Here is a 68,162-nt window from a genome sequence, read left to right as displayed (position 1 = left end):
TTTTTCACAAATACTTGAAAATTTAAGTTTAGTTCAAGCTTTTCGAGTCGAGCTGAGCTTGTAGGTAATAGTCGAGTCGAGTTGAGATCGAGCTCAAATTTATAAACTCGTTCGAGCTAATAAATACTTAATCGAGTCGAGCTCGAGCTCAAGTTGTCATGAGTTTGACATGACTCATTTGCAGCCCTAGTTATTTGAAGCATAAATTTGTGTCGTTCATCAAATGAGATTCAAATTTTGAATTATGTCATATGAAGTTCGAACTATCAAAATTTAGTCATTTGAGATTTTTTTCAAATGGACAAAATATTCTGTCTTCTTATTTTAACGTATTATTTTTGTTTTTTTAATTTGTCACTTTTTAGATAAAAATATATTTATAGACATTTTGTAAATTGAATATATTTTTTTGAGATTTATGCATTTTAATTTTTCGAAGTTGGTTTAGGTAACTAAAAACATGTGTAAAAATTAATATATGTAGATTTTGTATTTATTTAAAAAATAAAATATAACGACATAACTTTGTGTAAAATCTATTAATTTGGATGTATTTTTGTTTAAAATTGAATATTATTTTTTAGATATATATGTTCTAAACGATTTAATATAGTTTGAATGTCTTAAAATATGTGTAGTAGTGTGAAAATAATTGAAAACAAATTATTATTTTGTTTTTACAAATTTGTAAATTAATTAATAAAGAAAAATATTATATTAAAGTAAAAAAATGGACTTTTATTCTATTGAAATAAAATCTTAAATGACTAAAATTATGATACTTGAGCCTTTTACGGTACAACTCAAATTTCGAGCCTAATAGTAATTGGGTCTTAGATTAACTATTTATATTAATAAAAGTTTAATTGTTATTTGAGACTCAAGGTTTTTTTTTTAAATCTGGTTTGTACTTTAATTATGTCAGAGTGTTTGAAACTATCAAATTTAGTTATTTGAGATTTTTCTCAAAAAAAAGAAAAAAAACGTTTCGTTTTCTTATATTAACGTATTATTTTTATTTTTCTAATTAATTTGTCTAAAAGTAAATAAAATTATAGGTAAATGAAATGATATTTAAAAACATTTTGAAGTATTTATTTTAGATGGAGTATTTTTTTGAGATTTATGCATTTTTTTTAATTTGTCGAAGTTGATTTTGATGACTAAAAAACTATGTAATTTAAGGGAATAATTGGGAAAAAAAATGAAAAGATAGATTTGATATATGTTTTTCATAAAAAAAAATATAACGATATAATTTTGTGTATGATATGTCGTTTAACATATTTATATTTTAAATTGAATATTCATTCTCAAGATATAATATCAAATACAGTTTGAATGACTTTAAATTGTGTAATGTGTTGAAATAATTAGAAAAAAAATTAAAAATTATTATTTTGTTTTACAAATGTGATAAATTAATTAAAAAATCAAAATATTATATTAAATTATTATTTTATATAGTTAAAGCCTGACACAATTTAAAATCCAAACATATTTATTAAAATGTTGAAGTACAAGTTTTTTTTATAAACCATTATAATTTTTTATCAACAACTTCGTTATAAGATTAGGTTGCCAAAATTTGCCAACCTCTAAAATACTCAATTAGAGCCGGCCCTCCGAGGTTTGGACTGTTATAACTTTGGTAGAAAAAGTTCGCTATATTTTTTGTTGTCTTAAGTCTAGTTTTAAAATTTGTTTAAAAAAATCGTTTTTGGTGAGATTTAAACCCATAAACACATTAAACTTTAAATGTATATTTTGAAGCACCAAGTTATAACCATTTATGTTTAAAATTATAATAAATATGACTAAATATTTTAATATTTTTAACAAATAGGCTGCCCTGGGGAATGGGCTGCCCTAGCCCGAGTGCTTGTCGGGTTTACGACCGACCCTATACTCAATTCCAACTATGCCCTCTAAGAAAATGAGATCAAGTATACATTATCTTTTTCATTTCCTTGAATTATAACCTTTTAATAATTATGTATTAAGTAGTTAAAATGTTAGGATGATTTATATAATTATTTGTATCAATAATTTAAAATATATATATCAAATAGAAAAATTACTATAATCTGAATTATGATTAATAAAAAACAATTCCCATTTCAGTTTTTCACAATTTAACATTTTCGTTTCCTATTATATATATATATATATATTAAATGAAATTATTGTGTATTGTTAATTTGAATATATATGTGAGAGTAATTTAAAAATGTTATCACATTTTAACCGTAATTTTTTTACTCGATTTTTTATTATTACTCGTGCAAATACACGGATTAAATGATAGTTTAAATAAGGACCAAAAACGGTTCGCAATCAGCCGAACGACCTTGAATTCAAGTTTGAGAGTAAGAATAAGGCGATTTTTTCCGATTAGAGGGATACTTAGAGTATTTACCACATTACTTGAAGGATAGCTTACAATCATACTTTTATTACTTGAATTAAATTAATAAATTAATTAAAAAATTAAAAAAATTAAAAAAAAGGAAATGATAAGATCAACCGCTTACACATCCTATACTTGTTTATGGTTAGAAAACAAATTGGAAACCTTCCAATTAAAAGACAATGGAGAAGGGAACAAACTCATGTCCCATCATTATATCACTTTTGTCATTTTAAATTATTGATAGAAGATATTATCAATCCTTATTTTTTTCAAAGGATAACCCATTACAATAGTACACGAGGATATTAGCCAAATGGTAAACCTAAAAAAAAAATATTAATTAAGTAAAATTTATGACATGATTAAGAAATCAATATATATATATATATAATGCTTAATTTTTAAAGTATTCAGATTGTGAGGATAGAGAGTTGTGGTTAATTTGAATATGTATATGAGAGTAAATGAATATTTGAGTTGACTTTTGAGTTGCCTTGCCCCATCCATAAACTTGAAAAATTAAATAAAAATGTGATATACACAAATTTTAAACTTATATTCTTATAATATAAGTTTAACATTTTAACCAACTATGCTAATACCATCTTATATTTTAAAATCAATTTCAAAATTGATGAACGTATGACATTTTTAATAATATAACTTTAATATTTTAAATAATTAAACTAAAAATATTTTAAATTCGTTTATATAATTTATTATATATATAATTATTAGTCATATCAATTATATATTCATACATAAATTTATAAAAAGAAATCAACAATCTTCAGTGTTATAATGGTTAAGTGTTCATTCAACATAATAAAAATCGATGGTCCATGTTAGATAAATTAGACCGGTTAAAATAAGAACTTAACAAAATAAACTTCCTGTGCAAGAACGGTTAAAGAACCAGGATCGGTCAAAAGAATCAAATCGGTCAAGAATCCAATCGAATAAGAAGACAAGACCGGTTATAAGAAGAAGCAGATGATGTATCCAAAATCGGAAAGATATCCGGTTAACCTAAAGCTATGAACAACCGGTAGAAATCCTAAACTGAAATGCACTCAACCAGAAAACTGATGAAAAGACTATTTAAGAAAGAAGTCAGAACTATCAAATTAAGTACAATCTACAAATCGGTGCAAACAGATACTTTGAGTATCTGCGGAAGATGATACCAAAGGAACAGACTATAACATTGCCATATCCATACAAGTCCGGTGATACTCTGCAGGCTGCAGAAGATCGCCTGAAGAGATCTTTCCATTCTGAGATAAGTCAGGCGCAACCTTCCAAGTGCAGGCAACTGTCAAACCGATAGTTACTACATTAAGTAAAAGACAAACCTAGCCGGTTTGACCTACGCATTGGAAGCCTAAACCGCCAGGTCTGAAACACTGAACCTCTGTTCAACCAATCAGATTCAAAGAGAAGAAATGTGACCGTTGGCACATTTCACCTATAAAAGAAGGAGCTGAAGAGGAGTAAATGCAGTTATCAGTTCCACCAGCTACAAATTCTAAGAGTTATTAATTACAAGTTCATCTCTCTACAAGATTCAAAGTTTAAGTATACATTTGAAGTGAGATTACAATTTCGGTGAGAATTGTACGAGTGTTTATCGAGCAGCAAATAAGTCTCGATCGGATATTGTGTTTGTGTATTCCTTAGTGAATATTCTTCTCGCGGTTTCGAGAAGAAGGGGTGACGTAGGAGTTTTATCTCCGAACATCCATAAAAACCTGTCTTGTTCTTTACTGTCTGTTGGCTTTACGTTCTAACCAATTTATACTAACCGACTCATATCACCCTAACCGATTTACTAAACCTTAAACCGACCTACTAAACTCCAAACCGACTTTATCCAAATCTATCTATATTCATCATGTGTACGTGTTGCTTCAACCTGAAACAAACCACTTCCGCACTTGAATTAGTATTGAAACCTGGTGTTAATCTCTAACCGGATTAAACACCAACCGTTGAGTGAAAGGTGTAAACCGGTCAGACCCCGGTTCGCCAGCCCCGATCTAGATTCTAACAGTTCAAATTTCACCCGGTGCAAATTTGTAATAATTATAAAAAGGGATTAAATAATATGTTGGTTACTTACGGAAGTGAGTTGATAAGTGGGTGAAAATAATATTATTGTTTATCGGAAATAAATTGATAAAGCTCGGTAAAGAGGAGATGGTTGAGTAATATATAATATGTTGTCTAACGAAAGTAAGTTTGTAAGTGGGTGAAAATAAGATTGTTGGTTGACCGAAGTGAGTTGATAAAACTCGGAAAGAATAGATAGTTGGCTAATAATGAATATGTTGCTTGATTGACAAAATGAGTTGATAAGTAGGTGATGATAAAATTGTTATTTTATTTTTAACTGTACAGATGTACAGAAACCTCGCTAGTGATTTTAATGTTCTTTGAATATTGAGTTTTGACCATTAAATAAAAAATTTGAATTTTGGAAATTAGAAAAGTCCAAGTGCATCTAGAGTAGTCATCTACAATTGTAAACATAAACGGCGTTTTAGTGTATGATTCTTCTTTACAAAGTCCCCAAATATCAATATGAACAAGATCGAATTTGTCTTTAGAAGATGAAGTGCTATTATGAAAAGGTAAACAATGTGATTTATAAATATGACAAGTTTCACAATGATCCATATAATTGATAAGAGAAGGAAATAATATTCCAATAACTTCATTAAAAGGGTGTCCACATCTATAATTCATATTAGGGTTTAGAGAACGCATTGGCTCATCAAGAAGATCATCGTTGTCGAACTCAAATGAACCATCACTTACTAAAGGTTCTTGAGGGTGTAGGATCGTCTCCTGCTCTGATACCACGTTGAACTTTAATCATGAAATCAAACAAGAATCTAAGAAAGAAAGATAAAGAACATTTGTGTGTATTAATTGATAAAACTCAATGTCTTTGTTACATTATCAATTTGAGAATTGGGGATCGGGACATATCCGATCCTCATATGGTAAAAAATACAAATGGGTCTTTGAACTAATATTACAACTTAAAGAAAGTGAATAAACTTTATAAAATTTTGTTTGAAATTGTAAATATTAAATCTGTAATTATAAGAAAATAAAAATTATTAGTATAAACTAACAATTAATTAAATAAATATAATTTATCTCAATAAGTATCCCTCAATGTGCCACACATCAAAACGACTTAGCCAACGACGGGGTAGGGAGTATTTGTCTAGATGGCTTTACAGGTTACCTATATAAACAGATCAGATCTTCCACTACTGAATAGGGTGTTCCCCTGTTGCGGACCAATCAAAACTCAACAATATTATTATATTAATAAATTAAAGCTGGGTTGAAATGAAGAGAGAACTCGAAAACCGTATTTCATTTCGGGTTCAATAGAAGCGAAAAGGAGTGAAGCTTCCTTCGTTTCACTCCATTTTACATGACCCATTGAAGAGACGGTTTACACCGTTTTACACTAGGTTGTCCATTTAAAACTGATTGACATATATTTACTTTTGAGTGAAGCGAACTTCATTTGACTCCGATTTATAAATTATGTTTATAAATTTTTTTTGATGTATTTAAATGATTAAATAATAATTCATATAATTTTATTTATGATATATATAAAACAATAATTATGAATTAATATAATTTTATTTCAACATTTAATTAAAATAATAATCATAAATTATGCTTGAGATATTTAAATTAATTTTTATCAATGATTATAATTATATTTTATAATTGTGATATATTCAAATGAATTTGTATAAATTATTTCATAATGTATATATTTATATATTCAATATGCATAAATTTGTTTGTAATGTATCGAAATATATTTTGACAAATTATTTAAAAATTTATATAATTATATAATTATATATTAAATATATACATATAGCAACATATTTTTAATTATTTTTGAAAGATATTTAAATTATTTTGTAAATATATTTAAATGAATTTGTAAAACAAAATATTTATTTTTTTTGTAATATATTTAAATGAATTTGTAAAACAAATTATTTTAAAATTTATTTGTAAGATATTTTTAAAAAATTATTTAAATTATTTTATATAATTATATATTAAATATATATAAATGTTTATGTAAAACCACTAACACATTTATGTAAAAACATTTATACATTAATGTAAAAACATTTATACATTAATGTAAAAACATTTATGTTTTCATGTAAGTCTGCAAAAGAATAAAAAAAATAAAACAAACGGTACCCGGTGAAACAAATTCACCTGGGTATTTACAATGCTCAAATGAGTGAAACAAGCATTACCCGGTGAAGTTTGCTTCACTAAATATTTACAATGCTGATAGAAGTGAAGCAAACTTCACTAGGTAAGATATTTAAATGAATTTATTTTAATTATTTTATATAATTATATATTAAATATATATATATATATATATACAACAACATGTTAAAAAATTTTTGTAATATATTTAAATGAATTTGTAAAACAAAATATTTTAAATTTATTTGTAAGATATTTAAAAAAAATATTTAAATTATTTTATGTTTTATATAATTATATATTAAATATATATAAATGTTGATGTAAAACCACTAACACATTTATGTAAAAACATTTATACGTTCATGTAAAAACATTTATGCTTTCATGTAAGTCTGCAAAAGAATAAAAATAAATAAAACAAGCGCTACCCGGTGAAACAAGCTTCACCTGGATATTTACAGCACTCAAATGAGGGAAACAAACACTACCTGCTCAATATTTGCAGCACTGATAGAAGTGAAACAAACTTCACTAGTGAATTTATTTTAATTATTTTATATAATTATATATTAAATATGTATATAAAACAAAATGATAAAAAAAAATTGTATTATATTTAAATGAATTGGTAAAACATAATATTTTAAAATTTATTGGTAAGATATTTAAATTTATTTATAAAATTATTTTAATTATTTAAATATCTTACAAATAAATTTTACCACTCTTATCATTTTTTAGATTTTATATATTTATTTTATTTTAGTAAATGTATTTGTGGAACGATTCACTTATTACTTGTAATAACGTAATACTCTTCATCTTTATCTTTATTGTAATTTTTTTTTTCTCAAATCACCTTTAGAACATAACTTTAGTCTACCAAAACTTTATTTTTGACTCCCCACAAAAATTCTCACAATTGTTTTTAAATGTGGTACTTATTGAGGTACATCAGATCTCATTTGCATCCGCCTATCAACGCTTCAGCTATCCGTTCCACTGCCCGAATCCGCCTGCACAAACCGGCCCGCCCATGTAACACATTTTGTGAGAAAATAAAAATGTAATTTATGAGAGGTGGTCAATTGGTAAGAAAATAAATATTCATACATTTCTTGACCATTAGGACAAGAACAAGTTAATATAGGTGGAAAAGCCCAATTACATCAAACAAGTTCTTCCAAACAGGTCCTAACCTCCACTTGCCAATTATTTTATAATAAATTATAAGTATAGTTCAAATTTGTCTGAGTGTTTACCATTTAAACTTATTTGGAACAATTATTATTGAATCTGTTATGTAAATAATTATTATATATCAATCTCTATGCTTTATGTTTATCTACTTCTATTATCATTATATATTTTAATTATGAATTATAATATATAAAAATACTTATTCTTTCTAATTTATACCCGAATCATGACATAAATTATATACCAATTGAATATAAATATTTATTGTTTCTTAATTACATCTTTCCCATATTATTGACTATAATATTTAAAAATAAAATAAACTGCACATAAACTATTATATCTGTTCACATTAAATATATAACCATTTCCTAAAAATATATAAATAAATAAATACCTTATACCATCATTTCCTTAATATTTATAAATATTTCCTAATCACTTGGTCAATATAGAATTCTTATTTTCTCTTTATTTAATGAGTCTAGCAAAATATATTTCATATTGAGGGAATGTCTTCTTTTATTTTTTTTTTATTCTAAGAATCTCCGAAACTTCAGTTAAACATTATTATTATTATTATATATATCATCAAGTTTTGTATGAATCATTTGTTGTATCAAACCTTCTGAGTTTCAATTGAAGAACATAATGAAAACAGGTATGTATTAATTTCATTACATTCTAGTAATTCTACTATTATTATTGTATGAATCACCCACAATCTTCTTCATTCAAATTAATAGGAACTCGCAGCAACCTTGCGTCTTCGTCGTCGAGGACCAGATCAATATTAAAAGTTTATGGATCAACCATTTCTATTTGCATCGGACTAACAAGCTTTTGCATTTTATATTTATTAAAATACATTCCACTTGAACAAATAGACACTAAGACTCTCGTCCCCAAAGTTTTCGTAGAAAGTGATATTTTGTTTTACCAACTCTTTCTTGTAGGCCTTGAATTTTCACTTTTCTCTTCTCTTTTAGGATGGGTAATTGATGATATTCAGCCATTTTTAACTAGAGTTGTTCATAATTTTTCTTTTTTAGTGCAACATTGGTCATTGTTAATTTGGTATGTTTGGTCTACATTTACTTATTTAATTAAAGACTTTTAATTCTTTTCTAAATAATAATTGTTCTTATTATATAATAATGTTATAAAGTTTAATTTTAGAGTAATGTTTATTATCTAATCATCTAACAATATGCACTATACTAACTTGCTCTAATAAATACCAATTTCAATCAAAATTATAATATATATAATATAATAAAGCTCAAAATAAATATTTGATAACTAGACATTATCACTCACTCAACTAATAATTATTTATATATGAAATCAAATAATAAATTATAATTATACATATAAATAATTTATTATTTGTGATATTATAAAGATTTAAATGAATGATGGGAAAGTTAGAGTGGTTAAATTTTATAATTTTATATATCTAAAATAAAAAATGGACAAGCAATATTTACATTATTACCATAAAATAAAATAAGATAATTGAGTTTTGTTGGATTTATTATTTGTTTTTTTTTTACAATTTAAGATTGATATACAATAGGTTTTATCAAGTTTATTTTTATATTTAAAAAAAAAAATAATAATAACTTATATTTTTCTCTTACAATTTAACTCTAAACATGCGCAATAACTTCGTAAACAAAATAATAATAGCTCACAAACATGAAAGTATATTTTGCGCAATCAGTACTTCTAACTTATTCGAAATGTTCAAAGTAAACATGAATCAAACCTTAAACACGGACAAAATCTTAAACATAAATCAAACATTGACATTAAGTTATTGTTATGTTTTTCAAAAATCATATAAGTAGTATGATTATATTTAAATAAATAATACTTAAAAGCAAAGCAAAACAAAAAATAAAAGAAATTTAATGAATCATGGCAACACTTTCAAAATAGGCTTAATATCAATCTAGTAGAAGTATAAACTATATTATGTAGTAAAACTATAAAATGTTAGAAAATGTAAAATAAAATAAAAAAACTCTTTCTCATTTGTTTTTTATTGTTTATTTATTTGTAAATAATTGTTTAGTTAATAACGTTTTAGTGGGAATATATGTAACCAAAAAATTAAAAAATTATTGTCTAATGCAAGTTAAAAATACTCACATTGAAGGAAAAAAGTTCTTGCGTCACAATTCAAATACCAAACTAGTTTTCGCAAACTCATAATTGTCGAATCTCTCTTTCATTTGTCGATCCAACATACTCAACATGTCATAAATATCGATTCTTTTCGGGTGAGAAGTATCTCCCGCCAAAAAAGTATTTTTACTCTTCTCCACTTCAATCCAGCTGCATCCAGCCGGTTTTTTCATATCTCTATTCTTCATAAGCTTTCTCATTTCAAGAACACCATCCCATTTCGCATCCGCAGCATATAAATTCGACATCACCACATAGCTACCAACATCCTTCGTTTCATTCGCCAACAAACGATCAGCCACAACACGTCCAATTTCAAATTCGTTATGCGTTTTACAACCCCCTAACAAAGTTCCCCATATATTTGCATTAGGTTCAATTGGCATTTGACAGACAAACTCATAAGCGTCGCTAATTCTACCTCCTCGAGCAAGAAGATCAACCACGCAAGCGTACTGTTCCATACTCGGTCTAATCCTATGAATCTTCTCTATCGAATTGAAGATTTTTAACCCTTCATCAACCAAACCCACATGACTACAAGCCGATAGAACTGTTGTAAGTATGACATGATCCGGTTTTAAACCAAGCTCGAGCATTTCAGTGAAAATGGTTATCGCATCTTTAGCCATGCCATTCATAGCATACCCGCCGATCATGGCTGTAAATATAATCAGATCCTTCATATTCGTCGATTTGAAAAGTTTATACGCATAATCGATGCTGCCACATTTTGAATACACATCTAACATTGCTGCTATTAAGTAAGGATCTGTAAAACATGCTCTAACAACATACCCATGGCATTGCCTAAGTAAATGAACTGAGGCCATTTGCGAACAAAGTGGAAGAAGACTCATAACTGTCAACGAGTCAGGTTCGAACATTTCTTCATCTTTTATTATCCCCCGAAGGAGACTAATAGCTTTGTCATGGCAACCGCTTTCAGAATATAAGCGAATCATCAGATTCCAAGAAGTGATATCCTTTTCAGGCATATTATTGAACACACTATGTGCTTCATCGTAAAACCCGCACATCATATATCCTGAAATGATTGAATTGTATGTAACCACATTCCTCTTAACAACTTCGAAAACCTTCAACGCGTAATCCATGTTACCGTGTCGTGTATACGCATCGATAACTGCATTCCCGAGTTTAGGTTCGGAATTTAATTGCACGAGATTATGTCTTATTATAAAACCATGAGCCTGTTTAATCATTCTGCAGTCGAGAACAGTTGAACAGAATTGAACTATAGCTAACAGTGTTAAGGAATCGGGACTTACTTGTTGGTTATGCATTCTATGTAACAGATCGAAGAATCGAGCTTGGAATCGACCATCTGCAAAGGCATCAAGCATAGAATTCCATGATATTAAGTCTTTTCTATGCATTAATGAGAATGTCAAGAAAGAAGACTCAATGTCTCCACATTTTGCATAAAAGCTAACTAAGGAATTCCAAACTGAAGTATCTTTCGATAGAAGTGGATGTTTGATAACATACCCATGAATCTGCTTGCACCCATTCAAATTATGTAAATGTGTATAGAGAGGAAGAACACTGAGAATAGTTACCGAGTCGGGTCCAACTGTCTCCTTAGAAAGAAATTCACGAAACAATTCTAAAGCTCTCGTCCACTCGCCATTTGAGGTATATCCAGATATAATAGCATTCCATGAAACCAAATCTTTAACAATCATCCCCTTAAACAAATTTTCAGCGTCTTGTAACTGTCCAACCCTCAGATAGAAGCTTACAAGAGCATTGGAGACAAAGATATTTGCCGACAACTCTGCCCTCTGCAGTACAAAACAGTGAATTTCTTTCCCAATACGATAAGAAGAACAGACAGGTAGAATGTTTGCAAGAGTCGCGTAATTTGGAGGTATTGGGCCCTTTACCATCTGACAGAACAATGTAAAAGCATTGTTCGATTGATTATTCTCGGAAAAGCCTGCAATCATAGCATTCCATGAAACTACATCTTTCTCAGGAATTCTATCAAACACTTGGTATGCATTTTTAATAGCATGACCTGACTTAGCATACATTGACAACAGAGAGTTCCCTGCTAATGTATGCAAATCTAATCCTGACTTTACAGTGTAAGCATGTATTCTTTTGCCTGCATTTAGATCTCCTAATCGTACACAAACAGGAAGAACGATTGCAATTGTAACAGAATTGGGTTTTGGATATTCACCAATGTACATTTGCTGAAAAGAACTCATAACCCTTTTATCATGGGCACCAGATCCAGAATACCCAGATAGAATAATGTTCCAATTAACAGCATCAAAGTGCTGAATTTGAGAAAACAGCTTCTGAGTATCATCAAGGGCATTACATTTAGCATACATGTTAAGAAGAGCTTTACCCACAATCTGGCAAGAAACATGACCTACTTTAACAATATGACTATGAAGAACTCTTCCTAATTTAACATTTGAAAGGGTGGAACATGATTTGAGGATTGTTGATAAGTAAAGGTAATCGGGTCTAGACCCAGTTGAAGTTCCTGATTCCATTTCAAGCAAAGGCATCTTCTTCCCTCATTTAGATTAATTATAATGATACATTAGTCGTCAGACATGTAAAAACAGAACAGATTCGAACCTGTATATGAACAGATACGTTAAAGTTCATCATGTTTCTGCATCAATTTCAGGGTTGGGCGATCTTCGATTACCTCAACGATGCACAAACTTGATGATTAGCTTCATAACTGGGTGAAAGGCGTGGCCTTTTTGCGAGATAATGGTGACAACTGACAAAGACGATTATGAATGTTGTCGGAATCGGATGCGGCAACCAGGTAGATAGAGACTGTTTATGATAATTCTTATTTTGCCGCCTATTTTTTTTACATTTTATTTTTTCCCCTAAAAATGTCAATTTTGACTCAAACACATTTTAAAAAATAGTCTATCTATATTAAAAATGAAAAATTATTTACCCACAAAAATAAAACATCGTATAAGAAAAAAATAAAAATATAAAAAATATAAACACTTTGCACAACCAATTATCGAACTCATATATCATTAAAAATATCGAATAATTTCTCAACCTGTTTCATTGGCTTTTGAAAACGAATATAATAATAATAATATGAATTTTTGAAAACGAATATAATAATAATAATATGAATGATACGCATTAGATTAATTCTGAATCATCTATTTTATTATTATAAAATAAATAAATAAATTTATTATTATTATATTCGTTTTCAAAAGTTAAGTTAAGAAATATATCTATTATTCATATTATTAAAATAGATCAATATAAAATAATTAAAATAATAACTCAAATATATATACTTGTTATACATCACGGTCAATTCAAAATCATATATCATTTAGTGAATCTCAATCATAAACATAATAATATTTTAATTATTATTCATATTTTAATTATATTTATTTTATATAATGATATGAATTTAAATATATATATTACATTATATTATATATAAAAATATCATTTTATATAATCTTATCTTTATGGTGAAAAAAATTTGAAAAATAGGAAAGATATGAACCAACCTAATAATTTGAATTGTGATGAGCTAAAAAAATGTGACTATAAAATTTAGAATAAAAGGAGTAAATAATTGTATGTTTTGTCATTTTTAATAATTAAATAAATAAATAGTGATTACAATAAAAAAAATAAAAAGTTGGAAAATAATGTCACATTTTTTCAATTTTTTTTTTCATTTTTAGCATTTCTAAGAAAGGATTTAATGTGAATTTTTTTTTCAAATAATATATTATAACATGGTTCCGTGAAATTTTTTCGAAATCAAACATGACAGAAAGGTAGTAGAAATTTTTTTGAAGTAACATATTCTCATCGTCATCCTTAATTCATATATATATATATATAAATATTTATTTTTTATTAATTTTTTTATAAAATTTAAATATTTAATATTTTTAATAAAAAATAAAAAAATTAAACAATATAACTATTAACCGGTCCAATGTTCGTAGCACAAAAATAAAGAAAAACCGGTTCAGTAGTTTCCTTTTAGGTGGAGAGGAAGGGTTAAGGTAAGGAGGGAGAGATTCTAAACAAGTCCGAGAGAATCAATTTCTTCTTCTTCATCATCTTCTTCCTTTTCTAATCGATTTCTGCAAAAACAGCGGGCGGGTATAAGAATTTGAAGATATATTATAATATCGGAATGGGGGAGCAGGAGGAAGGGAAGAAGAAGAAAAGGGTAGTAGTCGAATCGCTGGGATGGTTAACGGAGTCATCGATTATGCCGAAGAAACACCGCGCCATCTCCGGCGTCGGCGCTTCATCGATCCTCGATCTCAAAGCTCAATTATATAAGTCGCAGGAAGAGTCCAAACGATCCAAGGCTCAGCCCGATCAAATCGAATATCAACGTGCCAAGAAGATAATCGGCCCTCGCGATCCTCTCTCTCAAAAGAACTCCGGCGTCGAAGCTCGAGCACACAAGTAACTTCCTTTCTCTCATGTCTCTTATTTTTTATTTTGGGTTTTTAGGGTTTCTTATGTCTCGTACTCTTTCTGCGTTTTTATCTTCATTAGGGTTCCTTTTTCTAACATGTGATTCAAATTCAGTTGATGAACTTGAATAGGGTTAGTGACTAAAGTGATTTTTCAAACTTTATTTGAAGGATCTTTTGAAGAATTATTGAGAAAATTACAATGATTTCAACTGTATGGTTATTGATCTTTCATGAGTGTTCCTAATTCTATCTAACATAAGTGATTCAATGCCAGTTGTTGAACTTGAATTGGGTTAGTGTCTAAAGCGTAAAATGAAAAGTTTCTGATTTTCAAACTCTATTTGAAGGATCTTTTGAAGAACTATTGAGAGAATTGCAATGATTTCAACTAGATGGTTATTGTTCTTTCTTCTAACATAAGTGATTCAAAGTCAATTGATGAACTTGAATAGGGTTAGTGTCTGAAGCTCTAAACTCGATTTGAAGAATTATTGAGAAAATTACAATGATTTCAACTAGATGGTTATTGATCCTTTCTTGTCGTTAAATTTCAGAGACAAACTTGAGCTGAAAGCAGTAAAAGATGGATCTGTCAGCTACGCTGCTTTAGAAAGAAAAGCTGAGTTGTATGATAAACTAAAACGAGGAGAGATTCCAGATGAAGAAGATAACGAGAAGTATTGTGTTGATTTTTTCCAGAAGAGTCTTACAGAGGACATAACTAATGAACCACGAAAACGAGAAGATGGTGATATTGAAGTTCTAAATCTGCAAAATACAAAACCAGCCACACTTGGGCGGGCAGAAAGCACACTAGATAACAATGAGCATATTCGATTTGTGAGGTGCGTGGTTGTGGGACTGCTTTATGTTTTGTATTGATTTATTCTAAAGATTCTATATATGTATTTTGCAGGGAAGTTAATGAAGAAACAAATGAAGCTAGGCACAAAACAACTGAACTCAAGCTACGTAGACAAGAACAAGTTGCAGCTCATAGGGAGAAGTTGAAACAAGCCTACCTTCGAAAGAAGCTGGAAAAACTAAGAGCTTCTTCACAATCCGGGCAGACGTGAATTGTAGATTAAAGAAAATGGCGGTTAGTGTTACATATTCACAATGTTGTTCTAAGACTTGTTGAAATGACTGTTTTTTCATGTTTTATCAGTAAATTTGTCTAGTGCAAGAAATGACTGATTAATCTCAATACTCATTGACAATTTTACCTGTTATAATACAATTCATTCAAACAAATAAGATTGAACTTTGGAGTTTACCTGATTAGGAGACGGAGTGTATGAGGTATTGTCATTGAAGGCAGAATTTGCTTCGTCTCTCTCATTAGGGCATATCTAGCTTTAGAAGTGCCCATTTCATAGAATGAATCTCTCATTAGGGCAAGTATCTAGCTTTAGAAGTACCCATTTCATAGAATGAATCGTCGAATTACTCAACATACAATGAAGCTGTTTACAACATTTCAGAATACAGAGGTTTCAACCATCAATGCTCTGCTTCAACTGCAGCTGGATCAACAGAAGATACACATATCTGAAGAAAAAAAACAAGGGGATGAAGAAGATGATGATGAATTTATTTCACTATCTGGTGTGGTTGAAAATAGCATTAAGAAACTTGAGATTTTGTTGCTTGTTTGTTGGTTGATCATACCCTTCAATTATGTTGTAGATTCGAACTCGAGATCATTCCTTACTTAACAGTTGTAGATTCGAACTCGAGATCATTCCTTACTTAACAGTACAGGATATTAAGTTGTTATATCTATAATTACTTTTTATTTATCTAGTGAAGAACCATTATAATTGATCCTTCACTTAGAGGTTCAATTACATGTATTTTTATCTTTTTGTTTGTACAGTTAAAAGTGATTGAAATTGATCTTTCAAATAATTTATATGCTTTTTTTACTATTTTAATTATATATATTATAGGCCGAGGAATCCTTATATGTATTTTCAAATAATTTATATGAGTTTTTACTATTTTGAACATATATATTATATGTAAATGGTCTGATTTACTTGATCAAACTTTTTTTTTTATTTTTATTTTTTATTATTATTATGTTGCTTACAAACTCTAGAGGGATGGTTTATTAGGACTTGGATCTCTTGCTAAACACATGAATGGATCATTTGGCTCAAAAAATTTAATTCGTGTTATTTAAGATTTGATTAATTATTTAATTAACCTTTTTTAAAATATAAATAATTCATTCATTTAATCATTGGTCCATAGCTAAGGTCTTAAAGTATTTGAAAATTGTGAAACTGACCTTTCAATATATATATATATATATATATATATATATATATATATATATATATATATATATATATATATATATATATATATATATATATAGTAATAATAAGGGTGGGGTAACGAATTATACTTGTTGATTAAATATATATTTATTTTTTTTTCTTATTTATATTTTTTCTCTCTTAAATATTTAAATTATTTAATATTTTACAATTTTTATTATAAAAAACACTTAATAATTTCTATTTTTATTTTTTTTACTCTTATAAATATTTTTTTTTAAATGATTGTCACTATAAATATATTTTAATTATTTTTCTCAATAATTTATTCTATTTTATTTATTAAAAAAAAATTCTATAGTAGAGAGTATGTTGGAAAAAGAGGAGAACCTCTGTTAAGGAGATATTTGTTACTTGGTGTTGTACTCAGGAATAATGAGAAATGAAATAAAATGAAGTGTTTGGTAACATTAATTTATTGATTTGATTCTTGGATACTTAGAAATCATCTATTTCTCTCTCTAAATTGGGAGGAATGAATCACATTCCATTGTAATGCATTTTCTCTCTATGATGTCCAATATCTCATGTTCTCTCATAATTATAATATTATATATATTTTTTCTTTTATAATTATATTAGACGATATTTTATAATTAAAATAATAATAAAAAATTTAATTTATTGAAATAAATTATTTTAATTATTTAAATAATATTGAGAAATTATTTAAAATAAAATATAATTAATAAAATAAAATAAATGTTTATAATAAAATTATTTTTATATAATTAATTTATATATCATATATTAATAATAAAATTATAAAAAAAATTAAAAAATAAAATAACAATTTTATACAAAATAAATATTTAAAAAATATTAGAAAAGTTAAATATAAAATATTTTAATAAAAAGATGTTATTAAAAATATTATGTAATGTTATAATATATATTATTAAGTAAAATATTATATTTAGCTGATTAATTATAAATATATAATATTTTAAAGATATTTTCTCTCTATATATTTTTTATTTATAAATAAAAAAAATTGAATAATTCAAATATTTTTATACGTATTTAAAAAAATATATAATTAATATAATAAAATATTAAATATTTATATTTTATTAAATTAGAACACATTCAATATTTTATATATTTTAAACAATTATAATATAATAATAATATTTTATATTTTTAATAAAATAAAATAAAATATAATAAAAATAAAATAAATATATTAATCTAATTTTAATTATAAAATAATATTAATAATTTATCTCTAATAAATCTAAAAATTATCAATGTAATGGAAATATCCAAACTCTATCAATAATATTGAGAAATAAGAATGAAAATGATTAATATTGTTAACCAAACACTACACTTCTATCATATTCATTTTTATTTGACACATCTATCAACCCATTCACATTGACAAATCTATTAATCTCATTCCTATTCCCTTATTTATATATATATATATATATATATATATATATATATATATATATATATATATATATATATATATATATTTTAACATTTATATATTTGAGTTAATTAATTTATATATTTTTAAAAGGAATAATTGAAAAATTAATAAATATACATAATATAAGAGGATAAAAAATTAAATTTAAAAATTATTAAGTAATAATAAGGAGAATGAATAAATCAAATTAATAAAATATATTTTTAAAAAATATATATTAAATTATATATATAATTTACTAAACTGTTATTTTTTTAAATTTTTTTTTATCTTAATTCTCTTTAAAAGTCTTTTATTTTATTCTCTTATAAGATTTATTAAAAATTCAATTCAACTAATATATAATATTAAAAGTTAAATATAAAAATTATTAAATAATAACAAAAAGAATTAATAAATTAAATTAATAAAATATATTAAATTATTTATATATATATTTTACTAAACAATTATTTTTTTTAAGTAATAAAAAGTTGAAGAGAGAAATTTTTAACTAACAATTTTAGATTACCTGTATAATTCAAAATTGAAGAGAGAAAATGATACGCATCCTATTTATATGGAGGTGATATATGCATCTCCACAATGCTATACAATTTTTCCCGTATCATTACTCCTACTATTAAAACAAACTTAAATAATAATAAAGCATATTAAGTTCTATTAATTAACACATGTACACAAACTCTGAATTAATAAAAAAATAGTTTTTTTAAATATAGTAATGTAAATACTTCTAAATTTATACAAAAGTGAATGATGGTCTCACATTAATAACAGCCTTCCGGCAAAGAAGACTCGCCATCAAACATTCTTATAAATATTTCTTTCCTCCTATCTCCAAAACCATATACTAATTGGGCAAAAGCCCAATTTTTTCAAAATAAACTTTGATCATCTAAATAGCTTGTTATCGCGGGGCCATTTAGGAGACGACGGTGGCCCCACTAAGACGAAAAAAGAGAAGTCGAGAGGAAAAGTAGTGACACAAGACGCTAATTCAGGAAGACTCACCCATAAAATAAAATAAAAATAAAATGGAACAACATACCCCATTGTGGTTGTTCCTGAATGAGTCGGTCCCGTGTTACTCAGGAAACATATCGCCTAATGGCATATGGAAATCGAACAACCCTTTGATTGACTCTATCCCTAACGTCGTAACACAATTAGTCGTAGCCATATTTACTTCCTCGATCTTCCTACTTATTTTCCGACCACTTCGACAACCGTCCTTCGTCATTTTTATTTTCGTGAGTATTTTATTATTATTTTTATTTTTTGTTTATTTTACGTTGACTTTTTTTCTTCTTCTTGTTTCGGTTTCGATTAGGCTGGTATAACTTTGGGCCCATCGATACTCGGCGACCCATTAAAATTTTATTTGATGTTTCCTCGTGCAAGTTTGGACATTTTGGATCCTTTCGGACATTTCGCCATTATAAATTATGCGTTTTTATTGGGCCTTGAAACCGATTTATCCATGATGCCAAGAAGCAGTCATATGGATCTAATCACTTCAGGTTTCAACACTTTTTTACCAGCCGCAATTGGGTCGGTCCTATTCTTCTTAATAGGCCAAACTGGAAATAGTTCAATGGGCTGTATTTATTGGGCCGTAGCTTTAGCTGCAACCGGCCCAACAATCCTAGCAGAACAACTAGATAATGCAAAGATATTTGCTACAGACGTTGCTAAAACAGCCCTTTCCGTAGCTCAAATTACAGATTTAACCTCATGGGTTCTTCTTGCCCTAGCCAGCTCTCTCACCGGCGCCGGCCTTCCGTCGGCGATATTGTCGGTTATCTCCATCGCCGCGTTCATCTTATTCGCCGGATTTTACATGCGACCTGTGATCGAGAAGATGATCGAGAAAACTGGCGAATACGGTATTGATAACGATGAATATTACTTTTGTACGTTTGTAGCGGTCGGCGTTGGAATGTTCGGTTTCTTCGCGAATTCAATGGGAGCACATCCGGTTGTTGGAGCGTTCGTGTTCGGATTGATAATTCCTCGAGGAGCGCTTGAGGTTGAGTTGTTTGAGAAATTTGAAGGATTCATTATGTGGATCTTGATGCCTTTCTTCATGGTGACGGTTGGACAGAGAGTTGATATTTACTCGATATCGTCTGGATCTGGTTGGGGAATCGCGATCGTTGTTCTTGTTGTTGCAGGTTTGAGTAAAGCGATTGCTGCGATGGTTTCTTCGTTTATTACGGGAATGGATTTTAAAGAATCTGTTCCTTTAGGTATTTTGATGAACACTAAAAGTTTGTTTCCGATTATGGCTCTTCATATTGGATTAGAACATCAGGTTTTATCAGCTCAAAGCTTTACGATAATGGTGATTGGTTTGTTGTTGATGACGATCTCAGTTGCGCCATTTACACTCATAAGCGCGGGAAAGAAACAGATTCCTTATAAACGTAGGACGATTCATAAACTTAGATCTAAAGAAGAACTACGAATCCTCGCTTGTCTTCATTCGATTCAAGATATCCATAGCACGGTCGGCTTATTTGATGTATCATTCCCCTCTCAAAACTCGCCAATCATCGCCTTCGCAGTGCATCTTATTCTCCCTCATTCATTCAGCGGTCCATCCGAGACCGATCAGATCTTGGCTGCGTTCGATAAATATGTTCGTCAACGCGAAAACATTACAATCAGTACTTTCTCAATCAAATCAACATATTCAATTGCTGAGGAAGATATCTGTGATGCTGCTGAAGAACGTCGAGCGAATCTCGTCATTATTCCTTTTCATAAACAACAAGGTTCTACAGGTGAATTGGAGATTGTTGGACCGACTAGAGAAATGAATGAGAGTGTGATATCCAACTCGCCTTGCTCGGTTGGGATCTTTATTGATCGAGGTCTGGCTGCTTCGGGTCAATTCGCGACTAGAATCGCGATGATCTTTGTTGGAGGACCCGATGATAGAGAGGCACTTGCGTACGCGGTTAGGATGGCGCAAAATCCTGCAGTGAAAATGAAAGTGACGTTATTCGTCCCATCCGAGACTGCAAATCAACTCCAATACAAGAATAGGACTGACATGGCGATGGCGTTTGATGTGGAAAATGAAAGAGACAAAGATCAAGACGAATCCGCGATTAACAAATTGAAGGAGACGAATACTGAGGAAGGCGCGCCTCCTTCGACAATTGCGTTGGAAGAAGTTGTGGTTGATAACGAAGAACAAGTGATTGAACTGATACGAAGGATGGATGGACAATACGATTTGTTCGTGGTGGGAAAAGGAGGAAGACATGTATCTCCATTGACGTCTGGTTTAGCTGATTGGTGCGAGTATCCGGAGTTGGGTCCTATCGGGGATGCGCTGGTGACAACGCGTTTCTCGTCTGCATTCTCGGTGCTGGTGATGCAACAATACGATCCGATGGGAGTTCTGAACCTGGATAGGCCTTCATCTAGTTCAACTGTTATGACGAAAGATGAGTTGGAGCCTTCGACAATGGATTTGAAGCGAGCTGCGGAGGATGGGATTGATGACGGATGGTTTGAACGTCGGTAAATAAATATATATGCTCGAAAGATCGGTTCGATTTGTTAGCTTTCTTGGTTCGATAGCTTTCTATTTAGGTGGCTTATGGTCCTTTTGAAAAACAGTTAATTTAGGTTTATTTATTCATTTCTCAATGTACCAAAAAATTAATGTTCCATTATGCCACATTGTTGGTTGTGAATATATTAAGGCCTTGTTAATTTTATATAAAAGCTTACCCTTTCTATTAATATATCTAAGAATTTCTATTTTTCGCTTATCATTCGATTTTGGCTCACCTTCGGGGATGTGAATGGTTTGATTTAAAGAGTGGGTCATGATTCTCGAAGTTATTATCGCTTCAAAAAATAATCCGGTTAAAATTATGTAACATTTCATGGTTTCTTTCTTTTATGGTGTATTTTGATCGTTTATTTATTAGACAAACTCATAACAAAGTTCCCCATATATTTGCATTAGGTTCAATTGGCACAGACAAACTCATATGCGTCGCTAATTCTACCTCCTCGAGCAAGAAGATCAATCACGCAAGCGTACTGTTCCATACTCGGTCTAATCCTATGAATCTTCTCTATCGAATTGAAGATTTTTAACCCTTCATCAACCAAACCCACATGACTACAAGCCGATAGAACTGTTGTAAGTATGACATGATCCGGTTTTAAACCAAGCTGCTAGCATTTCAGTGAAAATGGTTATCGAATCTTTAGCCATGCCATTCATAGCATACCCGCCAATCATGGCTGTAAATATAACCAGATCCTTCATATTCGTCGATTTGAAAAGTTTATACGCATAATTGATGCTGCCACATTTTGAATACACATCTAACATTGCTGCTATTAAATAAGGATCTGTAAAACATGCTCTAACAACATACCCATGGCATTGCCTAAGTAAATGAACTGAGGCCATTTGCGAACAAAGTGGAAGAAGACTCATAACTGTCAACGAGTCAGGTTCGAACATTTCTTCATCTTTTATTATCCTCCGAAGGAGACTAATAGCTTTGTCATGGCAACCACTTTCAGAATATAAGCGTATCATCAGATTCCAAGAAGTGATATCCTTTTCAGGCATATTATTGAACACACTATGTGCTTCATCGTATAACCCGCACATCATATATCCTGAAATGATTGAATTGTATGTAACCACATTCCTCTTAACAACTTCAAAAACCTTCAACGCGTAATACATGTTACAGTGTCGTGTATACGCATCGATAACTGCATTCCCGAGGGTAGGTTCGGAATTTAATTGCACGAGATTATGTCTTATTATAGGTTCGAACATTTCTTCATCTTTTATTATCCTCCGAAGGAGACTAATAGCTTTGTCATGGCAACCACTTTCAGAATATAAGCGTATCATCAGATTCCAAGAAGTGATATCCTTTTCAGGCATATTATTGAACACACTATGTGCTTCATCGTATAACCCGCACATCATATATCCTGAAATGATTGAATTGTATGTAACCACATTCCTCTTAACAACTTCAAAAACCTTCAACGCGTAATACATGTTACAGTGTCGTGTATACGCATCGATAACTGCATTCCCGAGGGTAGGTTCGGAATTTAATTGCACGAGATTATGTCTTATTATAAAACCATGAGCCTGTTTAATCATTCTGCAGTCGAGAACAGTTGAACATAATTGAACTATAGCTAACAGTGTTAAGGAATCGGGACTTACTTGTTGGTTATGCATTCTATGTAACAGATCGAAGAATCGAGCTTGGAATCGACCATCTGCAAAGGCATCAAGCATAGAATTCCATGATATTAAGTCTTTTCTATGCATTAATGAGAATGTCAAGAAAGAAGACTCAATGTCTCCACATTTTGCATAAAAGCTAACTAAGGAATTCCAAACTGAAGTATCTTTCGATAGAAGAGGATGTTTGATAACATACCCATGAATCTGCTTGCACCCTTTCAAATTATGTAAATGTGTATAGAGAGGAAGAACACTGAGAATAGTTACCGAGTCGGGTCCAACTGTCTCCTTAGAAAGAAATTCACGAAACAATTCTAAAGCTCTCATCCACTCGCCATTTGAGGTATATCCAGATATAATAGCATTCCATGAAACCAAATCTTTAACAATCATCCCCTTGAACAAATTTTCAGCGTCTTGTAACTGTCCAACCCTCAGATAGAAGCTTACAAGAGCATTCGAGACAAAAACATTCGCCGACAACTCTGCCCTCTGCAGTACAAAACAGTGAATTTCTTTCCCAATACGATAAGAAGAAAAGACAGGTAGAATGTTTGCAAGAGTCGCGTAATTTGGAGGTATTGGGCCCTTTACCATCTGACAGAACAATGTAAAAGCATTGTTCGATAGATTATTCTCGGAAAAGCCTGCAATCATAGCATTCCATGAAACTACATCTTTCTCAGGAATTCTATCAAACACTTGGGAAATTTGACTAAATAACCTCAAAGATGAGGTTATTTGAGCCGGTGGTAAATTACTAATTAAATTGCGCTCGTGGTCTTTTTATTTTTTTTTGACGAAATTGCCCTTGTAGCGAAACGCTAAGTCCCTTAGCGTTTCGCTAAGTGGATTAGGTTTAGTATAAATACTTAAATTTTTCCATTTCCTTCATTTTCTCTCTCTCTCTTCGCTCTCTTCTCTTGTTCTTTCTTTGACGGCGGCGACGGAGGCGGCGGCTACGGCGACGGATGCGACATAGCTTACATGATCTTGATTTCAAACCCTAACCTAAATCGATTTATGTTTTTATTTACACGATCTTCATTTTAAACCCTAACCCTAAACTTATTTTGCATGCAGGTGAAGGATTTGAAGGTCGAAGAAAAAAGGAGAAGAAGATCTTCATTTCAAACCTTAACCTAATTCGATTTATGTTCATGTTTCCATTATCTTATCTTCATTTCAAACCCTTCGATTTAATCTGTTCTTATTTGGTTCATATTGGTTCTGTTTCAGGGAAGATTCGCTAAGTGTTTACCGTTTCGCTAAGTGCTTATCGTTTCGCTAAGTGCTTACCGTTTCGCTAAGTGCTTATCGTTTCGCTAAGTGCTTACCGTTTCGCTAAGTGCTTACCGTTTCGCTAAGTGCTTACCTTTTGTTTCTTTTTTAGACCTTGTTCGTATAAGGGTATGAAAAAAATGTTTTATGCAACTAATTAAAAATTTCACTGAAATCTTTTGCATATGGTGTAGACTGATAAGGAGTCAAAGATGAGGAGCAATAGTTATAATCCATTTTTTGAAGATCATCACTCCCATGAGTACATATACTGAGCTTTGCGACTTATTGTTGCCTTTATGATGAAGACTCTTTGTTTAGATCGGGATGGATGGAATGATGTATTATTATTATTATTAGTTATGTGTGTGTGAATGCTACTTAAGATTAAGATGATGACGATGTTTTTCTGTTTGTTGCAGCAAATACAGTAATGTTCTTTCTTTTTATAAGGTTGCTAGAGAGAACTAAACTAAACTTGGCTATGTAGATATAATTGTTTTAACTTGTGTGCTTTTTGTGACATTAATATATAATGTTCATTTTTTCAGTATTTTTGGCACTCATCATCTTTTTATTTTGATTGTTTTTGCATATGATTAAAAACAAATTCTAGAGTTTACTCTTAAAAAGTATATTAGTTATTGTAAGACGTGAGAAAATAGACTATAAATATCCAAAACAAACCACAAATATATCACTATATTAACTGTGATTTTATGATGGGGATTTAGTCGTTGCGATCTCTTTAAGATTCAAGAGGTACTCTTCGTGACACTTTATTCTTACTATCGGGTCGGTTTTGATACAAGTATCGTTACCCGTGAAGAAATATACTAAAAGTACCTCGAGACCAATATAATCAAGCTCAAGAGGTACCCTAATAAAGGTATTTATAGTTTATTAGTGAAGTACATATTTACAATAATTGATACAAATAAACAAATAATCTTTGCTCTTGCTAACACTACAAAAAGCTTCGGGGCTCCTGTTAGCACTACAAAAAGCTTTGGTCCTTTTCTCGGGTTCATAGAGTCGTGTTTCGTTTACCAACAACGGAAGACCCCACAATGCAGGTAGCAACAACAGTTAGGAACAAGATGTCGTCAGCCTCAATGAAACTCCAAAAGAACATTTATTGGAAAGTCTATTGTGTTTTTTTCGCTTCTATTTTTGTTTCCTCTTAGAGGAGATCAACATTTTTTAATTCCATCATATTCTTTCAAAGCATTTATGCTTTGTTCTAATTTAATAACATCATATTCAAAAAAATATTATTTAATAAGTGTAAGATAATGATAGCCTGAAAAAAATTAATCAATAATATAAAATTTGGTGGCAAAAACATATACAAATGTTAGACAAACCAAATATAACGAATGATGAGACTGCTGGTTGATGAAATAACTAGACAACTCGATATAGCAAACATATTAGGAAATGTGTTTTACAATCAATGTTTCATCGAAATGGATGTAAAGAAGAAACTCGTCATTATCTGTAATGACAATATTATCTGATTTATTTGCAGAGAACATCATCTATTATTGCAGCCAAACTTGAACATATACAAACAAACAAAATAAGTAAAAAAAAGAGAATTGTGATCAAATTCATTAGTAACCAATGGCAATTATAACAATGACAGAATTACAATAACAATAACCAAAATTACAAAGCCAAAAAACACCAACTTCATCAACATCCCACCTCTCTTTCTTTCTTTCTCTCTAGCTATATTCAAAAATTACAACAAATTATCTTCCTTCAATCTCCCCTGTCTGGATGATGTATATGTTTCTTCTCCATGTCTTGACGGGGATTGGGGAAGAAGTAGAAGAAGATTACCTCAAATCCAGCGCTTGCGTCCTCCTCGTGAGTTATGAGCTCCTTGAAACCACCTATCCCATCCTACCACTGCTGGACCTTTAGTGCTGCATGCAGTTCAGTTAAATTCATTCTCAACAATGTTAATAATCTATCATCTATCTATCTACTACTGCTCTTAACTCTTTCTATAAATCAAACAGTTAACAACAAATAAAATGTAAAGGGATTGATGAAATTGTACATACATAGGGAGCAAAAGATCAGACAGACTTTGTCCAAGATTATCTATCATTTATCTATCTACTACTGCTATTATTTCCGTTTATTGATTATCTAAATACATAATGATCTCCAATATACACCATAAGAAAATATATCTATGTACTTTAAACATGCAGACTTTGTCCAAAATTATCTAAATGGTTGAAAATGCTTAACATATCCTTTGTATTATGTATAATCTTCAAAAAGAGATAGGAAAATCTCTAGATAGCTTAACAATGCATAATAATAATAATAAAAAAAAAAATAGGGTTCAATATATCCATTTCGAAATGTTAAGCACTTAGCGAAACGCTAAGCACTTAGCGAAACGCTAAGCACTTAGCGAAACGCTAAGCACTTAGCGAAACGCTAAGCACTTAGCGAAACGCTAAGCACTTAGCGAAACGCTAAGCACTTAACGAAACGCTAAGCACTTAGCGAAACGGAAAGTAAACCCTAAACAACAGATTCGAAGATGCATAAACCAAACATCAATAATAAACTTGAAGTATAATAGGATAAACGTACCAAGTGGAATCGTGCTTGTGCTCGTCGTGGAGCTTATCGTCGTGGATTTCGCCGTCGCCGCCGATTGTCGCCGCCCAGCTTAGAGAGAAGGAGGAGAAGAGCGGGAAGAGAGAGAAGAAGAAAAAAAGAAATGAAAAAAATAGGCTGGAATATATTAAATAGTAAGGGTAATCTGGACATTTCACACCTTACCACTTAGCGAAACGCTAAGTCCCTTAGCGTTTCGCTACAAGGGCAATTTCGTCAAAAAAAATAAAAAGACCACGAGCGCAATTTAATTAGTAATTTACCACCAGCTCAAATAACCTCATCTTTGAGGTTATTTAGTCAAATTTCTCCGTGGCCTTTTTGCGAGATAATGGTGACAATTGACAAAGACGATTATGAATGTCGTCGGAATCGGAGGCGGCAACCAGGTAGATAGAGACTGTTTATGATAATTCTTATTTTGCCGCCTATTTTTCTTCACATTTTATTTTTCCCTAAAAAATGTTAATATATATTATATATTTATTTTCATTTAAATGTATTAGTCCTAATTTTGTATCAAACACATCTAAAAAAATTATAGATATATATTAAAAATGATAAAAAAAATATTTAGGCATAATGATCAAAACTTATAAAAAAAAAATGCATTATCCAACAAATTATCGAGCTCATATATCCATAAAAATAACGAATAATTTCTCAACCTACTTCACCGAGTTTTAAAAATAAATATCAAAAACATCTTAATAATAATAATATGAATGATACTCATCGGACCGGCGATCATTTAAAGTTCAACGAATTCTCTTAACTAGATAGATCACCCAAAAATAATCGAGATATAATCGTTATCTCAGTCCAAACTTTACAACAATAAAAATACTAAAATCATTTAATGAATATAATTATATTTATATTCAAACACTAATAAATATAATATACAAAATTATCCATATATTTATTTATTATTCATATTTAATAAGAATTTATGTTTATTTCTTTTATAATAATATAAATTTTAGTATATTACATTATATATTATATAAAAATATTATTTTATATTATCTTTATGGTAAAAATATTCTAAAAAGTAGAAAAAACATAACCGGGAATTCAAAAATATGGATTGGGTACACTTTAAATTAGACCTGACCACGGTTCGAAATTCGAATCGAATTTATTCGAATTCGAATTTATCAAAAACATTAAACCATATTCAATTCTTTATAAGTCGAATCGAATACGAATTATGAAAATTTCGAATTCGAATCGAATTATTATCGAATTATAATCGAATCGAATTATAATCGAATTCGAATTAATTTTATAATTTTAATACTTAATTAAAAAATTCTAAAACTTCTAATTTATTTAAGAATATTATTTTAATGTATCAACCAAGTTCAATTATTTAATAAATAAATAGAGTTAATGAGAGTTATTTTAATGTTTCAACCAAGTTCAATTATTTTAATGTTCCACATCTGACATATGTAATTAACACTTTCAAGTCTCAAGTCACATTCACAGCAGTCATAGTCACGGTCCTTTATTATTTTTTGTTCCAAATCTGACATATGTAATTAACACTCTCAAGTCTCAAGTTACATTCACACTCACAAATCACACCGTATAATCTATTATTATTACAATATTAAATTTAATAATAATTTGTGTCGAATTAGAATTCGAATCCGAATCGAATTCGAATCCGAATCGAATTCGAATTCGAATTCGAATTTTAAATATTGAAAACCGTATTCAATTCTTACTCTAACGAATTCGAATTCGAATTCTTGACGAATCGAATCGAATTTTTAACGAATCGAATCGAATCGAATCTCGAATAAAATTCTATTCGTGGCCAGGTCTACTTTAAATGATAAAATTTTAGATAAGATGAGTGGATAAATGTATGTTTTAACATTTTTAATAATCAGATAAACAAACCATAAATTATATTGAAAAAAATTAAAAAGTAATGTCAAATTTTATTGTATTTTATTGTATGTCAAATTATATTGTAATCACAAATTTTCTTTTTTCGAGGCCTCATAAGGGGAAATTGGCTCAAATGGGTTTCATAACCCTTGAAATTCCTCAAATAGCCAAAATCATAAAACATTGCCCAAATGGGTCTCCCGAACGAAAATACCCCTGATTTTCCTTTGCGTAACAGTTAGCCCTTCGCGTAACCCTTCGCGTAATCAGTTCACTTCGCGTAATCATTGCTTCGCGTAAGGGTTCGCGTAACACGTCCTATAAAAGGCTTTTTTTTCATTTTTTTATCTTATTTCTCTCTCTTTCGCGTAAACCCTTTTCTTCTTCTTCAATCCCTTTGTTGCTCGATTCAGTTTGTATTCCCCTCGCCACCGTCGTTCCCTGCATGTTTGGCAGTTTCCCGATTTACAGGTTTTGAAAATGAGTATGTCAATGTTCCTTTTTATGTAATGCTTGTCATATTATGTTAGAAATGGTGAAAATACGTTATTCTCAAACTCTTATAGTTTTTCATATTGGTATCCTTCTATTTTTCTCATTTCTGTCATCTCATTCCCGTCATTACGCGAATGGACTCATTATACGAAGGGAATCATTACGCGAAGTGAATTAATGGCTCACTCTCAAATTCTAACTGTTTCATATTTTTGAGTATTGAGATTAACAGTCAACAAAGCTTTTGAATGAAAGAGTATATATATACAGTTTGTGATTTTACATATACAGGGATGATAAGATCATGAATAAGTGGAGTTGTAAGTATAATTCCCTTGCATTTGTATACAAAGTTACAACAAACTTATAATTTCAGTTAGGGTTTAATGCTCACTCTCATTAGCCTTCGCGTAATAGTTTATAAATAAACAGAAACAACAATTAATGGACTTTGATGCATAATGCTCCTCAATTGTCTAGCTCAATTTCAGCTGTTATTAGCCTTCGCGTAATAGTTTTTATTTGACCTTGTACTATTTCCAATTGCAGCGGAAGTAGCCGAAGTGTTTGTTATGTTTAAAGGAGAGTGAACAATTACTGATGGTGCTAGTTCTTTTGTTGCAAACTCATCCAAAGATGAAGTTGTAGCTCAAGTTAAATCAAATTCATGCAAATACATGATGGTACCCCAAAATACTACATATGCAGAATTACTTGATATCATCTATGATGCTCTTGTAGTGGACAAATCTAGGTATGATCTAGTTCTTCAAGTGAAGTATAATGTTCTCGGTATGCAAAATCCTCCTACTGTTGTTATCAATCAAGATAAAGATGTGATGTACTATTTATTACGGTTGATTTCAGGTCGCACTCCACCTCCATCACCACTGTTTGTCTCTTTATTAGACAAGTCACCAAGTCAACAGCTGATACCACTTCAGCAGGATGTGTTTGAAAGTTAGAATGATGAGCACCGGGTTACTAACTGAATTATTAGTAATGTTAATGCAGCAGAAACACATACACCCATTAGTAGAAAAACTCGATCATCAAGACATACTCCTTCGACTGATTCATCATCAATTGAATGTGTTGTAAGGTTTGGATTTTAATTGCTGTGATTGTTGTATGTCTTGTAAGACATTGAATTGTTGTGTTGTGTTTGTTGTTGTATTAATTGAATATGTGCTGTAAGGTTTGGATTTGAATTGTTTTGATTGAGATTATTTTTGCCTTGTAGCATTATTTTGAGCTGATGCATTCATTCTGAAGTAGCTTGAATTTGAGCTGCCATATTACATAGATTTGTGAGTTTTCAGACTTTGAGCTGATGCATTCATCTTTGTTTGTCTTTGTTATTTTTTATATATGAAGAATTATTGATATTATACAGCAAGCACACAATGACTTCAATTTTGGCCAAGGGGTAGCTGCAACAACCATCACTTGATATTATGAACTGGTCTGTATCTTACGTGATATAAACTTTGATATTATGAATGTTGTTTATCAAAAAATCCTCTTACAAGAATCCATCACTTGTTGCCAATGGTACTTGTCAGTGTGAACCCAACATCACATGTTCAACTCCTATAGCTGATAATTATTAGCCGGACTTTGTAACACCTAAGAGTTCATTTGATTTAAATGGAAGGAATGACAATAAGACTCCAGCTTTTGATGTGATTGGGATTTGAATTGTTGTGATTGGAATTTGAATTGTTGTGATTGAACATTTGAATTGTTCTATGTTTTGTGTTGTTTTCTTGGCTTCGCGTAAAATATATCAAATATTCTAAGATAAACACCATATACATCAAATATTCCAAGATAAACACAATATATATAAAAAATTCAAACTGTTTCATCACAAATTCAAATTTAAACACCACATACATCAAGTATTCCAAGATATGATCCATTTACATCAAACAGTCAAAGATATATGAAATTATAAGTCTATGATTTTATGGAATAGCCTAACTGCCCACTTCTTCCTCAAACGAATCATGATATCTGAGGTCACTTCGCGTATGTCCAGGTTAGCAGTCAACCATTCAATGTACGCCATTACAAACACACCACAGTCCCCAGACTTCCTACATTTGGGCACTTCGGGGTGTGGAATTCTTCTAAAATCCATGGGGTCCAAGGTGAACCGTGGAAACCGGAGTAATTGTGGAGGAGACAGGGCCTTATGAAGTACATATGGAAGCATCTCACGCATTGGTGCTGTAATTGATTCCATCTGTTCCTCACTATAAATGCCTTGTTGGCAATCATAGACGTCTATGCACCACTCTTGTAGACGTGCAACGCATAGTACCCAATGATATTCCAAGATATTCATGGGCATGTAGATGTGATCCACTTCCATCCATGGCTGAAAATAATTATTCGGTTGACCCCATACATACTCAATGAATACTCAATGAAGTCTTATAACTTACCTTCCTCATCCAACTTACCTGCATCGCGGTCCTCAACAAACGTTTTGTGCTGCAGTTGAAATTTATTTGAGAGCATGCAATCCCCAATAGCAAAATTTTGAGCATACGTCTTCGGATAATGTTGAATTCGTTTCCTGAGGATATAACAGCAAGCATCTATGTCCTGCACAATGAAGAAAACTCAATTAGTGTAACTTTATATGCAAAGTCAAACATATATATATATATATATATATATATATATATATATATATATATATATATATATATATATATATATATATATATATTCATACATGATCGAAGAGCCATAGTCTTCTTATAAATCTATTAAACAATTTAGCATTGGCATCCCCAGACCCAACATCAATGGTACTACCGTCCTTCAGTGTTTTTTCAATCATGACATCACTGCATTATACTGATCGTCTTCATACAGGACAAGGGGATTGACCGTTATAGGATCATTCATCTTGATTGTTTTTCCAGAAAGGTTGGTGAACATATCATCTTTCTTGGGTATCCTCCTTCGCCCACGCCTTGTTGCTGGAGGTAGAGTGTTCAATTGTTTAAGTGAATCATCATCATCCTCTTGCACCTCCATCTTCTTCTGTTGTCAAGTCTGCCTCGTCATAGTCTTCTCCTTCTCTTTCTCTTTCTCCTTCTCTATTTCCAATACATTGTCCACAATGACATTCTCTTCTTTCAATACATCCTTCCATGTATCACTTTTAAGTTTTATGCTACTCTTCTTTCTGTGCATAAATTGGATGATCGTTTCTTCCTTCAATATTGGTTTATCATTGTCATCATTGTCACTGTCAAACATCAACTTCTTCGGCATCACTTTGTCATCTTCATCCATAACCTACACAAAATGAAAAAAATGTGAGTTAGAGGTTTCACGTAATGATTATGCTTCCTTCACGTAATCACTTTTTTGTTGCTTTCTTTGACATTGTCATCATCCTCTAGCTTCTCCCCCATCTTCTCATCATCCACAAGCTTCTCATCTTCATCCATCTTCTTATCTTCATTCATAACCTGCATAAAATGAAAAAAATGTGAATTAGAGGCTTCACGTAATGCTTATGCTTCCTTCGCGTAATACTTGCTTCACGTAATCACCTTTTTGTTGTTTTCTTTGACTTTGTCATCATCCTCCAGCTTCTCCCCCATCTTCTCATCATTCACAAACTTCTCATCTTCATCCATAACCTGCATAAAATGAAAAACATGTGAATTACATGCTTCACGTAATGCTTATGCTTCCTTCGCGTAATGGTTCACGTAATCACCTTTTTGCTGTTATCATTAACTTTCTCATCATCCACTAGCTTTTTCACCATCTCCTCATCTTCATCCATCTTCTCATCTTCATCAATAACCTGCACAGAATGAAAAACATGTGAATTAAAGGCCTTCACGTAATGCTTTAAGGCCTTCGCGTAATCACCTCATTGTTGTTATCATCATTGAGTTTGTCATAAACCCCCAAATTCTCCACCATCTCCTCATTAACACCAATCTTCTCATCCTCATCCATAACTTGCATAGAATGAAAAACATGTCAATTAAAGTTCTTCACGTAATGCTTTAAGGCCTTCACGTAATGCTTCCTTCGCGTAATGTCAATACCTTGTTATTATCATCAACATTGAGGTTGTCATCCACCATCTTCTCATACACTTTCTCCACTGCATCCTCATTTATTTGCTTTTTCTCCTCCACCTTTTGTAGTTTGGTTAATAATATGGAAAATTTGTTCTCCATATTATGGGCCAGCTCAAGGTCTAACAATTGCATTTCTGCATAATAAAGAGTTTGTAAGTTTCAGCTATAAAATCCTTCACAAATCCCATTCATCCTAGAATAAACTAAAGAAATGTAGCAACTGTGGCATGATTGGATACCCCATACTGATTTCAGAATGAACTAGAGCAGTCAACAAAGGCAAGAGAAAATTCTCAACCTTGGTATAGATTGTATTGAACGATCTTACAGTTTCTAGAAAAGATTCCAAATACTCCTGCAATTTTGCTTCTGCCTCTCTGTAATCTTCATCTGGGTTATAAGCATGCTGCAAATGCAAGACAAAAAATAACCGATAAACACAAAGTTAGGTAGTCATTTCACTGGTACAGATATCCAAGTATCAACAAGTTTGAAACATTTAGACAACATAAAAAACAAGAATCAACAAGAACAAATTCAAAAAAAGGAACCAACTTTGAGTCACAAGAACCAGTGAACTAAACCCTAAACTAATATTATACTAAACTAATACTATACCAAACTAATAACCTGTAAGAATCAACAAAAACAAGTAATACATTCGCGTAATACTATAAATTAATACTATAAACCCTAAACGAATACTATACTAACCTGTAAATGAACGGATAGAATGCAGGCAACGGCGGTGGCAAGGGAGTTGACCAGAATCGAGAGGAATACAAACTCGATCGAGCAACAAAGAGATTGAAGAAGAAGAAAAGGGCTTACGCGAAAGAGAGAGAGAAAGAAGATAAAAAATGAAAAAAAATCTTTTTTATAGGACGTGTTACGCGAAGCCTTACGCGAAACAATGATTACGCGAAGGGTTACGCAAAAGGCTAACTATTACGCGAAGGAAAATCGGGGGTATTTTCGTCCGGGAGACCCATTTGGGCAATGTTTTATAATTTTGGCCATTTGAGGAATTTCGAGGGTTATGAAACCCATTTGAGTAAATTTCCCTTCCTAAGTCATACGAATAAGTTCATTTTTAAAATATGTTTGAAGTAATTTTTTTTTTGTTTAAAAAGTATGGTGGGGAATTGGTAGAATCGAATTGTCATCCCTAATTCATATATAAATATTTTTTTATTAATTTTTTTATAAAATTTAAATATTTAATATTTGTAGTAAAAAAATAAAAAAATTGAACAATATAACTATTAACCGGTCCAATGATCATAGCACAAAAATAAAGAAAAACCGAACCATTGGTTTCCCTTTCCTTCTGGGTGGATAGGAAGGGTTAAGGTAAGGAGAGAGATTTTGAACAAAGAATCAATTTCTTCTTCTTCATCATCTTCATCATCTTCTTCCTTTTCTTATCGATTTCTGCAAAAACAGCGGTCGGGTATAAGAATTTGAAGATATATTATAATATCGGAATGGGGGAGTAGGAGGAAGGGAAGAAGAAGAAAAGGGTAGTAGTCGAATCGCTGGCATGGTTAACGGAGTCATCGATTATGCCGAAGAAACACCGCGCCATCTCCGGCGTCGGCGCTTCATCGATCCTCGATCTCAAAGATCAATTATATAAGTCACAGGAAGAGTCCAAACGATCCAAGGCTCAGCCCGATCAAATCGAATATCAACGTGCCAAGAAGATAATTGGCCCTCGCGATCCTCTCTCTCAAAAGAACTCCGGCGTCGAAGCTCGAGCTCACAAGTAACTTCCTTTCTCTCTCGTCTCTTATTTTTTATTTTGGGTTTTTAGGGTTTCTTATGTCTCGTACTCTTTCTTCGTTTTTATCTTCATTAGGGTTCCTTCTTCTAACATAAGTGATTCAAATTCAGTTGATGAACTTGAATAAGGTGTTACAACTTGTACCTGATCGGACGGAGGAGGACATGACACGTGGAGCATTTGGACCATCTGATCCAGAATCTATTTCTATTTTTATTATTAAAGTTTATTTGTTTTTCTGTTAGACTTTGTTTATGCTAATCCATGAACTTATCTTTTATTTGCATTTTGGCCCTGTCCTTTTGGCCACCTCATCATATGGTTGTAACAGAATCACGTGCTGGATTCTCTGATGGTTTATATCCTCAGTTGATTCATCATTTGAGAATTATGAAATGACAATGAGCTCAGCTCTTTTCTTCTTATCTCTCATCTAATTTCTAATAGCCCTTTAAGCACATCTTACCATTTCCGGCCAGTGGCTTGGATTCTCTTCTCATCTCCCCTCTTAATCATATCATTTGGTATCAGAGCAGTCGATCTTCACGATGGTCGAAACAATGCATCAATCGGATAACGATTCCCTGCGTGTATTAGTAGAGGCAATGAATTAGACGATAATGGAAGTACGTACATGGATGGAGAGTAAAGTCGGATCCATCGAAGAACAATTACATACCTTGGCGACTAAGGATAATTATGATCGTTCGGAAGATGGTGCAGGGTCTTCACAAACAGGGGCACCAAGGGAGAGGCAGTATGTTCCGCCCACAAGACTCACGAAGGTTGATTTTCCCAAATTTGATGGAATGGATGTCGAGGGCTGGTTGATTGTAGCAGAACAATTTTTTAGAGTCGATTGTACCGCAGATGCAACTAAGGTAAAGATCGCTCCTATTCATTTCTCAGGAGATGCTCGAAACTGGTACGAATCGTTTCTGCAGACCAGAAACCAAACAATAGCATTAACCTGGATAGATCTCAAGAAGTCGTTACTTCAGCAGTTTGGCCCATCAATCTGTGATACCCCAATTAGGCAGCTGATTAACCTGAAACAAAACAAAACTGTTCAAGATTACAATCTAAGGTACATGGCTATTTCTCAAAAACTTATACACATGCCTGATGAATATGTACTTGACTGTTATCTAAGTGGTCTTAGAGAAGAGATTGCTAACTCGGTCCGATTGTTGCAACCTCATTCACTAAACGATGTTATGGCAGTAGCTAAGGTGCAAGAAGCCACTTACAAGTCACTGTTAAGTAGTGGACATTTATACAACACTAGTCCACCCCTTCTACCCACACCTAATCAACCTAAACTTACCTTGCCAAATCACCCTAAACCTCATCAGCCCAATTACTCATATTCCACTCCTTTTAACCCTAACCCAAGACAGAGGTACATGCAGCAAATTGACCCAAAAATCCTAGATGAACGGAGAAAGAAAGGCTTATGTAAGGCCAAACTATTCATGATTATGATGAATGAGGTAGGAGAATCTGAGAATGTACTGCCAGAAATTGCCGAAACCTCTAACCAAACCTGTCCCTTAACCCAACCCAATAATAATGATCCCTCAATTTCTATCCATACCCTATTAGGTTCTAAACATTATCAAACTCTCAGAATATCGGGAAAAATTGGACTCCTGCCCATTACTATCTTAATTGATACACTAGTACCCACAATTTCATTAACAACCGAATTTTGAAGAATATCAATCACCCAATTTTACATACCACTGACTTACCGATGAAAGTAGCTGACGGTTCTGAGCTGATTAGTGGTAGTTGCTGTAAAGGTTTAAAATGGAGCATGGAGGAAGAAGAGTTTCAAGCGGACATGAGGGTATTGACCATGTCCGGTTATGACGTGGTTCTAGGCATAGAATGGTTGATTACGTTGGGCCCGTCTTCTTGGGATTTTGAGCGGCTTACACTCACATACAAGAAGGAAGGGAAGAATAAATATCTGTAAGGTATAAATCAGACAAGTATAAATATCCTAGAAGGGAAGAAATTGTCTAATGTGCTAGCAAAAGGCAATAAGGCAGCCATGGTGCAGTTACAAAATGCAGAAGAAGATAGTTGTCAATTTTTTGCAATTGCAGCTGTAAAGGTTCAGGAAATACCTAAGGATTTGACAACCATCTTAGCCTCGTTTGAAGACTTGTTCCAAAAACCAACTGAATTGCCCCCTATTCGAGATCAGGATCATCAAATTCCGTTGAAAGCCGGAACAGAGCCAGTTTGCCTAAGATCTTATAGATATCCAGCACTGCAGAAAACTGAAATTGAGACAATGGTAGATGAGATGTTAGACAAGGGAATCATTCGACCTAGTCATAGTGCTTTTGCAGCACCTGTGGTCTTAGTGAGGAAAAAAGACTTAACATGGAGGTTGTGTATTGATTACCGTCAATTGAATGCTGCCACGATCAAGGATAGGTTCCCAATTCCCATTATTGAGGAGCTGCTAGAGGAGTTGCACGGGTCTGAGTTCTTTTCTAAATTAGACCTTCGCTCAGGTTATCATCAGATAAGAATGAAACCTACGGACTGTCATAAAACAGCTTTTCGGACACATGAAGGATTGTATGAATTCTTAGTCATGCCCTTCGGCTTGACCAATGTTCCCTCCACGTTTCAGAGCCTGATGAATTTGGTACTTAAGCCTTTTCTACGACAATTTATGCTAGTCTTCTTTGACGATATCCTCGTTTATAGTTCAACATGGGCAGAACATCTGAAACATTTGACATTAGTACTGGAAACTCTAAGACAACATACTCTCTTCCTGAACATGGGCAAATGTGAATTTGTGTGCACTCAGATTGCATATCTGGGACACATAATTAATAAAACAGGAGTTTCTGCAGACCCGGAGAAGTTGAAGGCAATGGAGATTTGGCCCGTACCTGAGTCAATTAAACAACTTAGAGGATTTCTGGGTCTCACTGGATATTATCGGCGTTTTATTTGAAGGTATGGGGTGATAGCTAAACCATTGACGGACCTGCTAAAAAAGGGGAATTTTAAGTGGAATTCAGAAGCAGAGGTTGCTTTTAACCAATTGAAATAATGTATGAGCTCTACACCAACCTTGGTCCTTCCTGATTTTGCAATCCTCTTTGTTGTGGAAATAGATGCTAGTGGCAGCGGAATAGGTGTTGTTCTAATGCAAGAAAATCATCCCATTGCATTCATAAGCAGATCATTGTCTAGTGATAAAACTCCATCTTCAACTTACGAGAGGGAACTAATGGCCCTCACATTTGCAATGGAGAAATGGAGACCTTATTTACGATATAAGCCTTTTGTTGTTAAAACCGATCATGAGTCGTTGAAGTATCTGCTGGAGCAAAGAGTTCAAACACCTGCGCAGGAAAAATGGCTATATAAGTTGGTGGGATATGACTTCTCTGTTCAATACAAAAAGGAAAAGACAATGTGGTAGCGGATGCCTTATCTAGACGAGGTGTAGATGTACAATGTGCAGGACTATCGGTGTATCATTCTCCTATAATTAAACGCATACATTTAACTTGGAGTTCAGACCCGAACCTGATCAAACTAATTGAGGAAATCAAAGAAGATGAAAGCTCACATCCAGAATTTACATTCATCAACGGTACCTTGAGAAAAGAAGGGAAGTTGGTAGTTGGCTTTGACACTGAACTGCGGTCGACCCTCATTGCCTCAATGCATTCAAGCCCCACTGGTGGACATTCAGGTAATCTGGTTACACTAAAAAAATTACAGATGGCTTATTCATGGGTAGGAATGGTCAAAAATGTAAGAGAGTTTATACGAACCTGTAATGTATGTCAAAGAAACAAAGGAGAGACGACAGCTCTAAAGGGACTCCTGCAACCGATAGAAATCCTGAAGGAGTTTGGGAATCAATCTCTATGGACTTTATTGAGAACTTGCCTAAAGTAGGGGATAAAACTGTGATCCTTGTGGTGGTAGACAGACTGTAAAAAATGGCTCATTTCATGGGGTTGCAGCATCCGTTCACAACAAAAACAGTAGTGAAAATCTTTCTTAACAACGTCTTCAAGCTTCACGAAATGCCAAAATCAATCATAAGTGATCGAGATAAAATATTCCTCAATACTTTCTGGAGGGAGTTCCTTTAGCTACAAGGGGTGCATCAAGCATTATCGTCGGTTTATCACCCACAGACGAACTGGCAAACAGAAGTCGTCAATCGATGTTTGGGAACGTACCTGCGCTGTATGGCTGGCCAGCGACCGCATCAATGAGAGAAATTTCTACCCCTAGCAGAATGGTGGTATAACACAAATTTCTATTCTGCTACACATATCTCACCGTTTGAATCCGTCTACGGTTACAAACCCCCCATACACACTCTTTACCTTGCAGGGGACTCAAAAATTGAAGAGTTAAACCAAAATTTGCTAACAAGAGAAGCAACCCTGTAGTTGCTCAAGTTCCATCTGCAAAGAGCCCAAAATAGGATGAAACAGGTACAAGATAAAAACAGAATAGATGCTAGTTTTGCAACTGGAGACTGGGCTCTCGTCAAACTCCAACCCTATCGACAAATTTCAGTTCGAAAAAAATATCATAAATTATTCCCAAAATATTTCAGACCTTTCCAAGTTACAGATCGAATAGGTGAAGTTGCTTATCGTTTGACGCTAGGGCAGGAAGCGAAGATACACAATGTATTTCACATTTCGCAGTTGAAAAGGTATTACGGAATTACTGGGACGATTGAAGAGATTCCCAAGTTGACCACTTCAGACTGGATCCCAGAAAACTTTCAGGACGAACGAGAACAAAAGATCGATGACAAAAATCGAAGACAACTGCTGGTCAAATGGAAGGATCGAGAGAATGAAGAGAATTTATGGGAAGATATGGAAACATTGAACATCAAACACCCAGAACAGGTCTTGGAATGGGGACAAAAGGGGAAGAGATCGGGCTTTGGTCAGCGAGGACGCCGATTTGCTAAAGGGAGGAGTAATGTTACAACTTGTACCTGATCGGACGGAGGAGGACGTGACACGTGGAGCATTTGGGACCATCTGATCCAGAATCTATTTCTATTTTTATTATTACAGTTTATTTGTTTTTCTGTTAGACTTTGTTTATGCTAAACCATGAACTTATCTTTTATTTGCATTTTGGCCCTGTCCTTTTGGCCACCTCATCATATGGTTGTAACAGAATCACGTGCTGGATTCTCTAAAGGTTTATATCCTCAGCTGATTCATCATTTGAGAATTATGAAATGACAATGAGCTCAGCTCTTTTTTCTTCTTATCTTTCATCAAAGTTCTAATAGCCCTTTAAGCACATCTTATCATTTCCGGCCAGTGGCTTGGATTCTCTTCTCATCTCCCCTCTTAATCATATCATAAGGTTAGTGACTAAAGTGATTCTTCAAACTTCATTTGAAGGATCTTTTGAAGAATTATTGAGAAAATTACAATGATTTCAACTGTATGGTTATTGATCCTTCATGAGTGTTCCTAATTCTATCTAACTTCTAACCTAAGTGATTCAATGCCAGTTGAACTTGAATTGGGTTAGTGTCTAAAGCATGAAATGAAAAGTTTCTGATTTTCAAACTCTATTTGAAGGATCTTTTGAAGAGCTATTGAGAGAATTGCAATGATTTCAACTAGATGGTTATTGTTCTTTCTTCTAACATAAGTGATTCAAAGTCAATTGATGAACTTGAATAGGGTTAGTGTCTAAAGCTGTAAACTCGATTTGAAGAATTATTGAGAAAATTACAATGATTTCAACTAGATGGTTATTGATCCTTTCTCGTCGTTAAATTTCAGAGACAAACTTGAGCTGAAAGCAGTAAAAGATGGATCTGTCAGCTACGCTGCTTTAGAAAGAAAAGCTGAGTTGTATGATAAACTAAAACGAGGAGAGATTCCAGATGAAGAAAATAACGAGAAGTATTGTGTTGATTTTTTCCAGAAGAGTCTTACAGAGGACATAACTAATGAACCACGAAAACGAGAAGATGGTGATATTGAAGTTCTAAATCTGCAAAATACAAAACCAGCCACACTTGGGCGGGCAGAAAGCACACTAGATAACAATGAGCATATTCGATTTGTGAGGTGCGTGGTTGTGGGACTGCTTTATGTTTTGTATTGGTTTATTCTAAAGATTCTATATATGTATTTTGCAGGGAAGTTAATGAAGAAACAAATGAAGCTAGGCACAAAACAACTGAACTCAAGCTACGTAGACAAGAACAAGTTGCAGCTCATAGGGAGAAGTTGAAACAAGCCTATCTTCGAAAGAAGCTGGAAAAACTAAGAGCTTCTTCACAATCCGGGCAGACGTGAAGTGTAGATTAAAGAAAATGGCGGTTAGTGTTACATATTCATAATGTTGTTCTAAGACTTGTTGAAACTGTTTTTTCAGTAAAATTGTCTAGTGCAAGAAATGACTGATTAATCTCAATACCCATTGACAATTTTACCTGTTATAATACAATTCATTCAAACAAACAAGATTGAACTTTGAAATTTACCTGATTTAGGAGACTGAATATATGAGGTATTTTCATTGAAGTATCTAGCTTTAGAAGTGCCCATTTCATAGAATGAATTGTCGACATACAATGAAGCTGTTTACAACATTTCAGAATACAGAGGTTTCAACCATTAATGCTCTGCTTCAGCTGCAGCTGGATCAACAGAAGATACACAAATCTGAAGAAAAAAACCAAGAGGATGAAGAAGAAGATGATGAATTTATTTCACTATCTGGGGAGGTTGAAAATAGCATTAAGAAACTAATGATTTTTTTTGCTCGTCTGTTTGTTGATTATACCCTTCAATTGTGTTGTAGATTATATCTTGAACTCGAGATCATTCACTTCTTAACAGCACAGATATTAAGTCGTTATATCGATAATTACTTTTTATTTATCTAGTGAAGAACCATTATAATTGATATTTCACTTAGAGGTTCAATTACATGTATTTTTATCTTTTTGTTTATACAGTTAAAAGTTATTGAAATTGATCTTTCAAATAATTTATATGCCTATTTTACTATTTTGACCAATATATATGCAGAGGAATCCTTATATGTATTTTCAAATAATTTATATGAGTTTTTGTTACTTTATATTAGAGTTATATTTAAGTAAGAGTAATGATAGTGAAAAAAAAGATTGTAGCCAATAACCCAATAGGTAGCAAATTATGTAGCATTGTACATGTAAATAAGAGATGATGCATCAATTTCTCTATTTAATTTAAATTGTACATGTCACTTTTTATTTTTATTTAAATAAATTATTTAATACTTTCACCTTCCTTAACTTTATTATAAAATTATTATAAATATTCACTTAATTTGAATTTAAAAGAGATAAATTTTTAATTTTTAATTATATATATATAAAGGAACATTATATAAAAGAGAAAGTTATAATATTATATACAAGGTTAATTTTATATATATATATATATCTTGTAAGAAAATTAATTAAGAAAAAAAAGACTTCTAAGGAGAAATAAGAATAATAAATTTAAAAGAGAGAAATAATAATTTAATAAATTATATATATATATATTTAATTTTTATTTTATATATTTATATTTATAATTTAATTTTATGTATTTTATTAATTTAATTTATTCATTCTTATTATTATTCAGATTAAAAATATATAAATAAATAAATTAATTATTAACAGAAATAAATTAATAGATGAAAAAAATAATTAAATTAAAAAAATTAATCATATTCATATTTATCTTCTTATTTATTATATATATATATTTATTAATTTTTCCAATTATTACTTTTAAAAATATATAAATAAATAAATAAATTTAAATATATAAATATATAATTAAAAAATAATAGATAAAAAAAGAGAAAATATAATTGAAGAGAGGAGAGGGAAATTATAAATAAAAAAAAAAAACAAAAAAAAAATTGAATTAAGTTTAGTCACTGTTTACACGCTATACTTTTCTTACAAAATTTTCTCCTCTATCCTTACTTAAAATAAAAATAATTTTTATAAAAACAAACATAGTATTTTAATTTTAATTTAAATAAACTATTACTATTAATACAAACTTAAATAATAATAATAATAAAGCATATTAAGTTCTGTAAATTAACACATGTACACAAACTGAATTAATAAAAAATAGTCCTTTTAAATATAGTAATGTAAATACTTCTAAATTTATACAAAAGTGAATGATGGTCTCACATTAATAACAGCCTTCCGGCAAAGAAGACTCACCAGTCACCATCATACATTCTTATAAATATTTGTTTCTTCCTATCTCCAAAACCATATACTAATTGGGCAAAAGCCCAATTTTTTCAAAATAAACTTTGATCATCTAAATAGCTTGTTATCGCGGGGCCATTTAGGAGACGACGGTGGCCCCACTAAGACGAGAAAAGAGAAGTCGAGAGGAAAAGTAGTGACACAAGACGCTGATTCAGGAAGACTCACCCATAAAATAAAATAAAATAAAAATAAAATGGAACAACATACCCGATTGTGGTTGTTCCTGAATGAGTCAGTCCCGTGTTACTCTGGAAACATATCGCCTAATGGCATATGGAAATCGAACAACCCTTTGATTGACGCTATCCCTAACATCGTAACACTATTAGACGTAGCCATATTTACTTCCACGATCTTCCTACTTATTTTCCAACCACTTCGACAACCGTCCTTCGTCATTTTTATTTTCGTGAGTATTTTATTATTATTTTTATTTTTGTTTATTTTACGTTGACTTTTTTTTTCTTATTCTTATTTCGATTAGGCTGGTATAGCTTTGGGCCCATCGATGCTCAGCAACCCATTAAAATTATATTTGATGTTTCCTCGTGCAAGTTTGGACATTTTGGATCCTTTGGGACATTTCGCCATTATAAATTATGCGTTTTTATTGGGCCTTGAAACCGATCTATCCATGATGCCAAGAAGCGGTCATATGGATCTAATCACTTCAGGTTTCAACACATTTTTACCAGCCGCAATTGGGTCGGCCCTATTCTTCTTAATAGGCCAAACTGGAAATAGTTCAATGGGTTGTATTTATTGGGCCGTAGCTTTAGCTGCAACCGGCCCAACAATTCTAGCAGAACAACTAGATAATGCAAAGATATTTGCTACAGATGTTGCTAAAACAGCCCTTTCCGTAGCTCAAATTACAGATTTAACCTCATGGGTTCTTCTTGCCCTAGCCAGCTCTCTCACCGGCGCCGGCCTTCCGTCGGCGATATTGTCGGTTATCTCCATCGCCGCGTTCATCTTATTCTCCGGATTTTACATGCGACCTGTGATCGAGAAAATGATCGAGAAAACTGGTGAATACGGTATTGATAACGATGAGTATTACTTTTGTACGTTTGTAGCGGTCGGCGTTGGAATATTCGGTTTCTTCGCGAATTCAATGGGAGCACATCCGGTGGTTGGAGCGTTCGTGTTCGGATTGATAATTCCGCGAGGAGCGCTCGAGGTTGAGTTGTTTGAGAAATTTGAAGGATTCATTATGTGGATCTTGATGCCTTTCTTCATGGTGACGGTTGGACAGAGAGTTGATATTGACTCGATATCGTCTGGATCTGGATGGGGAATCGCGATCGTTGTTCTTGTTGTTGCAGGTTTGAGTAAGGCGATTGCTGCGATGGTTTCTTCGTTTATTACGGGAATGGATTTTAAAGAATCTGTTCCTTTAGGTATTTTGATGAACACTAAAAGTATGTTTCCGATTATGGCTCTTCATATTGGATTTGAACATCAGGTTTTATCAGCTCAAAGCTTTACGATAATGGTGATTGGTTTGTTGTTGATGACGATCTCAGTTGCGCCATTTATAGTCATAAGCGGGAGGAAGAAACAGATTCCTTATAAACGTAGGACGATTCATAAACTTAGATCTAAAGAAGAACTACGAATCCTCGCTTGTCTTCATTCGATTCAAGATATCCATAGCACGGTCGGCTTATTTGATGTATCATTCCCCTCTCAAAACTCGCCAATCATCGCCTTCGCAGTGCATCTTATTCTCCCTCATTCATTCAGCGGTCCATCCGAGACCGATCAGATCGTGGCTGCGTTCGATAAACATGTTCGTCAACGCGAAAACATTACAATCAGTACTTTCTCAATCAAATCAACGTATTCAATCGCTGAGGAAGATATCTGTGATGCTGCTGAAGAACGTCGTGCGAATCTCGTCATTATTCCTTTTCATAAACAACAAGGTTCTACAGGTGAATTGGAGATTGTTGGACCGACTAGAGAAATGAATGAGAGTGTGATATCCAACTCGCCTTGCTCGGTTGGGATCTTTATCGATCGAGGCCTGGCTGCTTCGGGTCAATTCGCGACTAGAATCGCGATGATCTTTGTCGGAGGACCCGACGATAGAGAGGCACTTGCGTACGCGGTTAGGATTGCGCAAAATCCTGCAGTGAAAATGAAAGTGACGATATTCGTCCCATCCGAGACTGCGAATCAACTCCAATACAAGAACAGAACTGACACGGCAATGGCGTTTGATGTGGAAAATGAAAGAGACAAAGATCAAGACGAATCTGCGATTAACAAATTGAAGGAGACGATTACTGAGGAAGGCGCGCCTCCTTCGACAATTGCGTTGGAAGAAGTCGTGGTTGATAACGAAGAACAAGTGATTGAACTGATACGAGGGATGGATGGACAATACGATTTGTTCGTGGTGGGAAAAGGAGGAAGACATGTATCTCCATTGACGTCTGGTTTAGCTGATTGGTGCGAGTTTCCGGAGTTGGGTCCTATCGGGGATGCGCTGGTGACAACGCGTTTCTCGTCTGCATTCTCGGTGCTGGTGATGCAACAATACGATCCGATGGGAGTTTTGAACCTGGATAGGCCTTCGTCTAGTTCAACTGTTATGACGAAAGATGAGTTGGAGCCTTCGACAATGGATTTGAAGCGAGCTGCGGAGGATGGGATTGATGACGGATGGTTTGAACGTCGGTAAATAAATATATATGCTCGAAAGATCGGTTCGATTTGTTAGCTTTCTTGGTTTGATAGCTTTCTATTTAGGTGGCTTATGGTCCTTTTGAAAAACAGTTAATTTAGGTTTATTTATTCATTTCTCAATGTACCAAAAAATTAATGTTCCATTATGCCACATTGTTGGTTGTGAATATATTAAGGCCTTGTTAATATTATATAAAAGCTTACCCTTTCTATTAATATATCTAAAATTTCTAATTTTCGTTCTAATTTTTCGATTATGGCTCTAACTTTGTGGATGGGACAGGGACGGTCTTATTTGAAGAGTGGGTCATAATTCTCGGAATTATTATCGTTTCAAAAAATATCGCAACATTTCGTGATTTCGTTCTTCCATGTTGTATTTTGATCTTTTATTTATTAGAATAGTTTCATGTCTACCTTGAGATGACAGAAATTTGTGTTTATTTTAACCCATTAAAGTATGGTATTGAATTCAGTATCATGTATTTATAAATAGTTTGTTAGGGATGATTTTAATTGGGATCCTCTTTTACCAAAAGGGTGTACTCCTCTGTTCCCTTTCACAAGGGGAAGAACACTATTATAAATAAAAGAAAAAACTTAAATTTTAATAATACCCTCCTCTTGTGAGAGAGGAAATATGTGAGAGAGGAAATATGAGAACACTCCTTTAATAACTTAATAACATAGAGATCCTCTTCAATGATTTGGCTTCCTCTACATCTCATTGATTACATAAACAAAATTTCATAGCTGTTTGGATCAGAAGAAAAGTTTTTTTATTTTATTTGTCTAGACAAAAATAAAAACTAAATATATTTGAAATTTTTAGATCAACCTACTAGACAATTGTTAAGCTTAAACATAATTCATCATTTAAGATTAATAACCTTAACCAGTCATCTCGAAGTATCTTGTGGTGTTCGGGATTATCTCTTTTCCACTCCGCGACGAAGAAGCCTTTGACGCTGTTGTGATTTTCCTTCCACTAAGAACAATCTCCTCCTTCAACTCCATCAGGAACTTTAAAAGTTTCTTTAATCAATTGCGGTCATGCTTCTCAACGTACAATTCAAGATCGTCACCATCTCTTGTCCTAAAACGGTTGCCTCCTAGACCTCTCTTGATCCAATTGTCGATCGACCTCGTTAATCTTTTGGGATAGGTCATTCATTTTCGCCTCACGTAATTTTCAATGTGGCAGTTAGGAATGCCACAATGATTCCGATTTATCTAACCATTTATGACCACATCCACGTTGGGACTTCCAAAAGAATGCACCTTCCCCTCCATACTTTTAAGTATGATGGCTATTTGAACACACACCGTGGAAAGTTCACTCGCCTTTTTTTAAATTCTATCTCAGTGCTTGCACAATGTTACCATCCGTGCATTCATGTCTTCAATCAATTTCATTTCGATCTTCTTCCTTCCTTGAGTTCGCTTTCACCCCCTCGCCGTATAAAGAATTAGGTTAAAATATATTTTTCATGATAAATGAGTAGATGAGAAGGTTAAATACCTCCCATATTTTTTTTTGAAAAACGATAAATATCATCCCATAAAAAATCTCAAATATGAGAGGATCAAAAATCAAAATTAGTCGTACAAACTCTAACTATGATTAAAGGATGACAATCAAAATATGTTAAATGAAACTGATTAAATACTATAAAAACAAATTCTATTTACCAATGAAGGTGTTTATTAAACTATATTAAAAATTGCTTTAGAATTATTGCTAATAATTGCTTTAGAATTAAAGCATCTACTAGATACTCAAAATAAATATGGCCGAATCCTTACTGGGCTAGGCCTCCTTAGTTTAAGAATTATTTGAATAATCAATGATTATTTTTAAATAACTTTGTTGTAAAAAATATTATAATTATAAATATATAAACATTAGAAAAACTAGCATTTAGCCCGTGCATTTGCACGAGTAATAATATAAAAAACCGTGAAAAAAATTACGGATAACATTTTTAATTTTATTTTTAACCGTTTTAAGTTTATAGGTGGGTCAATCTACAATCCGACCCAAGTATCTATTTATTCAACATCATTATATATTAATTAGTTAAAAAGTTGAACTTATATTAATATTAAAACGTCCTGCGTTTATCAAATTTGGTGTTAAATTTAAAATATAAAGCCTTTGTAGCTTAGTTGGTTAAAGAGTTGTATTTGTTTTTGTTAGGTTGCAAGTTCGAAACATACCTCTAGCATTTTTTATTTTATTTTTAACCGTTTTTAATTTTAAAACGGGTCAACCCACAATCCGACCAAAGTATCCAAATTAACTACAGCTCTTGACCTGACAATCCGGACACTTTAAAAATTAAGCATCATTATATATATATATATAAATTATGTATGGTGCATACAAATCACATAAAGGAGAAGAAAAAACAGAGAGAAAGATCAATAAGAAATGTATTATTATTATTATTATTATTATTATTATTATTATTATTATTATTGTAATATATGTTGTTAATAAATAATAATTTATTTGTAGGAGAAAGTGAGAAACATAATTATTTGCATTTTTTTCCATTAATATTATATATATTTGTGTAAATATGTAACCACTAAAATTAGTCATTGTAACACCAAAAGTTGATCTATTCTTAAAAAGAATTTTTGAACTCGATAGTCGTGTTTTATAATTTATTTTTTCTCTCAAATGAGATAAATAATCAAAATGATATACATGACTAAAGTACATTTAAAATTGTCATTAAGACTAACTTTGATTTTTTAAAGAGTTATCAACTAATTTATTCTTTAAAAAATTAGGAATTCTTTTTTCGTGTTTAAACGCATTTTAAAATTTTTATTATTGGTTCGGTGTTTAATTACGAATGAGAAAAATCATAAAAGATATGTTTTACGCACCCCTCGAACGACGGTCTCTACTTTAAACTCTTAGCTATTTAAAAAATATTATTTTACACCATATTTATTTATTTTATCCTAAAATATGTATCTCAAGGTAAATCCAAGCTTAAATATGTGTATGGTATTGATATCAATCTTTTTCTAAAAATATGCATATATGTTATTGTCATTAATCTTACACCTATAATAAGAAAATTACAAATACCTATAGGCAAGTAGTGATGCTCGAACGTAGTAAATTTTTTTTTGAATTAAGAAGAACTAGAATAACACTCTCACACTCAACCCCTTCCATTCAAAATACTTCATGTGAGATTAAACACATGATCTTTTGGTCTCTCAGTTCAAAAGTGGTAACTAGAAGTAAAATAAAATGTTAGTTTAAAAAAGAAAAGAAAATTTAAACATACCCTTATCCAATTTTTTTTTATGTTAGAAATAATATTATTTTTAGATTTTTAAAAATTAGATGCACAAAATTAAGAAAATATCAATGCTGAAGAAACAAAGGGCCCTTTAGGGCAGCTAGCGGATCAAGTGGCTGAGGGACAGACAGGTTTGGATGCGGGTCGTGGACACGGTAGGTGTTTGGGTGGTTGAGAGCTCAATCAGAGGAGGTCACATGTTTGAATATTTGATGATTTTTTTTCTTCTAATAAGCGGGAAAGGTTTAAGTATTAGGAGGGCCGATTCTGAAGTAAGGTAAATTATACAGTTGTATATGACTTACGATCTCATTTTTTTAATATTTAATAGTATTATATTATTAATTTTTTTAATATTAAATATATATTATATAATATATAACTTTTTTTTATCTTATTTTTAATTTCATTTTTTTTTCTGTATTATACTATATTAACCATTTATTTCTCATTTAATATTATTAAAAATTATTTATTTTACTAGTTTAGGGATAAAAAATTTAAATTTGTATTGGCCCCAAATTCTCAGAGCCGACCATGAGTATTAGACGAGTTAAAAGATAACAGAAAGATGAGTGCGTAGTCGGTTTGAGGCTTAAGACCAAAGTTTTCTTATCGAACCAAAAATTCGATTTTCGGACAAAAGCATTTAGGCGGGTTTTTAAGCCTAATGGATGCTCTAAATATGCACTTAGAACACGCCTAACAAATCTAGAACAAACTAGACACAATTAACAACTTAAGAACAAAACCTGCACAACCAAACTTCAAAAAAATTTAAATTGTTTTTTTTTTTAATTTGAAAACCGATTTAAACACCCAATCCATCAAGAATTATTACATAGTATGTATAGAACTAGACTACGACATAATATTGAATGAATGAAAAACAAGAAAACAAAAATATCGTTTTCCATTAAATTGGATTTTTGAAAATTTGTGAATTTACATGATTAATCGAAAAGAATTAGGAGTTTACACATGTTACAAATGACCTAAAGGAGGTTCTCCATTCGGTCTAACCACTAACCGAGGTCTCTAACTCCAAACAACAAAAATCTGAAAAGCTTCCAAACTCAAAAACGGTGAACTTCATTTTTTGGTTCCTCATTCTCACTAATCTTCAGTTCTTCCTTCCAAATGACCCCGGACCAAACGGTTAAGGACGGCCCAACCTCGAACCAAACGTCGAACGTCTCCAATTCGTGGATTTTCCAAAAACTTCTTGAAAGAAAGTTCATCGGGTAAATTCGCTATGCCTGACCGTGTTCGACATGCAATTTTGTTTTTCAATCTATAAAACAAAGACAAAACAAACTCAAATAATTATTAGATAAAAATCTTATTTAACCTATTTAATTTGTTTAATTAATTTGTACCATTTTATGTTTTATTTAAATTAGTCCAACATTTAATTATAAAACATAGAAAGTAAAAATGTGAATGACTATGTTTGTCACTTGCTTTTCTATCGAATATCGCAAAAAAAACAAAGAAGCGACAATATTAGAAGGTTGTCTCGTTTAATATGAAGAGGAACCAAAATATAGCTCAATTATACTAGTTTTGACTTTTTCAAAAATCATCCCCCAATTTCTTTAAAATAAATTGAGAAACAATATTGCATCGCGTGTAAAAGACGCAAATAAAAGTGATTTTTTTTATGGATGACTTTTTAAGATATAGTAGAAATTTTAGTTGGAGATGATAATTGTTGAATACATACGTTGGTTTAATGATGTAATGAAATGCAAGTCGATTTTGAGGCTAAGGATGCTCAATTTCTTTGTTGTTAGGTATATTTCATTCCAAGTATTTGTTAAAACGACTTAAAATGGATTTCATTTGGAGAATTTAGCTGCAAATAGCTGCAAATCGAATCAAAACCTATTAATATTCATAATTTCAAATTCAGAAAATTTTGCTGTCTTTTTTAGCATGTCAGAATTTGAGGCAACTTTGGTTAATCTCAAGGTCAGATGTCAGTGTTGTCCATGGTTGCCAAGATGCACGATTTATGTTGTAAAGAATTCCCCTGATTTATTAATATTACTTTTTTGAAGATATAGTATGAATTTTATGGGAATTAAAAATGAGACAAATAAGTTAAAAGTACATGTCCCGTAAACACATTTAATAATTTAAGCAGACATAAAATTTGTCGCCTGACAGACTCGAACCCAAGACCTTAAAGAGGTTGAGAATATTCCCATCTTATTGAAAAAGGGGATATATACTATGAATTTTAGTCTTATATTATATATGTAGTTTATCAAATTTTTCTATGGAGCAAATAAATTTAGAAGAATTGGAATTTTACGATGAGAGTTATGTCCATGGCGGCGACGATGAAGAGAAGATACTTGATCCTCCCTAGGTAGGCACATATGAAGAGATGATGCCCCCAATACATCCTAAGAATTGTAATATTATAGATTTTGTTTCTTTTCTTTCACTCTTTTTGTTTGATAGATTTAATGGGGGCAAAAGAAGATATGGCAAAATTGTGGATGGAGATGAAATTGATGGTGGATGATGGTTTTGAAGTTAAAAATCTTATTATGGTGATGGTTGTGTATGGATGGATGATTAGGGGTTGAAAAAGTATCGAAATGATTGTTATATAAAAATATTGTACCACAAAAATATTGAATTTTTATTTTACTCAATAAAAAAAATATAATTAAAAACACATTTATCAGTTTAACACGTTAATAATGTTATAATTATAAAATAATAAGATATTTTGTTTGAAAAGAATATATAAAAAAATAAATATTGAAATTACAATTTCGAACTAAAAAAATGAAATTAAAAATTATAAAAACACACTAATTTGAATTTATTTAAAATTCGAATTCTAATTTCAATTTCTTAATCTTAGATAGTCTATCAAAACTTAAGAAATAGAATTATACCCAAATTTCAAATTCATCCAAACACATACTTATAGTTCCTTTTTGACACCGATTTTACATTTAGTCTCCTATTAGTCATGTGTTTTCATTCCACGAGGACAAATGGAACATGACCCATTATGCATATATTGTGATAAACAATTCAACCAATTGATAGTCAATATTGTCCATAAACACTAATTCTCCATTTCAACCAATACAAGAACATAAAAGAAAACAAAAGAAAATGAAAGAAAAGAAAAGAAAATTTTAAGATAACCTTCCAACTTCCTAATTCAGTTGGTACCTTATTGAATCCAAAACACAAATTATTATTGTACTTATTAGCTTAACCCAAAATTGTTAAGCTTAAACATAATTCATCATTTAAAGTTTATAACCTTAACCAATCATCTAGAATTGGAGAGCCGCTAACATCTAATTTGTGGTGCTCGGGATTACCTCTTTTCCACCTTGCGACGACGAAGAAGCCTCTGACGCGGTTGTGATTTTCCTTGCACCAAGCACCATCTTCTCCTTAAACTCCATCATGGAATTTAAAAGTTTCTTCAACCCGTCGTCGCGGTCATGCTTCTCAATGAACAATTCACGAATGTCATCAACTTTTTGCCTTAAAATGATTGCCCTAGACTCCTCCTGATTCAATTGTTGATTGACCTCATTAAGTTTTTGGTATAGATCATTCATTTTCGCCTCACTAAAATTTTCAATGGGGCAATTATGAATGTTGCGATGATTCCGATTCACGTAACCATCAGGACTTCCTAAAGAATGCACCTTCCCAGCCATACTGGTAACTATGAAGGCCATTTGAGCACCACACATTGTGGAAAGTTCACTCGCCTTGCTGAAAATGCCATCTCGACGCTTGCGCAATGTTACCATCCGTGCTTTCGCGTCTTCAATCAATTTCATAGCGATCTTCTTCCTTCCAAAAGTTTGCTTTCGCCGCCTCGCCATGTCAAAGGATTAGGTTAAAATATTTTTTTCATGATAAATGATTGAGATGAGAAGGTTAAATACTTCTCATATTATATTAAGCTATATTAGTGAATCTCCTATTGATTATTGCTTTAGAATTAAACAATCCATTAGATACTCGAAATAAATATGACCATCCTTATTGGGCTAAAGCCTTGTTAGTTTATAGATTAATTGAATAATATTATTTTTAAATAACTTTGTTGGGTTAAAGTTAGTAAAAAATTGTATTTGTATTTGTTTTTTAATAATATTATATATATAATATTATATATATATATATATCTAATATATATATATATATCTAATATATATATATATATCTAATATTCGTCATATCACTTATCTTTCTTGAATCTCGCACAAAAAAAAATATTAAAAAAAATTGATAAGCAACACTATTTGAAAGTTTTCTCGTCTAATAGGATGGGAAACCAAAATAGATCTCAATTATACTAATGACTTTTTCAATAACTGTCACTAAGTTTTCTCTATAAGAAATCGAGAAAGAATAATGCCTCACGTGTAAAAGATAGAAATGAAATAGATTGTGTTTTTGTTTAGTGCTCGATAATACTTTGAAAAACGTCTTGAGGCTTTATCCCTCGTCTCCTTCTAAACTATGGTCTTCACTCTAAACTCTTGATTATTTTATTTTAAGGTATCTGTAACGCTCTGAATCTGTGAAAAAATAAACTATAAATACCTCAAACAAACTACTAAGCCACCATAACCCAAACTCAAAAGATACACATGATGTATTTATAGTCAATTAGCCACACTCTTATAAAGAGTTTATATTTACTATGATTTCCTGATGCGAGACATCACAATCTCCCCAACTTAGTCACTCGACGTCATTGTCGCAATCACATTCGTAGTCTCAAACTCCTCGGTTAGACCTCAAGAAGTGACTCACGTGACACTTTATTCCTACCATCGGGTTAACTCTGATATCACATACCTATAACGCCTCAAACTCGGGTATCGTTACCCGTGAGGAAATAGACTACAAACACCCCGAACAAACCATTAAACCACCACATCTCAAACTTAAAAGGTACTAATTAATGTATCTATAGTCTATTATCCTCACTCTTATAAGGAGAGTATATTTACTATGATTTTCTGATGTGAGACATCAAAATCTCCCTAACTTATTCATTCGACGTCCTCGTCCCGATCCCATTCGTAATCTTAGACTCCTCCAATTAGGACTATAGAACTGACCCGCATGGTACTTTGTTAGGTAGGATTCAAGATGTGCTCCCCGTACCACTTTTACTCCTACCACTGGGACTTTTATTCCTACCACTGAGTTGGCTTTGATACCACCTATAACACCCCAAACTTGGGTACTGTTACCCGTAAATAAATAGACTACAAATACCCCGAATAAATTACCAAATCACCATAGTCCAAACTTAAAAAGTATTAATAAATTTATTTATAGTTTATTAACCTCACCCTTATAAGAAAAATATATTTACGGTGATTAAATCACCAATGTAAAACATCACAATATCATATCTTAATCTATCATTTGAGTATGTCATAATTTATTCTTAACATTTGTCTATGTATGATCATGATAATAACCAGAAACAAAATCATTTATCAAGCAGTTCAAAAATCAACTCATTTGAAATTCAGGCCAGTTCATAATCATTATTTAAAAAATGTCTAACAAAGTGACTAGAAAGAGTTAGAAATCTCTCTTTTAAACAATTTTTAACTTGTGTCTTTGGCTATGAGTTTGATTTTTTGTTCTTCTAAAATGACTTACCGATAAATGTGTTATCTATCATACAGTCCAAGAATAAGTTCAATTAGGTGAATCGCAACATTGGATCAAAGTTTGCATAAATTGACCATCTTTTTTTTTGGACATTTTTACTAGTCTGTGATATTATCTTCTAGGTTTCAAAACTCATACTTGAGAAAAAGATCAGTTATACACTTTGATAGAAAAAGTAAAATTTTAGACCATTTAAAGTTATACACACTTCCAAATCAATTTCCAAAGTTGGTCTAAATTTTACTTCTCTTCTATTTTAGAAAATATCTAAACTCAATTATTTTAATTTGATGCACATGAAATGACCAAAAACATGAACTATAGCCATTTCATTTCATTTTATGTATGCAAACTTATCGCAAGTACATCATAATTTAACTAATAATTTCGAAATTCATATTTGAAACAAATTTAAAATTGAATTCCACTCTTCCATAATTATTTTATATATCATAAAAATTAATTCGAAACACTCTAAAATTTGTAAGACTTTTTCAAATATAAAATGAAGGAGAAATGAAAAAAAAATTGGGAGAGAAATTTATGTAATTAGAAATTTTGAGTCTCTTTAAGTTTTTTTTTTCTCACCTACACTATCTATTCTTCTTAAACTTATTTGTTTGAAGGTTTTTGATACATTTTGTTGGTCTTATTTTTCAAACAGTGAACTATTATTATATTTTTCTAAGATAAATGAAAAGTTTAAGACTCTCCTCGAAAAGTTTTGTATAAATCTCTCCTAATTTTTTTTTGCCGTTTGAAAACTATATTTTGTTATATTTAAGATTTTTCTCAATAACATCGTTAATTTATTTACACGTGTTAAATAAACATATTTGCTACGATCATTTGATTTTTTTATACATCATCAACCCTCCTTCCAACCAAAGTCCTTAATTTTCAAACGTAGAACGAGAGAAAAAATATTAAGATTATATGTTGATCGATAAATAACATAACAAATACGTTTAACATAAGTATACATAAATTAACCGTGCTAGTGAAAAATATTAAATATACAAAATATTCTAATGATAATTTCTAGTACCATAATTAAAACTATTAAAATTTAGCTCATTTTCTTATTTGCAATATATATCATTTTTGAATAAAATATATATATATATATATATATATATATATATATATATATATATATATATATATATATTAAATAATATATCCTTTGACAAATTTTAGTTAAATATAAAATGTTCATATACTGTTTTATTATTCCCTTTCATAATTTTTTTTTTAACTCTAACCATCGCCTGCTGCTGTCTTAAAATAATTTGATTTCTTCATTCAGCCTCTTTTATTCTTTCTTTCTATATATTGAAGTTTTAATAAAATCCGATGTGTTTTGTTTCACCTCTTTTGGTAGCCTTAGGTTGTGTTTTTATATTTGTAAAATACAATGGGTAAATAGGGTTCATCCAATATTTGGTGGACTTTCCTCCTCATCTCAGTTGTTTCTCCCTGTCTTTTTGAATGAAAACCCTACTTTTTCGTTCTTATTTTGGGATGATTGCAATGTAGATTAAACTCTAAACTCAATATTTGATATTGGGGATGATGATGTTTATAAAAATTCGGCAGATTTAATTCTGAAAGTCTCCATCTTTTTGCATTGTGTAATGCCAATTCGAGTTCAAGACAGATTTTACTTACATTTCCCTTTGTTGATGAGTTTACTTTTTAATTGTTTGAAGCAGATCTAGATGAAGTCTTGAAAGTTATTCTTCTTCGTGAACCATCTTTTGCAACAGATGGTCGAATGGAAGATTGGGTTTCCATTGTTTGTCAAAACAACATTCGATTTATACTTGTGTTTGGTTTAGTAAATTTTGATTAAATTCTTCTACTTTTGAGTCCCTAAGTAAGGAGTGTGTATGAGAGGTTCGTAACCGTAGATGCTTCAAACGGTGAGATTTGTGTAGCGTAATGGAAATTCATGTTATACTACCATTCTACAAGGGGTAGAAATTTGTCCCATTGATGCGGTCGTTGACCAACCATACAACGCAGATACATTCCCAAACATCGATTGACGACTTATGTTTGCCCGTCCGTGGATGATAAGCCGACGATAATGCTTGATGCACCCTTTGTAACTTAAAAAATTTCCGCTAGAAAACACTAAATTTTATCTCGATCACTTATAATTGACTTCGGCATTCCGTGAAGCTTGAAGACATTGTTAAAAAAGATTTTTGCCACTATTTTTGTTGTGAACGAATGTTGCAACCCCATGAAGTGAGCCATTTTTGACAGTTTGTCTACCACCACGAAGATCACAGTTTTCCCCTACTTTAGGTAAATTTTCAATGAAGTCCATAGAGATTGATTTCTAAACTCCTTCAGGAAATGCTATTGGTTGCAGGAGTCCCTTTGGAGTTGTTGTCTCCTTTGTTTCTTTGACATACATTGCAGGTTCGTATAAACTCTCTTACATCCTTGACCAATCCTACCCACGAATAAGCCATCTGTAATTTCTTGAGTGTAACCAGAATGTCCACCAATGAGGCTTGAGTGCATTGAAGCAATGAGGATCAACCGTAATTCAATGTCAAAGCCAATACCAACTTCCCTTCTTTTCTCAAGGTACTATTCCGGATGTGAACTTTCATCATTCTTTGATTTCCTCAATTAGCTTGATCAGGTTTCTACACTTTAAGTTGAATATATGCGTTTAATTATAGGAGAATGATACACCAACAGTCCTACACATTGTACATCTACACTTCTTCTAAATAGAGCGTCTGCCACCACATTGTCTTTTTCTTTTTTTGTATTGAACAGAGAAATCATATCCCACCAACTTATAGAGCCATTTTTCTAGCACATGTGTTTGAATTCTTTGTTCTAACAGACACTTCAATGACTCATGATCTGTTTTAACAATGAAAGACATACCGTAATTAAGGTCTCCATTTTTCGATTGCAAACATGAGGGTCATGAGTTCCCTCTCGTAAGTTGAAGATGGATTTTTATCACTAGACAATGATTTGCTTATGAAGGCAATAAGATGATTCTCTTGCATAAAAACAACACCAATTCCGTTGCCACTAGAATCAGTTTCTACAACAAAGGAGATTACAAAATTAGGAAAGGTCAAAGTTGATGGAGAACTCATACATTGTTTTAATTGGTTAAAAACAACATCTGCTTCTGAATTCCACTTAAAATTATATTTTTTAGCAGGTTCGTCAATAGTTTAACTTTCACCCCATAACTTTGGATAAAACACCGATAATATTTAGGGAGGTCCAAAAATCCTCTAAATTGATTAATTGACTCAAGTACAGGCCATGTCTCCGTTGTCTTCAGCTTCTCCGAGTCTGCAACAACTCCTACTTTATTGATTATGTGTCCCATATATGAAATGTTTCAGATGTTCTGTCCATGTTGAGCTATAAACGAGGATATCGTCAAAGAAGACTAGCACAAATTGTCGTAGAAAAGGCTTAAGTACCAAATTCGTCATACTCTGAAACATGGAAGGAGCATTGGTCAATCCGAAAGGCATGACTAAGAATTCATACAATACTTCATGTGTCCGAAAGGCTGTTTTATGACAGTATGTAAGTTTCATTCTTATTTTATGGTAACATGAGCGAAGGTCTAATTTAGAAAAGAAGTTAGACCCGTGCAACTCTTCCAGCAGCTCCACAATAATGGGAATTGAAAACTTATCCTTAATCATTGCAACATTCAATTGACGGTAATCAATACACAACCTCCATGTTAAGTCTTTTTTCTCACTAAGACCACAGGTGTTGCAAAAGTTCTATGACTAGGTCGAATGATTCACTTATCTAACATCTCATCTACTATTGTCTCAATTTCAGTTTTCTACAGTGCTGAGTATTTATACGATCTTACGCAAATTGACTCTCTTCTCGTTTTTAACGAAATTTGATGATCCTGATCTCGAATAGGGAGTAACTCAATTGGTTTTTGGAACAAGTCTTCAAACGAGGCTAAGATGATTGTCAACTCATTAGATATTTCCTAAATATTTAAAGTTGCAATTGAAAAAAACTGACATTTATCTTCTTCTGCATTTTTTAACTACACAATGGCTGCCTTATTATCTTTTGCTAGCAAAGTATACAATTTCTTCACTTATAGTATATTTATAAATATACTTGTCTAATTTATACCCTACACAAATTTATTCTTCCATTCTTTCTTGTATGTGAGTGAAAGTTGCTCAAAATCCAATGAAGACGGGCCCACGTAATCAGCCATTCTATGCCCAAACCACATCATAACCCGACATGGTTAATACCCTCATATCGGCTTGAAACTCTTCTTCCTTCATGGTTCATTTTAAACATTTACATCAACTTCCACTGATAAACTCATAACCATCAGCTACTTTCACCGATAAGTCATTGGTAGGTAAAATTGAGTGATTGATGTTTTTCAAAATTCGATTGTTAATGAAATTATGGGTACTACCGGTATCAATTAGGATAGTAATGTGTAGGAGTCCAATCTTTACTGATATTCTAAGAGTTTAATAATGTTTAGAAACTAAGAAGGCATAGATAGAAATGGAGAGATCATTATTGTCGAGTTGGATTAATGGATAGGTTTGGTTAGAGGCTTTAGTAATTTCTGGCATGGCATTCTCATATTCATTGTAATCATTAACAATTTCACCTTACGCCTATAATTTTCATCATACTTTTTATTGTAGGTGTAACATAAGCCTTTTCTCCTCCGTTCATCTAAGATTTTAGGGTCCATTTACTGCATGCACCTCTGTCTCGGGTTAGGATAAAAAGGGGTGGAATATGAGTGACTAGTCTATGAGGTTTAGGGAGATTTGGCCAGGTAAATTTAAGTTGATTAGGCGTTGGGAGGAGTGGACTAGTGTTGTATAAATGTCCACGGCTCAATAATGACTTGTAAGTAGCTTCCTACACCTTAGCTACTACTATATCATTGTTGTTAGGATCTAGGTCGCCGCTGGAGGACCGGGGTTGGACCGGTTTAGCGGGTTTCACACAAAAGGTGGTGATTAATCATGATAGAGATTAACACCGGGGTTTCAATACTACACAAACTGTCACAAACCCTTGAACTAGGTTCAAGCGCGGAAGAGGTTTGTTTCAGGTTGAAGCAGCACACTTGTATGATAGACAGAACCGGCTTTGGATGATATAGGTTTGAAGGTTGATGGGTCGGTTTTTGTAACCTGGTGATTCGGTTTGGATAGGGTCAAGTATGTTAGAGCGGTGTAGGTAAGTTAGTGTAGGTCGGTTAGAAAATAGAACCGGCAGAAAGTAAGTAACAAGACAGGTTTTATTGATGTTCGGAGATAAAGCTCCTACGTCACCCCTTCCTCTCGAAACCGCGAGAAGGATATTCACTAAAGAATACAAATACAATCCGATCGAGGCTTATTTTTTGCTCGATAACACCCTTACAATTTACACCGAAATTGTAAAATACACACCTCAACTTTAGCACTTAGGCTTTCTCTAGAGATAGAACACACTGTTTTCACTTGTAAATTAAATGCTCGCTATATAGCTTGTGTCCCCCTTTTTGTCCCACGTTTACTCTTCTTCAGCTGCTCCTTTTATAGGTGAAATATGTCAACAGTCATATTTCACTTTCTTGAATCTGATTGGCTGAGCAGAGGTTCAGTGATTCAGACCTGGCGGTCATTTGTTCAGACCTGGCGGTCAACTCTGCAGGCTTTGCAGTCTGTTCTTCCGGTGTGTAAGACAAACCTGCTAGGTTTTTTTTTTTTTGAGAACGCTGGGTTCCGCTACTCCTATGGAGTGCGACTAATCCCCGCAGGTTAAGTACATAGCCCGCAAACATACTTAACCAATTAACCAGGCGTAGAACTTGCCGCCTGACGGGCTCGAACCCAGGACCTCATGAAGGCCTGGGAGATATCCACCTTTTGTTGCCACTACTCAATGTGGTAACTGTTGGTTAGACAGTTGTCGGTACTTGGAAGATTGCCTCTGATTTATCCTGAAAGTGGAAAGATCCTGTGGGACTGTTTTCTGCAGCCTACATACTTTCCTCAGACTTGTATGAATATGGAAGTGTTCAGTCTGTTCCTTTGATATCATTCTCAACAGATACCCGAAGTATCTTCTTGTGCTGGTCGGTCATTTGACTTAACCGGATAACTTCCGGTGTGATTGGTTTAACCGGACAGCTTCCGGTTATTCCTTTGCCTTGTGGCTAATCGGCTGTCTGATGTTTCCGGTTTTTAGTTCTGGCCGATCCTTTCTTTGTGCGGTCATGTTCCAAGTGTTCCTGGTCTGTTTAATAACTTGACCGGTTAGTCTTTTTAGCCGGTTCATTTGTTTGACCGGTCCAGTTCTTTGTTCCTGCATGGAAGGTTTATGTTAAGTTATGTGAACCGATCTAATTTTATCTAACAATTGTTTAGTGAATGAAGTTGCAACAACTGTACCGAGTTAGCAATCTCTTCTCTACGACCACTTAGATAGCAGTCAAGCACATATTCATCAGGCATGTGTATAAGTTTTTGAAAAATAGCCATGTACCTTAGATTGTAATCTTAATAGTTTTCATTTTGTTTCAGATTCATCAACTATTGGGGTATCACAGATCGATGGGTCAAACTGCTGAAGTAACGACTTCTTGAGATCTATCCATGTTAAAGCTATTGTATGCTTTCTGGTATACAAAAACGATCCATACCAGGTTCGAGCATCCCACGAGAAATGAATATGATCGATCTCTACCTTAGTTGCATCCATGGTACGATCAACCCTGAAAAATTGCTCTACTTAAATCAACTAGCCCTCGACATCCACTCCATCAAATTTAGGAAAATCGACATTTGTGAGTCGTGTGGGCGTAACATACAGACTCTCCCTTGGTGCACCTGTTCGTGAAGACCATGTACCATCCTCTGAACACTGACAATTATCCTTAGTCACCAAGGTATGTAACTGTTCTTCGATGGAACCGACTTTACTCTCCATCCATTTACATACTTCCATTATCGTTTGATTCATTGACTCTACTTATACACACATGAAATCGTTATCCGACTGATGCATTGTTTCGACCATCGTGAAGATCGACGATTTTAATACCAAATGATAAGCTTTAGAGGGGAGGGAAAAGAGAATCATCGTGAAGATCGACGATTTTAATACCAAATGATAAGCTTTAGAGGGGAGGGAGAAGAGAATCCAAGCTAATTGTCGAAACGGACAAGAAATGTTGATTAAAGGATTATGAATTAGGTGAGATAAGAAAAAGGAGATATGCTCTTAGTCATTTCATAATCCTCGAAATGATGAATCCAACTAAAAATATAAACCTCCATGAATCTAGCACGTGATTCTGTTACAACTAATTGGTGAGGTGGTCAAAAGCACAAGGCCAAAATGCAAACAAAAAGAGAATTCAAAAACGAACTGAACGATCACAATTATCCTTAGTTGCCAAGGTATGTAATTGTTTTTCGATGGAACCGACTTTACTCTCCATCCATTTACGTACTTCCATTATCGTTTAATTCGTTGACTCTACCAATACACACAGGAAATCATTATCCGAATGATGCATTATTTTGACCATCGTGAAGATCGACGGATATATATACCAAATGATAAACTTAAGAGGGGAAGTGAGAAGAGAATCCAAGCTAGTTGTCGAAACGGACAAAAATGTTGATTGGAGAATTATGAATTAGGTGAGATAAAAATGAGATATGCTCTTAGCCATTTCATAATCCTCAAAGTGATGAATCCAACTGATGATATAAACCTCAATTGAATCCAACACGTGATTCTGTTAGGTGACCAAAAGGATAGGGTCAAAATGCAAACAAAAAGAGAGTTCAGAAACAGGCATAAAGGAAAAGTCTAACGGAAAAGAAATATAACAGTAATAATAAAAAGAAAATGATCCCAATGGATCCACGTGTCACGTCCTCCTCCGTCTGATTAGGTACATTTTGTAACCGTTTGTTAATTATTTGAGAATGTAAGAAAATGAGACACATTTTGTTTAATCTTCCTCTGTTCATTGTTGAATACATATGTTGGTTTAATGATGTAATGAAATGCATGTCCATTTTGAGGATATGTATGCCCAATTTTGTTGTTATTAGGTATATTTCATTTCAAGTATTTGTCAAAATGATTTAGAATGGATTCCATTTGTAGAATGTAGCTAGAAATCGAATCAAAACCTCTTCATATTTGTAATTCCAAATTCAAAACTTGAGAGTCTGTTTGAATTCATGGTTTAATGTCTTGAGAAGAATGTACATGATTTTAAAAAGAGGATGATCTAAGGGTGTTTAGAGTTGAAATGTGATAAGATGTCAAACTTGAGTTTCAATCTGTAATTTCAGAAAAATGTGTTATCTAAGTTTGTTAATTCTTTTTTAAAATGTCAGAATTTTAGGCAGCTTTTGTTTAATCTCATTGTTTGTGTTCTTCATGGTTTCCAAGGTTATAAAGAATTCCCCTGATTTATTCATGGATGACTTTTTAAGATCTAGTAAGAAATTTTAGTCTTGATGTTACGTTGTTTATCAAGTTTTTCTATTGTGTACTTGATGCAAGTATTTAGAAGAATTAGAATTTTATGATGAATTATGTCCATGGCGGCGATGATGAAGATGAGATACTTGATCCTCCCTAGGTAGGCACAAATGAAGAGATAATCCCCCAATACATCCTAAGAACTCTAATGTTATAGATTGTGTTCCTTTTCTTTTAATAATTTTCATTTGATAGGTGTAATAGGGGTAAAAGAGGATATGGTTACGAAGGATGAACAAAAATGTGGACGGAGATGAAATTGAAGGTGGAAGATGACTTTGAGAGTCAAAAATCTTATTATGGTGATGGTTGTGTAGGGATGATGCCATTGCGAGAGCAGTGGTGGTGGTTGATAGTAGTTAGGTCATGTTGATCACCGCAAAGACATGTGTATCCATTTGATGGAATGAAAGGCACTCTAGGATCCCAATAAAAATTTCTGATTACTCACAAAGATATATAACATCTACAAAAGGATCTACAAAAGGATGAAGCCAATATTTGAATTGATTTAAAGACCCATAATAAGTTTTTTATGATCGTCCCTCCAAATTTTAAAACTAACTACATTCAAAAAGACTATATCCGGTCCTTAGAAAGAAGTGTATAATAAAAAATTTCATCAAAAATCTTATTTTTTGGTTGAAAAGTTATCATTGGAGGAGTCTTGATATCTAACAAACTAAAAATATAAAAATAATCATCTTAATAGTAGATGCAACATTTATTTGAAGAGTGAAAAATCTATTAATCATATTTTTCTTCATTGTGACCCTGTCAAGAGAATGTGGACTCTTATATAGAACATCCAACATATTCAATGAGATACAATGAAATACACCTGCAAATGTCATCGATTTTTTGGTCAAATGAATTGAATAAAATTCTAACAACAACACCGCGGACGACTGTAAACCACATTCCCTCGTCATGTGGTGGACGATATGGAAAGAAAGAAATATATACGTTTCCGAAGAAAAAAGTTACAGGTACGATCGTCTTAAAGGATTCATGTTACACGCGTTCGTTTCAATCCGAAAAAGGGGCTTGTATGGGTTGAAAATTTTTCGATCTTATTGACATTTAAAATTCTTATGTTATTTTCTTATTTACTGTTTCATTTTTTTTTGTAAGGTTTGAACGAATTTTGCGCTATTTTAATAAAAATTAACATTTTTAAAAAAAAATATGTTTATTATTAAAAAAATGTGATCAAAAGAGAGTTAAACAAATATCCCGCAAACATACTTAATCAGGCGCAAAACTTACCGCCTGACGGACTCGAATCCATGACCTCTCAAAAAGGATGGAGATATTCACCTCTTATTGCCATTATGCTAGAAGAGATGATTAAAAATGTAGTCACAGGGGTTAAGCACATAGCCCCAAAGACACACTTAACCAGATTTTGTCTTATCTCCGATCAAAATGAAAAAACACACTTAACCAGATTTTGTCTTATCTCCGATAAAATGAAAAATCTCTCTAGTGATCTAGTTTGATCGGACATTAATGGAATAGCTGGACACAAATTAAAGGAACTTGATGACAACCAATTTGTCAGACAAAACATATGAATTGATAGCCATATTGTCTACAAGACCTCAAAAGATTTGAACTTCCTAATATAGTCCAACAAATCATTCCATAACACATTATAAAGTTCAACCATAATTTTTAATTATAAAAATAATTCTCATTTAAAGTTTACAACTTTAACCAACCTTCTGGAATGGGAGAACCATTGCAGTATTGAATGGTTACCTCTTTCCCACTCTTAGACGAAGAAGCCTCTTTCCCACTCTTAGACGAAGAAGCCTCTGATGCAATTGTAGACGAAGAAGCATCTGACGCAATTGTGAGTTCCCTTTTGCGAAGCGCAACCTCCTCCTTTAGCTCCAACATGAATTTCTTAAGTTTCTTCACCCCATCTTGATCAAGCACCTCCAAAACTGATTTGAAATCACCATCGCCTTCTTGTCCCAAAAGAGTTGTCCTCCTAGATTTCTCCTCGTCCAACTTTTCATCGACCTCGTTAATCTGTTGGTTTAGATAATTCATTCGGGCCTCACGATATTCATCAACGCAATTAGGAACGATGGGATAATTTCGATTCATGTATGGATCCAGGATTACGTCCACACTAGGGCTTCCAAAGGAATGCATCTTCCCTGTCATGCTTGTAAGTAGGATAGCCATCTTCACACCACAAAATGTTGATAGATCACTAGCTTTCTTGAAAATTCCGATTCGACGCTTGGAAAAACTTACCATTCGGGCATTTTCATCCTCAATCAATTTCATTTCGATCTTCTTCTTCCCTTGAGATTGCTTCCGCCTCCTCTCCATGTCAAAATTAGGTTAAAATATTTTTTGCTATGATAAATATGTGATATATGCTAAGGTATTTAAAGTACCTATTATTAGTAACTATTTGGATCAATTAAGAAATTATAATTAATTATTATCTTAAAAATAACGAGTCCACTAAATATTTAAAATAAATTTATCATTTTTCTTATTGGGCCAAGGCCTTATTTGTTTGTAAGTTATTTGAATAATTAAACAATTATTTTTAATGACTATATTTAATTTATTTATTTTTTAATATTGTAAGCTATACATGGTTGTCTAAGTTATTAATTCTCATCCCACTTATCAACTTCGTTTTATACAGCAAGACCAGCTAAATACCACTTGATTTAGCTGAGTTTTTTTTCATGATATGTCAAAGATATAATACAGTGATGAGAATTTGAAAATATTAAATACATAATGATTATTCTTCTTTATCTTTATCATTTCATGAATATTTTAATTCTATTTTAATATTCATGAAAAAATTAAGAACTATCATAATTGAAGTAGTGGAGACTACTTTGACAACAAATAAAGAACTGCTACGAAAAATTTATTTTTATTTTGTGGTGCATTATACTATGTTAGATTGTGAAGTTAGTTGTCTTTACTGAATGTTTACGTTTTAGAGTCATTTATGCATGCATGTGATGTGTTGATAATAAATTATTGATCGATGATAGAAAAATATGAATCATGTGTATTAAAAAGCATCATTAACAATTATAATAATCATAGTTCTGGTAAAGGTTGAGAAAATTCTGAGGAAGGTTATTTTCTATTGGTTGAAATTTCGAAAAACATGAAGAACAAACTGATTGTTAAGCATTCAATAGTTAAAAATAATTACAATTTGCCATTGATACCTTAAAATGACGAAAAGTTTAAAAAAAATGTCTGTATTCGGTAAAATAAAAAACGATACTCTCTAATAAAGGTACGAACACGATGACATCCACACACAAAGGTACAAACACGATGACATCCACACACAAAGAGAAACAATCTGATGTGAGAAAATTTACCTGAGACTCAAAAAAAAATTATTTATTATATCGTAAGATTTAGAGGAATAATGAAGAGTGATGGGATGAGAGAATTTGAAAGAGGGAACGAGGAGAATTGATGTGTCATCACATGACCTTCACAATTCGAAAAATAATAAAAGGTGAAGAGAGAGAAGAAAGAGAAAATTTATTATTTTTTCAACTAATTAGACACATCATTCCTTTTAAAATTTCATCCCCCAATCATTTCTCATAAATAATATTACTTCTACCTAATATACTAAATTTGCTTATAACCT

At 32.2% G+C, this 68,162-nt stretch overlaps 9 protein-coding genes across 12 annotated transcripts; 4 read left to right on the top strand and 5 right to left on the bottom strand.

Moving 5' to 3' along the window:
• Nucleotides 1-9,994: 9,994 nt before the first annotated feature.
• On the bottom strand, nucleotides 9,995-12,697 carry LOC124935682 (putative pentatricopeptide repeat-containing protein At5g08490). The gene is made up of 2 exons (XM_047476099.1): nucleotides 10,723-12,697; nucleotides 9,995-10,617 (listed from the first exon to the last, which is right to left on the bottom strand). Exons 1-2 carry the CDS (start codon nucleotides 12,637-12,639, stop codon nucleotides 10,075-10,077), a joined length of 2,460 nt encoding a protein of 819 aa, XP_047332055.1. The 5' UTR covers nucleotides 12,640-12,697; the 3' UTR covers nucleotides 9,995-10,074.
• A 1,430-nt stretch (nucleotides 12,698-14,127) lies between these two features.
• Nucleotides 14,128-16,284, top strand: LOC124936071 (uncharacterized protein At4g18257-like). 3 transcript variants are annotated; one of them, XM_047476526.1, is made up of 4 exons: nucleotides 14,128-14,569; nucleotides 15,138-15,428; nucleotides 15,500-15,682; nucleotides 15,869-16,284. In XM_047476526.1, the coding sequence occupies exons 1-3, from the start codon at nucleotides 14,289-14,291 to the stop codon at nucleotides 15,657-15,659; spliced, it is 732 nt and encodes a 243-aa protein (XP_047332482.1). In that variant the 5' UTR covers nucleotides 14,128-14,288; the 3' UTR covers nucleotides 15,660-15,682; nucleotides 15,869-16,284. The 3 variants fall into 3 exon arrangements, with proteins under 3 accessions (XP_047332482.1, XP_047332483.1, XP_047332484.1); XM_047476527.1 differs by having other exon boundaries at nucleotides 16,068-16,279; XM_047476528.1 differs by lacking the exon at nucleotides 15,869-16,284 and having other exon boundaries at nucleotides 15,500-15,773.
• Nucleotides 16,285-19,736: 3,452 nt separating this feature from the next.
• Nucleotides 19,737-22,166, top strand: LOC124936138 (cation/H(+) antiporter 15-like). The gene has a single exon (XM_047476602.1). The coding sequence runs from the start codon at nucleotides 19,760-19,762 to the stop codon at nucleotides 21,911-21,913; it is 2,154 nt and encodes a 717-aa protein (XP_047332558.1). The 5' UTR covers nucleotides 19,737-19,759; the 3' UTR covers nucleotides 21,914-22,166.
• A 356-nt stretch (nucleotides 22,167-22,522) lies between these two features.
• Nucleotides 22,523-23,620, bottom strand: LOC124934471 (putative pentatricopeptide repeat-containing protein At5g08490). Its single transcript, XM_047475008.1, has one exon. The coding sequence runs from the start codon at nucleotides 23,618-23,620 to the stop codon at nucleotides 22,523-22,525; it is 1,098 nt and encodes a 365-aa protein (XP_047330964.1).
• On the bottom strand, nucleotides 23,204-24,243 carry LOC124936719 (putative pentatricopeptide repeat-containing protein At5g08490). 2 transcript variants are annotated; one of them, XM_047477240.1, is made up of 3 exons: nucleotides 23,826-24,243; nucleotides 23,606-23,661; nucleotides 23,416-23,460 (listed from the first exon to the last, which is right to left on the bottom strand). In XM_047477240.1, the coding sequence occupies exons 1-2, from the start codon at nucleotides 24,224-24,226 to the stop codon at nucleotides 23,622-23,624; spliced, it is 441 nt and encodes a 146-aa protein (XP_047333196.1). In that variant the 5' UTR covers nucleotides 24,227-24,243; the 3' UTR covers nucleotides 23,416-23,460; nucleotides 23,606-23,621. The 2 variants fall into 2 exon arrangements, with proteins under 2 accessions (XP_047333195.1, XP_047333196.1); XM_047477239.1 differs by having other exon boundaries at nucleotides 23,204-23,661.
• An 11,317-nt stretch (nucleotides 24,244-35,560) lies between these two features.
• LOC124936049 (uncharacterized protein At4g18257-like) lies at nucleotides 35,561-42,748 on the top strand. Its single transcript, XM_047476502.1, has 4 exons — nucleotides 35,561-35,854; nucleotides 41,701-41,991; nucleotides 42,063-42,245; nucleotides 42,525-42,748. The coding sequence occupies exons 1-3, from the start codon at nucleotides 35,652-35,654 to the stop codon at nucleotides 42,220-42,222; spliced, it is 654 nt and encodes a 217-aa protein (XP_047332458.1). The 5' UTR covers nucleotides 35,561-35,651; the 3' UTR covers nucleotides 42,223-42,245; nucleotides 42,525-42,748.
• Nucleotides 42,749-44,945: 2,197 nt separating this feature from the next.
• On the top strand, nucleotides 44,946-47,111 carry LOC124936219 (cation/H(+) antiporter 15-like). The gene has a single exon (XM_047476700.1). The coding sequence runs from the start codon at nucleotides 44,953-44,955 to the stop codon at nucleotides 46,894-46,896; it is 1,944 nt and encodes a 647-aa protein (XP_047332656.1). The 5' UTR covers nucleotides 44,946-44,952; the 3' UTR covers nucleotides 46,897-47,111.
• A 6,454-nt stretch (nucleotides 47,112-53,565) lies between these two features.
• LOC124934470 (agamous-like MADS-box protein AGL29) lies at nucleotides 53,566-54,108 on the bottom strand. The gene has a single exon (XM_047475007.1). It carries the CDS (start codon nucleotides 54,106-54,108, stop codon nucleotides 53,566-53,568), a length of 543 nt encoding a protein of 180 aa, XP_047330963.1.
• Nucleotides 54,109-66,043: 11,935 nt separating this feature from the next.
• On the bottom strand, nucleotides 66,044-66,967 carry LOC124933669. The gene is made up of 2 exons (XM_047474103.1): nucleotides 66,770-66,967; nucleotides 66,044-66,697 (listed from the first exon to the last, which is right to left on the bottom strand). The coding sequence occupies exons 1-2, from the start codon at nucleotides 66,845-66,847 to the stop codon at nucleotides 66,206-66,208; spliced, it is 570 nt and encodes a 189-aa protein (XP_047330059.1). The 5' UTR covers nucleotides 66,848-66,967; the 3' UTR covers nucleotides 66,044-66,205.
• Between the last annotated feature and the right edge of the window lie 1,195 nt (nucleotides 66,968-68,162).

The sequence above is a fragment of the Impatiens glandulifera genome, chromosome 4 (assembly GCF_907164915.1).
Source record: "Impatiens glandulifera chromosome 4, dImpGla2.1, whole genome shotgun sequence".
NCBI lineage: Eukaryota > Viridiplantae > Streptophyta > Magnoliopsida > Ericales > Balsaminaceae > Impatiens > Impatiens glandulifera.
The sequence above is the reverse complement of the archived record's forward strand: the minus strand, read 5'-3'. Positions and strand labels throughout refer to the sequence as shown.

Excerpts from the sequence above, each read along its gene's own strand:
- LOC124935682 (XM_047476099.1), bottom strand. The coding sequence starts at position 12,639 with ATGCCTTTGCTTGAAATGGAATCAGGAACTTCAACTGGGTCTAGACCC. Across the intron at positions 10,618-10,722 it reads TCGGCGGGTATGCTATGAAT|GGTTTGGTTGATGAAGGGTT; the intron begins GGCATGGCTAAA and ends TGTAGTCATGTG.
- LOC124936071 (XM_047476526.1), top strand. The coding sequence starts at position 14,289 with ATGGGGGAGCAGGAGGAAGGGAAGAAGAAGAAAAGGGTAGTAGTCGAA. Across the intron at positions 14,570-15,137 it reads GTCGAAGCTCGAGCACACAA|AGACAAACTTGAGCTGAAAG; the intron begins GTAACTTCCTTT and ends GTTAAATTTCAG. Across the intron at positions 15,429-15,499 it reads GAGCATATTCGATTTGTGAG|GGAAGTTAATGAAGAAACAA; the intron begins GTGCGTGGTTGT and ends TGTATTTTGCAG.
- LOC124936138 (XM_047476602.1), top strand. The coding sequence starts at position 19,760 with ATGTTTCCTCGTGCAAGTTTGGACATTTTGGATCCTTTCGGACATTTC.
- LOC124934471 (XM_047475008.1), bottom strand. The coding sequence starts at position 23,620 with ATGCATAACCAACAAGTAAGTCCCGATTCCTTAACACTGTTAGCTATA.
- LOC124936719 (XM_047477239.1), bottom strand. The coding sequence starts at position 24,226 with ATGGTAAAGGGCCCAATACCTCCAAATTACGCGACTCTTGCAAACATT. Across the intron at positions 23,662-23,825 it reads GGGTGCAAGCAGATTCATGG|ATGGTCGATTCCAAGCTCGA; the intron begins GTATGTTATCAA and ends ATGCCTTTGCAG.
- LOC124936049 (XM_047476502.1), top strand. The coding sequence starts at position 35,652 with ATGCCGAAGAAACACCGCGCCATCTCCGGCGTCGGCGCTTCATCGATC. Across the intron at positions 35,855-41,700 it reads GTCGAAGCTCGAGCTCACAA|AGACAAACTTGAGCTGAAAG; the intron begins GTAACTTCCTTT and ends GTTAAATTTCAG. Across the intron at positions 41,992-42,062 it reads GAGCATATTCGATTTGTGAG|GGAAGTTAATGAAGAAACAA; the intron begins GTGCGTGGTTGT and ends TGTATTTTGCAG.
- LOC124936219 (XM_047476700.1), top strand. The coding sequence starts at position 44,953 with ATGGGTTGTATTTATTGGGCCGTAGCTTTAGCTGCAACCGGCCCAACA.
- LOC124934470 (XM_047475007.1), bottom strand. The coding sequence starts at position 54,108 with ATGGCGAGGCGGCGAAAGCAAACTTTTGGAAGGAAGAAGATCGCTATG.
- LOC124933669 (XM_047474103.1), bottom strand. The coding sequence starts at position 66,847 with ATGGAGAGGAGGCGGAAGCAATCTCAAGGGAAGAAGAAGATCGAAATG. Across the intron at positions 66,698-66,769 it reads AGGATGAAAATGCCCGAATG|ATGGCTATCCTACTTACAAG; the intron begins GTAAGTTTTTCC and ends TGTGGTGTGAAG.